Source organism: Cryptomeria japonica, chromosome 5, assembly GCF_030272615.1.
Source record: "Cryptomeria japonica chromosome 5, Sugi_1.0, whole genome shotgun sequence".
Taxonomy (NCBI): Eukaryota; Viridiplantae; Streptophyta; class Pinopsida; order Cupressales; family Cupressaceae; genus Cryptomeria; species Cryptomeria japonica.
Window position 1 is genome coordinate 644319823 of NC_081409.1, and position 72089 is coordinate 644391911.

The 72089-nt window shown below is 34.7% G+C and overlaps 2 protein-coding genes across 3 annotated transcripts; one reads left to right on the forward strand and one right to left on the reverse strand.

Moving 5' to 3' along the window:
- Positions 1-5758: 5758 nt before the first annotated feature.
- LOC131050362 (protein CROWDED NUCLEI 4) lies at positions 5759-33185 on the reverse strand. Of its 2 annotated transcripts, XR_009106930.2 has the most exons (9): positions 32495-33185; positions 13977-14186; positions 11073-11326; positions 10352-10622; positions 10189-10272; positions 7347-9376; positions 6929-7229; positions 6094-6303; positions 5759-5966 (listed from the first exon to the last, which is right to left on the reverse strand). XR_009106930.2 is itself a non-coding variant. In XM_057984523.2 (8 exons), the coding sequence occupies exons 1-8, from the start codon at positions 32732-32734 to the stop codon at positions 6154-6156; spliced, it is 3540 nt and encodes a 1179-aa protein (XP_057840506.2). In that variant the 5' UTR covers positions 32735-33184; the 3' UTR covers positions 5759-6153. The 2 variants fall into 2 exon arrangements, 1 of the variants encoding a protein (XP_057840506.2); XM_057984523.2 differs by having other exon boundaries at positions 5759-6303; positions 32495-33184.
- LOC131031218 (uncharacterized) lies at positions 21134-22607 on the forward strand. Its single transcript, XM_057962267.2, has 3 exons — positions 21134-21642; positions 21755-21970; positions 22073-22607. The coding sequence occupies exons 1-3, from the start codon at positions 21138-21140 to the stop codon at positions 22318-22320; spliced, it is 969 nt and encodes a 322-aa protein (XP_057818250.2). The 5' UTR covers positions 21134-21137; the 3' UTR covers positions 22321-22607.
- Positions 33186-72089: the final 38904 nt, after the last annotated feature.

Sequence of the window (72089 nt, forward strand, 5' to 3'; positions counted from 1 at the left end):
AAATTCACATTCTAGACTTTTATTCACATTCTAGTGGACATTGACATTTCTAGGTCTCTTTTCGAGAAATGTGATTTTGATCATTAGGGAAAGGCCTTGAACTCAACCTCTTAAAAATGAGGGGCTCCCCTTTAGATGTCATTGCTGCTTCTCCATAAATCACCTAGTTACATATTGTTCTTTCTCACATTGTAAGGGCACTGCTACTTGTTGGATGAATGCTAATGATGTTTACTTGACTGTTCAAGCTCCTAATTCTACATCAGACAATTCCTCATCCTTACCTTTTGGAGCGGCCCTGACATGTTCTTTGAACCCTACAAGGGAACCTCCTACCCTAACTTTACAACTTGCTTTGCCCATAGCTTTGAGTCAACCTTTGGCTACTAATGTTGTGGAAGGTCACCTTTCAACCCATTGTTCTATGGCTCTCTCTTCACATGATAGTGGGATCTTTGTGGAAATGCCCCCTACTTCCCCTTGTTCTAAGAATTTGGATGATAACGCCTCTTGGATTTTTGAAATAAGTAAGAAAGGTCTTCCAAAATCCATTCTCCATTGTTTGGGCAAGAGGCCAATTCATTCTAGATCTAGCATTGTTTAAGTGGAACCCATGGGTCTCAATTATTTCATACATTTGTTGGTTTTGGCAACATGGCTATAATTATAACTCTCTTTTGGCTATGACTGTTACTCTACTAATTCTAGCCAACTTGTGCATCGTTTGCCTTGCCTTTTGGCAACCTTATCAAAGGGTCAAGACCCTTGTTTCCTACTTAATCTAATCACAAACATCGTTGGTGCAATTAAATTTAACTCGTAAGAATTGAAAGTTTTACTTCTAAATGGGAAAATGCACACTTCTCCAACACTTGCACGATATCTACTTTTACTGTCATCAAAATAAAGCTTGTACAAACTTTGAAAAAATGCCCTCCTCTCCAACAATTAAGGAAAGTAGAACCTCTTCTTCCTATAAGTAATATAGCTCAAGATTAGTTTCTTTAAACAAATTGAATTCCTCATCTTTTCATAGGTAATTCACCATCCATAATCATTTCACTCTTGTCTTCATCTGGAAATTTATTTTCCATATCTCTAACGCTACATACATCCATAGTCTTAAGTTCCTTGGCATGAATTATGACTTTAGGACCATCCCATCTAAGTTCCAATACAATTGGTGTAGTAAGGCGCTATGGGGGTGCATTATCAATCTAAATCCTAACAACATATCAAGTCCTCAATGGGAAAAGGTGTGTCTAGTCTACTATCGCATACCCTTAGATCCTTGTCATAAAGCATCAAGAAAGGCACATCACAAATAATACCAGTCTAATGTGTGGATATCCTACAATACTATGACACTAGGGAAAGCATGCAATGTCTATAAGAAAGGTTTGATGATGCCCCATCATATTAAGTAGTCCCATCTAAATGGTTGATTCCATCATAAGTGATCCATAAAGGCATTTGTTACCAATTTTGAGATCAATATATTACTCACTCTGAGGTGTATCATTTAATTATGAATCATCTTAACAATTTTGATCAACATAAGATAAAAGGCTTCAACATGTTTTTCACTTCATCATCCATCCTTATGAAGAAGATACAAGAGGACTCATTGTTTGCCTCGACTTTATTGATTGCTTCAACTTTTTCCACTAAATGTGTAATTGGCATGAATCGACATGTCTAGGAAGTGACTAAGCTTCCCATATGGGAAGTTTGCAAACATCTTCATTTGATCAACAATATTGAACTACTCATATTGGCTTGAGCCTACAAGCCTTGAATTCATTTTGGCTTTTCAAGCATATAGAGATAGGAATCCACATCAACTATTCAAGCATAGAGGTGGGCTTTCATGTCTACAAAGCTAATGTGTGTTTTTGAGAGGCATTTTCAAACTTAAATAAAAGTAATCATGGGAAAGGTGGAATTGGATTCTTCTATTCATGATTGCTTTCATGTTGTGGGGTGGATCTAATACACACTATAAAATGGTCATGAAGAGGATCATTCAAGTTTACTCTCTTTGTAGAGTATCAACAAAAGAATGGAAAGAATGGAGTTTGGGTGTGAATAAATAAGTATACCTTGAGTAACCCAATTAGTTATCTCCTTGTTGGTAGCCTCATAGTTGGATGCCTTAGCTATACTTGAGGGCTAATATCACGTTCATCATCACAAATAATCTCCTTCATGCTTCTTTCAAACTATGATCACATAGAAAATAAGGAGTTTGTCACTTCCATGTGTGTGACTAGTAGTTAAGCTGCCACTAATGCAAGCGAAGGTACTTGCATCTAATTTGAGGCAACAACAAGACATAGCATACCTTGAGATGTATCAACACAAACAACCTACAAGACATAGCATACCTTGAGATGTATCAACACAAACAACCTTGGGCCTATCTTGCATGTGTATTAAGTTGTTTTCGGTTCATGCCAAATAATCAAATACTTGCTAAATGCTAGTTCCACCGACAGGTTGGCTCATCATGGCTGTCGCTACGTTATGACTCGGAGATAGTATAAGGTGGTACCACCATGAGGTCTGATCAGAGAATGAATCCATTTGCATATTCCACTAAAATGCAAGTTAAGGTTGAACGACTCCGTGTGAGCACACTTGATGTTAGTAAGTTGTTCCAAAATAGAAGCAGTCTCCCTGCTCTTTGAATTGGTCACCAAAAAGTAGCCCAAAGATACGTACAGACAATTTCATAACAATAGAAGCCAAAAACAAGAACAAGCGTGTAATGCCCATGTTTGTAAAAGAGGGTCTCTGAGATCACATCACCTGCACTGATTCGAGCCACATAAGAAGTATAGCGCAAAAAGAAGATAAGTGGAACATAATAGAAAAGAAATAATTCGCCTGATGAACTGTACAAGTACCAATTAACAGTTGAAATGCATCATGGAGGCAGTTAGTAACCCCTTAGCTTGAAATGATTACCGCCCCTTGAATGCTTTCGGTAACTAAACGTGGCATGCCTGTGAAATCCGACAAAGGAAAACTATTAGATGAGCTCGTACATTCCAGCTGGTTTAGATGCGATTGCAATCATTGGGGTAAAGTATTCCTCTAGCGTGCATGCTTGATAGCTGTGGAATATGGGCACACAGTAGACAATCGATGTGTACTCGGAAATTTGAGGGGAAAAGAATTGGATGCAGTTGGGTGCAAAAGTAAATCAAAAGAATGCTCGTTGGGAGACTCCACTAGAAGATTTCTCCTTTAAGAGGATTTTCGCCTTAAAAGACGTGTCAATTATGGGGCCACGCACTATCAGGCCCGCTTGAGAAGTAACACGCCTGAAACGTTTGATCAAATCAGTCGACGAACTTTTCTCTGACAGGAGCCTCAGATGCCATAGAATTTTCAATTTTCCCCGAGAAAGAAGATGCCAAACCCACTTTAAATCAAACTTGCTCTAAAGGCTGCAGAACGCTAAAGCACTTTATTTATTATTTATTTGTTGACTTCATATAGCATGTAGACATATTATAACATTTTGACTTTTTTCCCTTGGATTGCTATTTCAAATACAATAGTTTACAATATGAAAATTATTTCCTACTATTGCACAACAATAACATAAGTGTCCACATTTTAATATAATTACAATAGTAATAGGTAGATCATAGATGTATAAAAATTAGGACAAGAGAATTTCAAGCTGACATCATTGAAATAAATATGACTGTGCATGACTATTGGCCAATAGAAATACAGATAAATAAATTTTATAAAAAATTCAAAAATATAAAAAAATTAAAATTTTAGAAAGAGAACTCAATAGAATTAAATTTTGCATACATATTGATCATATTGTTAGAAGTAATATAAATAATCAATGCCATTAGGTTTCCACAATCCATTAGTTTATGAATATGCTTCTAGATTTGATTGTGAGTTTTTTTGCATCAACGTTTTGGATCACACTCTCTGATCCATCATCAGGATGATAGTAAAGAGCACAAGAAGAAAATAGATAAAATTGCAGACCTGGGCACAATAAAAAGATGTGGGGAGATAAAGAGGGTGTGTCAGCATAGGACAAGAGCCACGTAGCAGCTAGTCTACACCTTAAAATTACAATTAGAATTTGTTTCAAGTTGTATTAGAAATCATTTGAATTCTAATTCCCGCAAGCAAATTATACATTGATGTAAACAAATCATTTGCATCCTAAAAGTTGACGTAAACTCACAATATATATTCAAACTTAGCACAAATTAGAAATGGGTAACGGCACTTCGTCCTAATGAAATTAAAACAAAGCAAATACTTAACACTTCAACGTTGAAAATTGAATGAGCAAATACTTTACATTAGCAATATAAAATGGTTATGCAATGTGATTTGTCCTTTTGAAGTGAAAACAATGCAAATAGAGAATACAATATGAGCAAATAAACAAGACTTTATGTTAACAATTTGTCATATTTATTGATTATTATTGATAATTTCTCTACCCTTGTCTTGCTCTTTTCCTGAAGATGGATCATGGAGTTTATCCGAAATGTCTAAGAAAAATACTTACACAGTCAAAACCCGAAGCTATCAATAATATTATGACCTATGAAAATTATATGTCTGCAACTTTATTGATTATTCAGTTGGCTAGTTCACAGCTTGAACAATGAGTAAGGATCAATAACCCATAAACTCCACTTAAATGATTATTAGTACATTAAATGTTTTTTGTATTAAGTACAGCAATTGCTTGTAATGTTTTCATTTACACAGCATCGACACAAAATCATAGAGTATAAATGGAATTCAATTACCTGAGTTTAAAATAGCCCAAATTTGGGAACTACAAAATAATGTACTATTTGTAAAAACAGAAAATTTTACTTTTGATATTTCATGTCAAATATAATGCATATAAATTAACAAAGACGTAAGCATGCCAATTTTTGAAAATTAAATGGAACTTCAAAAAGATCCAGTTTACTTTCACCTAAGAGGGTTTCTGTAAAAAACAAAAAGCTGCCCTAAAATGGTAGGTAGTTTCATCATGAAGAATGATCTATTTTAGGGACAGACTTACATTTTTACCTAAACCTTCCTATGGGTATATCAAAGCATAAATTAAAAGAAAAGCCCTCATTGTGGATTGAAATTTAATTATTAAAAGGAGCCTATTCAAAGTGAAATCATAAATTAAATAACCTAACTGTAACCCAAATCCAAAAATGTTCGGTCCACATTTACTCTGTAATTTTCTCTTAAGTGTAAAATGAGCCAAAAAAGAAACTTATGTAAAAATCAAGACCACTCTTTGAACAACTCAGAAAATGGCACAGCAAATGCCACTAGCGGGTGGTGATCAACCAGGATTATTTCTGTATTTTTTTCAACTATAACGCTACTATGGTTTAGGCTAACCTAATAACTACCAATGCTTGCCTACTGCAGTAAAAGTAATCGATTGTTCAATGAAATCTCCCATGTAGACCTTTTACAAACAAGACAAGTTAACTCCACACAATCAAGTCTATAAAGAGTTATATTAATATATGAACATGTCGCACTTTTACAAATAATGGTTAAACAGACAAAAAAGGATGAAATTCTATCATGGAAGCAAGTAATGAACATAAGACTCTAAAATGAGTCAAAATTGAAAGATCGATATCTGCTATGGACATAAGAATATCTTGACATCAACGACCAGCATCAACTGGATCATCTATGAGCAGGTTTGGAGAACAGATATGAAACACATCAATACTTGATTTTCAACATCAACTATCATTTATAAGAATCTGATGGTATAACAAAAACAGCTTATGATTAACCATCATCGTCACATACTGATCTCAAAAACTGCCGTATCAAAACTCAACAGCATATACACACAATGATTGCTAATACAACACCTTCAACTCAATATGAACTCCAGATAAACAATGCACACAAGACTGATATTCCGTGTTAACCTAAACAGACCAGGATAAGATTTGAAGACAATTACTTCCAAGGGAGTATACAAATTTCTTGGGAACAAATAAGGTATTGACTACAGTAAGACTGGACTAGACAATGAAATATATGACAATTACTCACCTTTGAGAAGAAACTCTGTACCATTCATTCAACTTGGCTATTGTTCATAATACACATCGTTTATGTGGTAAGAAAATCCCACACCTTTTCCTTAAAAGATTTTGGTTCATCTTCCTCTTCATCTTCTTGTTCTGTTACAACAATATCTTGAGAAATACCCCCCATATCATTATTTCCATCACTCTCTGCACAGAGCTCTCCTGTCTCAGACTGAAAACACAACACTTTTCAGAAGGAATCAAAAAAAGAGTTTAAAAAATTTCTTTGAAAAGCCCAATCACACTGAACAGATACATAGCATAAGTTCAAATAATGTGAGACGTCGTTCTACAAAAAGCTTACTGTCAAAAAGATATATTGGCAGAAGAACACTATTTTATGAAGCAAAACAAAACAATGAAATCAAATGCATTGGATCAGAAAATAGTCTCATGTTTGGTGTTAGGAGTGACAGCTCAAAAAGTAATGAGAAGGCATTTGTATTTTCTATAGATTATAAAACTTTTTTATGTGCCTTACTGTTAGGTAAATAGATTATACTTCAAATAGGTGTGCAATTGATGAAAAGGGCAAAAAAATTGCTCGGAAATGCTTATTTTTAGATTTCCGCATGAACCACATCTCAGAAAGCTCTCTCTGCTCACTCACCCAATTGCTTCTACCTAAAACAGTCTATAATACCCAACAACTGTGCTTTCAGGTTAAAACTTCTGCAATTAAAATGTACCATTTGTTCAGCCAAGAACAGAGAGAAAGCAACACAAAAAGTTTAGACTACCTGATGATATAGAGAATCATTATAATAAAATTTCCTATTTAAAAGTTAAAAACATACCAATATAACCTCAAGTGGAGAAGAAGTCTCTTTGTCAATTTCATTGACTGAAAGTACTCTTGTAAGCTCACATGAATAATCCTCCTGAAATTCCGCTCTGAATTCTTCTTGCAATGTTTGCTGTGATTTCTTCAGATTGTCCCCATTTTCATGAGAAAGCATGGTCTCTTTTTCCTCAGGTTCCTTGCTAACTTCCTTCAAACAATTTTCAGTAGAATTTGTAAAATTATTTTCTTCTCCATGGGAAATGCCCTTGTCTTTGCCCTCAGTCGATGATGTGCGTGTAGCAATCTTACTTGCCCTGCATTTATAAAACTAGATAAACATTATGAGGAATATGTATAAAACAGTAACAAGACCAAAAAAAACTAAATGAAAAAAATCCAGAAAAGCCACAAAACTCAGTCAACACACTTACATGGTAGAATCTCTAAAATTATACCGTTTCCCATTAGATCTGTCCAGTCCAGGACTACAGTTTGGAATTTCCCGTTGTTTTTTTCTTTGCTCTCCACTAGTAGGCTCAGATTGAATTTCAACATCCTCGGTATTTTTTTCAATTGTATCTTGTGAGATATACTCACGACGTCTCTTCCTTCCAAGATGCAAATCCTTTTTGCTATTATCAAGTGATTTTTCTCTTTCTTCATCAATATCCTGAGCAGAAACTGCATGTGCCTGGACTTCTTTTTCACTATTTAGCATAGCATGATTACCCTCTGCCAAGTTCACAGTAGTATTCTGTTGAAATTGGTTCACATTGTCTGATTCACTCTTTTCTCTTTCTGATGTGACTTCAAAAATCCTTTTAACTTCGTCTACAACAGTCCTCACTGATCGAGTTCTTTTGAAAACTCTAAGGCTACCTTTAGTATTCCCTTCATGTTTGTTAATGCCAGAACAGGATGGTTGAGATTCAGTTAGGTTAGCAACTGGTGTCAAGCACTGTTTCAGACCTGTCGGTGCAGGATCTGTCCCTCCTCCAGGGGACTTCTTAAAAATCCGTGAAGTACATTTCTGCAACCATGCCAAGGGGCTGGGAGTATCTGAAGCACTTGCAGTTGATCTGGTAAGATGCGTTTCAGAACAGAAACCATCTGCATTGAATGGTATGCCAGAAATACTCTGTCTACATGCTGCCTGAGAAATACCACCATCAAAATGTCCAGGGGAAATAACTTCATAGTCATTCACAATGGCCTGTGACGGTGGCTGCTCTGAAAGCTTCAAGCTGTCTTCTGTCATTTTGAGTTCATCTTTTAATTTCTTTAGTTGGTCAAGCTGTGCTTCAAATTCTTCTCTCTCTTTGTGCAGTGATTCTCGTAGTTCCTTAAGCTTCTCTCTTCGGATCTCCATTTCTTCAATATCCTTTTTCATCTCAGACCACTCTCTATCTATGTGCTCCCGGGTTCTAACAATTTCCTGCTTTTCTCTGTCAAGTCTCTGCCTTTCCAGTTTCATTTCTTGAGATTCTTTATTTGACAATTCCTTTTGAGCATTAATATACTGCATTTCTTTTTGTTTCTCTTTTCGAAACACTAAGTCTCTTACCTGGTAATTTCTCTCTAACTCCTCTTGTCTTTGTTCGATGCTCTTTTCCAGTTCACTTTTTTGCAACTCAATATCACGATACAGATCTGCTCGTTCCCTCAGAAAGTTAGCAAGCAACTCTGCTTCCTCTTGCTTCTTACTATTGGCAAAACTCTCTTTCTCGAGACAGAGAGCTTCTTCCTCATTTTTTATTTGCTCCCTTAACCTTCTCTTTTCTTGTTTCAATCTTTCTTCTTCATTTTTCAGCCATTTGGATATTCTCTTCTTCTCATCATCAACCTTCTCTAACTCCTTCCTCAGTTGCTCTGTTTTCTCATCAAGAATTTCCCACTCTCTTTCAAATTTTTCCTTCTCGACTGTCAACACTTCATCTTTCTTCGATAGTTCCTGTTCCTGTTGTCTGAAATTATCAATCTCCTCTTTTAATTTGATTTGTATGATCCGCAGATCATCCCTCTCTTTTTCTGTAAGCTCTAATCTCTCTTGTTCTTTACGGATCTGTTGTCTCTCTTCTTCCAATGCTGCCTTGGACTTTTCAAGAACTTGCTTTGAAATGCTCATTTCATCTCTTTCTATCTCTAGCTTTTTCAAGAGAGTCTCAATTTCTTTTTCCTTAATCTTGCGTGACTTCTCTCTTTCCTTCACATCCCTCAATCTTGCATCTAGTTCTTTACCCTTCTCTTTCAATTTTTCAGCTTTCTTCTCCACTTGTTGTTCTCTTTTGCTTATTTTTTCCTCTCTGCATTGAATTTCAAACTCCCTAACATCTGCTGCATTTCTCTTGTTTTCTAATTCATCATCTACTGCCTTGCGTTGCTGTTTCATTTCTTCTTCAAACAGAGACTTTCTTTCTTCAAGTGCAGCTTGGTGTTCATCAGTTAGCCTTTGAATCTCTTCCTGGAATTGACCAAAAAAGAATGTAAGTTTTAAGGCAGTACATGTTCTAAAGATGTGAAACACATAAGATTCAACATATAGCAGAGTGATAAACAAATGGCAAAAATCTACAGAAAAAGCATTTGAGAAAAACTACTATTCTCTTCCACACTATTCTAGGAATCTAGAAAAATTTCATGCAAAGGTTCTCAAGACACCAAAAAGTCCCCCTGAAACCAAAATTGATGAGTGGAACCAGATCAATGTCAAAGATGATTTGAGGAAGGAGAGACCATTCAAAAAGGTTAGGAAATCAAATTTAGCTAAGCATTCAAACTCTTCTAAACACCACAAAACCCACTAAAATAATCATATTCATGATTTGAAAAGGTCTAATGGCCTAAGCACATGTCAATCTTGGAAAACTGTCATCCACAAACATAAAGACTAGAACCTAGTGGGAGAAGATAATTAATGTATGGATTAGGTTGTTATAGTTAAATGAGTATGACTAGTAGTTTGTATTTGATATTCTTTCTTGGAGGTACATACCCCTTAGTTTGTACTTTCCTGGAGCTTCTATATATTGACATCTACTCTGCATTCCCAATCATCCTAATGAAGGACCATAAATTTTTATCTGAGACATCAATTTATCAAATTCCTTTATCTGTAAAAATATGTTTTCTATTAACTATGGAATATAGAAGCTTAGAATCTCTAATCATCAATGTGGCAGATCCAAAATATTGGATACTCAACTTTCTAACCACAAAATTTGGTAGAAGTCGCTACTCCAAATTTAAAAAATATTTTGAAAACAAACAACTTACTCGTTCTCTAGTTGCAAGCTTTTCTTGCAGTAAAAGTAGTTCTTGCTCTTTCTTATTAATAATAACTTCTTGTTTGACAAGAGCCTGCAAAGAACAGGAAAAATCATAAGCATCTAATTATCCTTTGAACTTTGCTTTATGAAAATGCTAAGCGAAAACAAACCTCCTGACAAGTTGTTAAATCAGCTAATCTGCCTCTCAAGTCAGCTTCCTTCTCTTTTAAGGTTGACTGCTCTTTCTCGATATTCCTTTTTAGGTCCTGCAATTCTTCCTCTATCTGTTTTGTGGCTTCGTTTCTTTCAATGACATACTCTTCCCTTTGGTTGAGGAGTCTCTGGCCATCCAGCAGCCTTTCTTGGCCTTCTTGAAGATTTTTCTCCCACTCTCGCAGGTTTTGCCTCTCAAAAAACAGCTCCTTCTCATGAGCTTCACGCCTTTACAAAAATAAAGGTCTGTGTCAACAATCATATTATAAAACAAATTCCAATGTAAAAGACCAGGTAAAAGACAAACAGACTTGATTTACTGTAAGTCAACCAAGAATGATTGCAGGTAGCTCAATGTGATTGGAAATTTTTTATATGACCCCAAGAGCTTCCTTTTAAATATACAAAATAAAAACTGTTGCACACCAAATATGAGATCTTAACAAACAAAATAGCATATTGAAAACAAAACAAAGGTTACTGCCCAACACAACATGGCATAGCATAAGAAGCTGAGGAATACATCAGACTTAGGCAAAAGTAGCCACAGATTCCTTGATAAGATATAAAATACTATAATTTATATGAGCGTGATCCCAAACAGACATGTGTAGAACAGATTCATAGCTCTGCCAAATATTAAAGAAAAAGTAATGATGACAACAATGTTACACATACTCAGACTTGAATGACTGACGCTGTCTTCGAAGTTCATCTTCACGAGCTTCAACATCTTGTAGCAATCTTTCTGCATCAGCACGCTTACGGTTGGCTTCTGCTTGCAAGGCTTCTCCTGCATGCAACCTTGATTCAGCTGTGAGAGACTTTTCTTCAGTAGAAGCCATCAACTCATGCGCTTTAGCCAGCTTAGTCTCAGATACAAACTTTATTTCAGCAGACTCAGCTCGCATTTCATGTAATGCTTTCTCAAGCTGCAGCCAGTGAACATATCAAATCCTAAGGTTACAAACAATCAAAAATCCAAACTACAAAATACACAAAGTCCTATTTAGTAGAGCCATGGATGATCAGAAACACCACAAACCCCATACCAAATATGGATTAAAAACCTCCCAGCTTGCTAAAGTAGTGGGAAATAAGAAGTTTATGAAGATTTAAGATGTAAAACATCAGCACACATCTGACAATGCTTTGATGAGTAAGCTTGATAAGGATTCATGGATATAAATAGTGCATGTAGCACATAGCATAGCATTTAGCTTAATTATATTTCTTCTGCTATTTATTTTCTCATGTAATTGCAAATAAACTTCAACTATTGCATATTCCACCTCACCCAGATAGTTATAGTCCTAGTTTTACACATCTTTCAAGTTAGTTTAGTTATCTCAACACTTGTCATGTTACATGACACCTCTGAGGATATTATTAGTTTGGATGTTTGATTAATGCCCATCTCTTTCAAAAGCTTTGTAACCATTATTTCATGATGCAGTTACTATTTGTAACCAGTTTTAGTAAGAATAGAACTAGTTAGAAATAGCAACTATATTGTGAAAATCAAGTTATAAAGTTTTTGGCGTATATATAGAATATCCAAACTAAGAACATGCTCACAGTGTCACTAACACGACAAGTATTGACATGACTCGACCACCCTGAAAGATGTCTCGGGACTATAACTACCTAGATGAGGTGGTAAATTCATTATTCCAATTTTATGTATGATTACATAACATAATTGAGACTATGGGATCTATAATTAACCCTGAGCACCATGCTATGTGCTAAATGTACAATGTATCCCCTATGAATCCCCATCAAAACTTTAAAACTATCCTCTTATATAAACCTTTTTTTCCCTGAGATGTGACAAGCTACATTTTATAGAAGGCATCCATTCCTTGAAAAGGATGAATAACTGCATAAGAAAGAAGCAAAAAAGATACAAAGTTTAAAACAAAATGGCAGACATAAAAAATCTTTTAGCTGAAGAGATGTCAAACTAACAATATATTTTTTGCATTAAATTTGATGAATAAAGCATGACTTTGAAGTGGCATGTTTCAAATCTAAAACAATGTATCACTGCAGCTAGTTGTATGGAATTAAAGAATATGTGATGTGATGGAGAAATCTACTGAGAGAAACTTGAAATAATAGAAACATGTGCTTACTTTAGTTGGAAAGTTGAAGAATATTGTGATAAATTACTGTATCAGAGGTATAAAAGACCACAAAAATAGAATATATTAAACCATGATAGTAACAATGATAGTATTATACTATTATGGGAGAAGGGCAACAGTGTGCTTGTGGAGAGAACCCAAATAATTGATTTGGCCTATATAGGTTACAGCTGTCTTTGTTAGAAGGACAGAGAAACTGGTAAAAGATATAAGACAAATGTGCATGTATTAAGGTGCACAGGACCATGAGTAGCTTCCTTTGTCTGCAAGCAGAATTGACAGCCTTAGTCAGATTTCCAGGTCTTGGTGAAAACCATTGATGCTAGACAAAGGAAGAATGCTGTACTCTTGCTCTTTCCCGCAATGGTCTTGGTTGAAGGTTTTTCAATAGCGATCAGTCACTAATATCAGTGACTGGTTGGCATTGGCATGTAAATTACATAACTATTTCCACTAGTTGTGTGCTGCAATAGTGGGTCAACATATTTGTATAGCGTATGCCCTGTCATTAATCTACAAAAGGTTCTGTATTTAGTTTTAGAGAATAATACAACAGATAAAATAGAGTTATGAAATAACCGGACACTAATTGTTATCCATGCAGTTTAGAAATGAATGCCCTCATTTGTCTCTGTTACTATCAAATAACTCAAATGACAAAAATGTTTGACTCCACAGACAATAATCAGTACACTTTTCTGAGGACTCTGCCTTTAACATCATCATCACCTACAGAAAATCTGCATATCTATAAGCAAAGGCAGAGAGAGGAAGTGAACTACTTTTAGGTTTCAACATGAAGCATATGCTAAAATTGTTGAGTGACCAGAATACATGATAAATGAATAACAAAAGGATCTGGTATAATAACTCAAGTGACAAAAATGTTTGATTCCATAGAGAAAATCAGTACACTTTTCTGAGGACTCTGCTTTCGACATCATCTTTGCTTACAGAAAATCTGCACATCTATAAGCAAAGGCAGAAGGAGTAAGTGAACTACTTTGAGGTTGCAATGTGAAGCATATGCTAAAATGTTGAGTGACCTAAATACATGATAAATTAATACAAAAGGATCTGATATAATAACCCTTGACTTAGGGTGTGTATGCTAAATTGTGAGTGAAAACCTTCATGAATGAACAATTAGCAGTCATTTACACCCAACCTGACAATAACTCGGAACCAACAAAGCTTGGTAACATCAAGTTGCACAGACTATCACACATGATAACACACACTTCTTGAAGAAACTGGCATAGAATAAACTTTAATTGTTTCATAATGGGAAAAAAAAATCTGTATAAGACAAGTTCAAAAAATATCTGAAAAATTCAAAAATGATAATAGTTAAAGTGTGATGGAAAAGTTATTTTTGCTTTATGAAATAGATCAACTAGTAGTGCCAAGAAATAGTGAACTGTAGTCTTACATCAGCTACACATTGTTTCTCAATGCCTAAAGCCTTTCTCAGACTTTCTTCTCGCTTGTCAGCCTCAGCTATAGCAGCTAAGTGAGCAGCTTGGTTACACTTAAAATTTCCTTCAGCTTCTCCTGCTGTTAGTTTCAACTGCTCATATTTAGATATCAATTCTTTGCGCTCTAACAATATAAGCCCCATGTTATATTGATAATCATATATCTGCACAACCAACACCAAGCCAGAAAGGAATTATTAAACACCAAATTTAGAAAGAATTCAAATACAGCATCACTTTTAATCACAGAAATTCAATAGTAGAGGCAAATGCCATTAATAGAACAGCTACAATGTAAACTACTAATGTTTAACAAAAGAAGGTGATTTTCTGCTGCATTATTCTTCTGTTACAGGGGAATCTAAAAACTTTTTAACATTCCAACCAAAAACTGGAAGCAAAGTTCAACTTTATTCAGCTGTCCTCGCAAGCAAAAATCTGTTCTACAATTTTGTTTATTGAATTCCTTGTTAATTACATAAAGCAAATCTATATGTTACTTTAACATACAAACTGCAACGGTACAAATACAAAGGTCCAAACTGCCAACCATTCATAATATTGTTACGGATAAAAATGAACAAAAGTAAACATGCACCAGAACCAAAACATGAACTCTTTTATTAATAATACGAGATGTACTCCCTTGGGATGTGATTTAGCTATAAGTCCAAGCACATACCACAATAACCCAAGTTCAAAATTTGGCAGGCATGACCCTTGTTATAATATGATGATTGTACTTAAGGTTCTTGTAGTTTTTGTTTACAGTTTCACAGTGTGTGTGTGTCAAGGTTACATTCTGTAGTATTCATAATTGTACTTAAGGTTCTTGTAGTTTTTGTCTATAGTTTCACAGTGTGTGTGTGTCAAGGTTACATTCTGTAGTATTCATAAAATCTTTTCCAGGCAAAAAGGCAAAACATAATAAGAACGTAAAAACATAGTCCAGTGGCAAACAATCTAGCAGTAAAATTGATTGCCCTGTACCAAACTCCACTAGTCATGCAATACAAAAGTGGCAAACAATCTAGTGGCAAGATAATTGCCACAAACGAAATTGCATCAGCCATGCAACCCACTTCAAAACAGCCACAATAATGTAGGTCCACCAGGACAAGGCTGGAAGCAAATGCGACCGGAATTTTGGCAGAAAATATACGCATCAAACATGGCTTCTATGCCAAATGCCTATGTTGCTGAATCATACAATTCCAGGTACAAAACGTACCAGAATTGGATTCTGAAACTAATTTCCTGTGTGTGCGTCCGAGGCTCATGTTCTTAGATGCCGAAATGTCTAGCAATTCTAGTTTGAACTTTTTGATATTAATAATATATTATTAAGACCTACAGTGCTGATTAGTTAACTCAGAACTAATCTGTCATGAGATTCTGGTTTGATCTTTTTGATATTGAAAACTGGATTTTAATTAGTATGCTATGTTTCAAAATTTGAAATTTGTAATGGTTTTGTTTAACATATGTATTGGTATATGACATTCTAAACTTAATTCTATATATATGTGTATGTACACACACACACACACACACACACACACACACACATATTTGTCGTACCATCATTTCATACCCAAGTACCCGTTCCCGTTCTCATAGAGACCCTGGACTCACCAAGACTTGGCGGGCCCAAGCCAGGTGACCCTAGGCAAGTCCCAAGGGCCCAGACTGGGACTCGTCCGAGTCTTGGGCAAGTCTTGGCGAGTCCAGGGACTCACAGATTTGGCCCAGACTCACCGAGTCTTTATGCCTGGACTCGGCTAGACAAAAAAAATTTAAATCTCAAAAAATGACAAAAACGACAAACAAAAAAATTGAAATTTCCCCGCACCTCTTCTATCATCAGGTTTTTCTCACATCTAACACCTTGTGTGGATCACTGAGGCTATGGATCCTGTCTTTAGTGACGAGGACCTTGATCGGGTCGACCAAGCAAATAGAGAGGCTGAGGTTGTAGCCATGGCAGAGGAGATTAAAGCACGAGCAAACACAGACAAAATTGATGTTGGTGAGGGTGGCATGGAGTTATGGACAGAAGCTATGGCTACTGAATCATATAGAACCTACCTTAAATGCCTTCGTAGCAAGGATGCAGGCTCCTTTGAGCCATAGACTTGTAGTTATTGTTTTGATATTTGTGTGGAACATTTGATGTCATGGGTTTTATATTCCATGAGATTTGTATACATTTGAAAATATTTATATATCTAAGTTTGCTATTTTCTTTAGCTACAATTTGTGTTTATACTTATGTGATTGATGTATACTTGTGCATGTAATCAAATTAGCTTCTATTTGATGATGTTATTGTGCCTTTAAGGTTGTAATGTCCCTTTTTGTAAAATGCTTAGTTTACCCTAAATTACAATTCCTAGCCATTAAGGGTGGGTTAGAGAGGGAATATCTTTGTCTCTTTAATAGGAAAACCCTGCAAACAGGTTAGGAAATGAATCTGACACACTAATTATGATAATAAAGAATGACTGACTTTGATTCATAAAGCAAGAAAGACTAACTATGATTCATAAAGTAAAGTAGAAAGACTATAAAATAAAGAAAGACCACTTGATGTAGAGTTCAAAATCATAAATCATAACTAAAGGAATCCCATCATAGCAAACTAGGATGGGTAAACTGATAGGGTGTCTTAACCATAGAAACCACAGTCGGGAAAAAAACGCGTTTTTTCCCGATTAATCGCGGATCGGATGGAATGCCGATGAATACCTCAAAATCGCGCAAAAAAATCGTTGACTTTTTTCAACGATTTTTAACGATTTTTTACCGATTAAATCGCGGAAAATCGCGCCGAAAATCGCGCCGAAAATCGACGAAAATCGCCAATAAAATGCCACGTAAAAAAAAACCCTAAACCGCGCGAAAATCGTCTGCTTTTTTTCTTTATAACTGTTTCGCGCTTCGGGTTTTCCATATCTCGCCCGATAACTTGCAGGCTGAGAGTGCGGTTTACGGTTTGCACGCTGAGAGTGCGATAACATTTAGTTTGCTCTCCTCGCTGGTGTTGCTACGCTAGTTCGCTCCAGTTCTTTCCGGCTCCTTCACCGAACTGGGCTACCTCTCCCCACCGCCATTCTTCACCTCGCTGGTGTTGCAACACTTCCAGGTATTTACGCTCAACATACATTCTGTGCAAAATGACCATTCTCCAGTCTGTGCAATATTTGTCATACTGTGAAATACTAGGAAGTTGGTAAATAACTTTTGATAAATTTTTTAATAAGAGATAACTTTGTTTGCAACGATGTTGCTGCACGATCAGGATCAGACAAATTCAAGGAAAGTATAGCATAGGGACTTTGTAAATAATATCCATGTAGAGCTATTCCAATCACGCATTCCATTTTCTTATTTCCCATTCAAGAATTTCCTTGAAATATGTAAACGCCAATACATTGCTTGATATGCAATTTTGAGGGGAAAAGAATCATTTTCAAGGGTAAAAGGAACACCAGAAAAGAAGAAAAGCATTTTGAACATCAGTATTCTTATATTATAATTTAACTGTGATTAGGACATTAGGCATTGGTAACCTTGCACTGATACTATCACTCCCAATAAAAATCAGGAGAATGTAAACACTGTCGAACAACGATAAGGAACTCAGAATGCATACAAAAACACAGGTTTATATTCCAAAATTACAAATGCACATTAATCATCAATTTGGAAATCTTAGTGCAGGAGTCACTGTCTCTGCTTGCATGATGTGGGAAAAAACTGTTGATTGAATAAAATCATAACCAAGATTATAAAATGCATATAAACAATAAAGAACTTATTTTCTCAGTATCAGTGAAAATTTTATCCAGGAAATTTAAATTTGCTATTTTAGAAAGTAGGATTAATATCTTCAAGTTAAAATCATTTCCCAATACACACTGTTTTATCTTAATCAACTATACATCAACCCTAAAGTTGCCTTTTAACAACTCAAAACAATGTCCTGAGAAGCACACCCATCCCTTTGCACTTCTGATTTGAGATAATTGCGATAACATAAAATCTCAAAGCAAAGCAATTATCACATCCTTTCAAAATCAAGCAGATACAATTTTCACGATTTAAGTACCCATGAAATTTGTATTCACAAATGATCCTTACAATATACCCATGTTTCATTCCTAAATACTAATCTATCTTTTTCCTTTTCACTCTTAATGTTGCACCCTCAATTCTTCACACATCTAAAGCATTTTCTACACATCAATAGCTATTAATTGTGTTTGAGCTTTTCTAATACTGTTAGTGGTTGAATTGTACTTACATTGTGTTTTATCCAATCTGCAGCAGAGGATACATATCAACTTGTCTTCTCCCTTTAATGAGTCCTCCATCCCGATGCTTGAGATAGCATATTGAACTTCCATTGTCAAGCCAAGTCCAAAATAAGCATTGTTTATGTCCTCTTGCTTATTCTAACATATGCTATATATTTTGAAATTGTACACTTCTTTTTTCATTTCCTTCCCAAGAAAAAATTGTATCCACTACTCTCACAAAACCAAATACCCTTCAATCTTATTCAATAATCAACATTACTGCCCTCTATCGATCCAATCAAAGAGAAAAGTAAGGATTCATTTTATTCAGGCATGTGAATTTATCCAAGAAGAGGAAAAAAACATACCTAAGATTTTAATTTCAATCTTTATAAAAACAAACACATTACAACTTTCAGATTACTCTTTTTGAGAGATCATAAATACTGCATGTACCTTTACACAATAAAAAGCCTAAGATTTTAATTTTCTTATTAAAAAAGTAATCCTTGCATCTCCCCCTTTCGATAACTTTTGGTAAATAACATTTGATAAATTTGTATCACTGGTCTTGCAATAGTCTGTAGCTTATGTAAAACAACCCCTTTTGTAATTTCAATCACTGTCAAACCCATAAAGCTTCTCTGTACTAACACCTTTTAGATCAGCGACTGAATCTTTTTGATCAGTTGCCTTGTGATTTTGAGTTGATATGATAGTACTCTTATGACAAGTGTTCTTGACTGTATTTCCTGCTATATCTTTGATAGTAAACTCCGATTGTCCTGCTCTGAGCCTCTGAGATTGTTTGTCTCCTAGGTCACTTGATATTTGTTAAATGCTTGTAGTATTATATCCATTGCCTAAATCATTTATTCAAAATATTGTTTGTCTCCTAGGTCCCTTGGTTGGTAACGTTACTAACTCAATTTCTGATTTAGGCAATAATAAAATCCGAGAAGGTATAGATGGCTTGAGAAATGAATTTTACCTTCCTCTACAATCCTAAAGCAGTTTGTACACTTGTGTACAACTGGGCTTTAATCTTAGTAGCTTTATCAGTGTTCTTCTTTAGATCAATTAAGGAAGAAAACAACAAGTGTTGACTCTGTTTTTGCTCTATGGAATACTCTGGGAAACTAACACCATTTTGCATTTGTCTTTTCTTAGGCTGAGATTGTAAACTTTTCTGTTGTAAGTTCAAATTTTAAATTGCCTTTGGGTTTTCTTCAAGGGACTCTTGAGCATATTTAGTATTTACTTATTGACTTAATCATTGAACTGGAGTCTATCTTATATATTTTGTTCTTACTTTATTCCTCTTCATAGTTTCTACTTGGTGGTAGTGATAACAGGGTGTCCAACTTTAACCCCCCGTGCTTTGGCCTTTCATCAGCATTTATGTGAATATTTCATCTCAACTTAAACACAATAAAATAGAAACTAAGTAGAAGCACTTGAGGTACCTGCAGGAGGAAAGGGCACTTTAACTTCACTAGATCCTATTTGTATCACTGGTCTTGGAATTAAAATGTCTTTTGCATACTGCTTCAAAAAATTTAAAAACTGAGTGTAATGTTTTTGCAGAACTAATTCTTGATCACCATGCCACGCCAAAAAGACTTTGCATGGACACATTGCACAGCAATTCCTGGTAGCACGAAGGTCAAGTGCAATTGGTGTCAAGATGAGATCGGTGGTGGAATTTATCGTTTCAAATGGCATTTGTCAAAAGAACGAGGAAATAACACCGAGATATGCAAAAAATGCCCTGCAGATGTCTCGTATCAGGCAAAGCAATCTCTTGAAGGGATTGCTGAGAATAAGGCCAAAAAGGCAAGAATTGGGGTTGAACTAGGTTCTTCTTCTACAAATCCTAGGATGCATGATTTGGGTGAGGATGGTGAAGATGGGAGTTTCAGGGAATCTGGGTCGACACATAATTCTATAGCACGTGGACCAAACACAGGTGGAGGAAACACTAATGCTTTCTTCCAACCTCGTACCACACCAGGATCACAAACCACTTTGGAGAGTACAGGATGGAGGAAAACTGTCACTGAACAAGCAAAGAAGGCAATTGCTAATTATTGGTACTCCTCTCACACAGCATTCCATGCTTCCAGAAATCCATATTGGCAACCCATGGTAGATGCTATTGCAGCTGTAGGTCCTGGGTTTCAAGCCCCATCTTGTGAATCATTGAGGGTTGGTATGCTGAAAGATGCAGTAGAGGATGTTCAAGATGTTGTTAAACAACATCGATTGCAGTGGGCTAGAACCGGTTGCAGCATCATGTCAGATGGTTGGACAGATAGAAGGAACCGAACTCTCATTAACTTCCTTGTCTCTTGTGAGATTGGCACTGTTTTTTTGAAATCTGTGGATGCATCTAATATGATGAAATCCACAAATGCATTGTTTGAGATGTATGACGTGGTAGTTACGGATGTAGGGCCACAAAATGTGGTTCAATTTATCACAGACAATGCTGCTGCTTGTGTTGCTGCAGGGAGACTTCTGACAGATAAATATCCTTCCATGTTTTTTACACCATGTGCAGCACATTGCCTTGATCTAACCCTAGAGGACATTGGCAAAATTGAATGGATTAAGGTTGCATTTCAGAAAACTCACAAGGTTACCAAATTTGTTTATAATCACACAAGGGTTTTGGCTATAATGCGCTCTTTCACAGGAGGCAAGGAGCTAGTTCGACCAGGAGTGACAAGATTTGCAACATATTTCCTTGCATTACAAACATTATGTGAACAAAAAGGTAATTTGAGGCGAATGTTTGTTTTAGCTGAGTGGATGGAGTCTGGTTTCACAAGTCAAGCAAATGGCATAGCAGTGGCAGAGTATATGTATTCTACCACATTTTGGGAATCTATTGAACAAATTGTAGAATTTTCAGAGCCTTTAGTAAAAGTCTTGAGACTAGTGGATGGAGATAAACCCCCCATGGGATATGTGTATGAGGCTATGGATAGGGCCAAGGAGGTGATAAGGAGTAAGATGGAAAATAACAGAGATAAGTATATGCCGTTGTGGGACATAATTGATAGGAGATGGGATGGACAAATGCACACTCCTCTCCATGCTGCAGGATATTTTCTCAATCCTCTGTTATTCTATAAGACTGACTTCCTGGAAATTGATGCTGAGATCAAACAAGGCTTCTTCAAGTGCATGGAAAAAATGTTTCCTGACTTGGAAAAATTTGATGCGGCTACGATAGAGCTGGAAATGTACAAGCATGCTAAGGGCTTTCTCTCTTCTAGGGCTGCTATACAAAGCAGAAAGACAATTCAACCAGGTAGACTCTATAAACTTTTGACAATCTCTTTATTTTGCCAACCATTAAGTTTGTTAAGATTATAACATACTCTTAGTCTTACAATATCATCTCCATATAATGTGTTTTTCAGCTGCATGGTGGGCTTCTTTTGGAGATGAAATACCAAATTTAAGGTGGATGGCGGTGCGTATTTTGAGCCAACCATGTAGCTCATCAGCTTGTGAGCGTAATTGGAGTGTGTTTGAACACATACATTCTAAGAAACGCAACCGCCTATCACAACAACGACTAAATGACTTGGTATTTGTTCATCACAACCTCCGCTTGAAGATAAGGAAAGCTCAAGGTGAGAATATTAATATATAGTTGCAGTTTTTTGACTTTTATTCACTATTCATTGGTTTTTCATTTGTAAGGGAAACACTAATTTCTACATGGGCAAAATCAGGAACTATTGAGGAATGCTTGCCAATTGACCTCGATGAGATATATCCAGAGTGCGAGTTGATTGCTGCTGATGATGATGATGATGATGATGATGATGATGTTGATGATGATTATGTTGTTGCTGATCGTCCGCTTGTGTCTGAAGATTTTGATATCATGAGGCAAGCCAACTTTCGTCCTGAATGGGTTGAAGGAATTAGGACAGGCTCTTACCCAGGAGCTTCATCATCAGGGCCTCCTGCTCTCTAGCATGTCATTGCCTACATTTGAGATTTTGGAATTTTGTACTTAGTTTACAGGTTGACTTTATTCAAAGTCACAAACTATATTGTAATTGACATTTTGACATCTATCACCATCTAGATATTATTTATGGTGTAGTATATTTTGTGGAACGTAATCAGTGATATGAATATAAACAACAAAAATCTATTTCCTGCAATTCATGTTTTCAAGTGTCTATTTTATTTGCCTACAATATCTCTATGCTATGGAAATACCCTAAAATATATAAAAAAAGTAGTTTTTGATTGTTTTTCTGCAATTTTTTACGTTTTTTTGTATATCCGATTTTTTCCCGATTTTTTCCCGATTTTTTGAAAAAATCTTATACTTTTGTTTTGCCGATTAATTCCCCAAACGATTATTGTTTCCTTGGTCTTAACAACCATTCTCTCTTAATAGAGCCACACTTGATAGGGTGTCTTACCAACTGTTCGCACTCAATCGAGCCACACTTGATAGGGTGTCTTATTAACTGTTCTCCCTCAATCAAGCCACACTTGATAGGGTGTCTTATTAACTGTTCTCCCTCAATCAAGCCACATTTGATAGGGTGCCTCATCAGCTGTTCTCCCTGTTGCAAGTGTTATTGACTGGGTGCCTTACCAGTATTCATAACCATGGCTGATTACACTAATCAGACATAATACGTATATATATGTCATGACCCTTCCTATCAACCACTTCTTACTCGTCTTTAAGCATGAAGGAAAACATAAATAAATAAACACCATTGATCAGAAAATCATCTCTGTTTTGAGACTTCACAAGTTTTGTCATGCCCTGATATGGAAAATGTCCCCTGCTAGGTATAGGTCTGTTTAACAATAATTAATCTATTTCAATACACTTATGACTTAAACTAAATTTATTAGGAGACAATTCTAGTCTTAGTTCTTTCTTAACATAAATCAAATCTGTGATGTTCCCTATTTGAAGCTGTCATAGTTCAAATAATTTATCAATCATTAATGAAGTCCTAAGGAAGAAGGAGATGATCATGTTGCCAAAGCGCTTAGATACCAAAAGACAATAGGCTCCCTCAAAGTTTACGGATGCAGGCCCTTACCCTATCTTGGAACCATGCCTACAAAGTTTGCGGGATGCTGATCCTTACCCTATCTTGGGAATCATCTTAGTGGCTGGATTTAGACTACCCCTCTTTGGAAACAATTCAGTCCCTTCTTCTAAGATACTGACAGTAGTAACAAGAATTAGAATATAAGTATACTAACTTCTCATGTATTATGAATATATATGAAATTAAGTATGACTGTCATACATATTGCAGTCCATATTACTATTAATATTATATTCTGCATAAGAACATTATCAGGATTCATATTTAAGCATACATATTAAGCACATCCCCATGCATACCGCCACTAAGAAGGATGTTACTGCCTCTAACTTGATATCAGTTCTGATCTGATCTAATCGATAGTGATTGTCAGTAATGCAACCCGGCCTTTTTTATGAGCACAGCCTATATCTAATAATTTCTGATCCCTTCGATGGTTGCAGATAATATACATTCCATTCTCCTTCAATGTATTTTTTGGATTAATGTTCTTCTTCTTCCTTTATATCCTTATTATTCCTTGGCGAAGGAGGATCCTTTGTGAGGAGACATGCCTCTCCTTTAATTGCTAATTAATCATTAATTTGTTTCTCTTGATTGCACCCCTCCATATCAAATTAACTTAAGTTGTTTATTATAGTTTGTTTTGTTATTATATAATTGCTAATCTATCCCTTCTTGATCACTGATTATGATGACCTGAAGAGTCTTCACACCAACTCGACCTCAACTCCACTACAGCCATCATCTATAGACAACTACAACCTACAGGTGTCCTTTCACGTGACTGGGCAGAGAGACAATCTCATGATAATGATATGTTAACACTCCAAACTTTATTTCATATAACAGAGAATGAGGATATGAGAATAGACAGCTCACTCTCCACTTGAGCCTGGTCTCATCGAGTATGGGTACTATAGGTTTCAAATTAAAATTGTGAAGTCCTACCAATAAAACAATTTTCTGAAAAACGATAATACTCAACTTTATTGGGACAGGTACAGATATGTTATTATTTGTTTTCTTCTTGTTTAAGAGTGATCAAGTGACTATTCCATATCCGGGCATGACAAAAATCGTGGAGTCTCATAACAAAGACGATTTTCTGATCAATGGTGTTTCTTTTATTTATTTATGTTTTCTTTCATGCTAAAAGACGGGTAAGAAGTGGTTGATAGGAAGGGTCATGACAATATATAAAACATCATATTAACCATGGTCCATAATAGATCACACAGTATGAGTCAGAAATGAGCAGATTGGAATATACATGAAGTGAAATGATCATAACAACGATCTGCTATCAATAATAGCATGCAGAAAATATTATCAGATATATGCACAGAACTTCATACAATAATATTGTCTTATCTTAACAATAGTTGCAGATTCGATCTCTTTATTATGTTCACCTCTTCCAACATTGTTCGATGCCTTTCCTTTGAGTGGTTGTTATGTTGTATATGATAAACTTATAAGGCATTGAGAGAGGGGGGTATCAGTGCAAGCAAAAACAATATGAATCTGATCACCAACTTAAACAACTTAAAACTTAACAAGCATAAGAAGAATATCACCACATAAGCTAATGCCCAATAAAACAAATTCCACATAACACAAGATATTTATACGTGGAAACCCAAAAGGGAAAAACCACGGTGGGAGTTAATACCCACAAGATTCACTATCTGTAGAATAGAAATCTTGACCGGTTAAGGTCTTACAAACATGCCCTGTTAGAAGAAGGCCCTGTTAGGAGTCACCCGGTTAAGAGATTTAAATGATTAGCCCTGTTAGGAGCTTTGATATGTTAGGGTCAACCTCGCAAGAGGATTTAACACTGTGATATAGAGCTACCTTGTTAGGGGATTTACAATGTAAGGCCTGTTAGGACCTACCCAATTAGGGGATTTTACTGCTGTAACTGTTAGGATAACAACATTTCAAATGATCTTCATGTAACACCTCTATGTTTGATAAGATCCGTTTCAGATCCTCAAAACTTCAATAACACATCAATACAGAGCTTCACTAATCACCGCACACTCACAATCTCAATATTCGCCTTCGATCTTATTTCTATCTCATAACTCATCACATTTTTTATAGACATCAACTTAGTCAGCTACAACCTTGGAACAATTTCCTAGGTTCAATGAATCTAGACAAAATAACTTTGCACGCCGAACTTATGTCGACCACCGACATAACAAATCAAAACCTATGCCGTTTTACCGATTTAAGTGACTTTATCACTACCGGTTAAGTGTTCATCAGAATGTCTGCTCTGTACATCAAATCTCGCTTGTCCGGTTGAATCTGCCAATGCGGTCATGAACATAGCTCCAAATACCTGTCTCCATCACTCCTATAAAACCGCATCATTCAACTCTTCATCAATCGCCTGTACCAGTTGCATGAATGCAACTATGTCTTTGTTTATCGGTTAAGAACCTATTTGCCGGTTCATTGGTAAATTGTCATCTGTACCGGTTATACCTTACCGGTTGGCTTCCAAGACTTAGATGACCACAAAAATATTGTTGCCATCAATGACAACACAAGACTTAGTCATCAAACATGAATCTCAATCTCTTCATCACATTCACCAATCAATCATTTACCGGTTGCATTTCACAACAGTCTTTACCGGTTCAGTCAAATGCCAACAGTATATAAACCCTCAATTTGCAAGGGAAGTTATGTCTTTCCAAAAGGTCACTATCCTTGCAAAGGTGGTGACTCCTCATATCATTTCTTTTGCCTTTACTAATTAATCTGCTGCTGATTATCACACCTAATGAAGGATTATTAATAGTACTTGTTAATGTAAACACAATTCTTATCGTTTCCTTAATCCATTTGCTAACATGCTAATGCTGCATTGACGTATAATAAGATCTCTGCCTGGATTGGTATCACTGCTCTGCAATAACTAAATGCGCCTTTTGTATTGTGCTTGTTGTTATCATCCTATGCATGGGCCTTATATATGCCTTTGTTTGAGTATGGAGACGGCCCATAACTTCATAACAGTTCTGATCTGATCTGATCGATGGTGTTCTCACTGGATGCTTTGATTCCTTTCCTTTATATCTCTCCATGAGAGGGAGGGGTCACACCTCTTCATCATGTATGCCTTTTGGCAAGAGACACACCATTTCATCATTAGCACCCTTTGAAAGAGTGCAACTCTTTAATTATTTCTGCCCTTTGAAAGAGACACAACTTTTCACAATCAGATCTGCACCTCTGATTACCCCCCAAATTATCCCCCCTCAAATGAGGTACACTTCTCCATTTTATATTTCATGTTTGAGGGAGTCACAACTTTTCATTCCATGTCTTTTGATCATTCATTACTTAATTAAATTTTAATTATATTTAATTATATTCTTTTATATTTTTATTTTTATTCTATTTTTGTTCTTGTGAATTTTAATTTTATTACTATTATTATTTGCCAATAAAATTCTATTTCAAGGTGGGGACATTACAAAGTTTTATTAAATAAAGGGTTCATGAAACAAGTTTTAAATCCTTAAAAAATAAAAATCCTTAAATTTCTTGGTTTTTTCACTTTGCTGAGTCCTGCCAAGTCTGCACCGAGTTTTTTTTGCCGAGCCCCGAGTCCAAGTCCCGTTTCTATGCGTTATTGTACCCAATTCAGCAACTTAGCCAAATGCTATTCTAAGCTTGATAGTCCATTCCCAATGTATCAAGTAAGATGACAGCTAGTTTTAACCACTTGGACAAAGAAGTAAAAATATAATGTCAATAAATAGAGAACAAAAGTTGACAATAGTTTGAAATCAAAAGAAAGCGGAAATGTAAAAACCCTGTGATCCAAAGTGTTAAACAGACCACTCTAGAAACAGTATGGCAAGAAAAAGATCATCCAGAATTAAAATAGATAATGACATGCCTGAAAGATGCTACTGGTAGATAGTAGGATCAGTGTTTGTAGCCTAATAAAATGATTCTAATTTAACTAGAGTAAAACTCATAGTATGTGGGAAAGACATTCCTTTTTCAATTAAATAAGGCTCAATTGTATCTCCTTAATGTGTATGCCTTAAATTTGAGAAGCAACATCAAATATATCACTTGCCTGTTACAAATTTTATGACTAATGACTGCTGAAAAGAATCCTCAAGACCATTACATTTGCTCACATAAAAAGAGACATGACCTAATTATGACATCATCATTTTAATGCTATAAATTCCAAAAAAATTAGTGTGTTTTTGTCCTATCAAATAGTGGCAATCATAGGCCAACCCTATAAATAACTTGATTAAACAATTTATTGCTCGGAACATGGTGTATGTCTTTGGCCTATCAAAGTTGGGGTGCCAATGGTTAAGCAGTAAGCCTATGGATAAATTGTTTAAATAATGTAATTAGGCTTAACAAAGCCTTCTTCAGCAGAGAACCTATAGTTAATACTGAGTTCTAATTAATGTAATCAATGCCTCTTTTAGGCCTATAAGTGCTGCTTTTATCTTGTTTATTCATACTAGCATCAAAGGTCTCTTCATCATTTTTGACATTCATATTCCCCTCTTAACCTTAAAATTACCTAACTTACAAACTGAGGAGCCTGAAGATGACCAGATGAAGCATATTTACGAAAATATTAGGCCTTTTAGGCACAGCATTATGTTCTTCCTCATGTACATTTCTCACAGAACACTACCAGTGTTCCTGTTGCTGAAAGTGTGCTCTTATAAAATACTTTTGCTATAATTTGTCCTTGCCCTCCTGTCCTGTGCCTCTCTCAAAAACACCTTAACTGTTTCGTTTTATCCTTGTTTGGCCCTAGGAAGCCAAATTCCTTCCCTCCCTGGAGCCTTCACTACTAAAGTTTGTTTCTCAAGAACAAAATCAACTAGCCAACTAATACAACTTTAACCTTTCCCTTATTTTGGTCTGCTACACCTCTGTAAAATCCAGTAAATATTTTTTCTGTAGCTTCCTCTTCTGATCAAAGGCCATAAAGATCAGAACTAAGAGAAATGTTGGCATTCTGCTAATTTGGGAGACAATTTAACTAGATTTGAAAAATAAGAGGTAGAATTAGTCATTCCTATGAAGAGTCCTAGTTACTAGAACCTAAATTTGGCAAAAAAATCAGCATTTGTACAGATTGTGAAAAAAACCCATATGAAATGAAAGATTGTGCTTAAATAGAAGATAGATGGAGCTACTGCATTTGAGAAATGATGCACTACTACTAATGCAAAATTATACAAAATGGCTAAAAAGTTATTTGAAAATTGAAGTCCAAAGTTGGTAATATCTAGGAAACGGAATCAACATATGATAGGGGAAAAGAATCCCATGAGTTTGAGCTGATGGTTTGCAGAGAAACTGGAATTAGGGGATGTTGGATATTTAAGAAATAGAATTTACAAATCGTTTAAAAACTCAAATGAGTCCAAGAATTTTTTAGTAATGATAACAGGGGGCAAATTAAATGAGTATGTACATATATGCATACAATTAACTCCCTGGTACCCCACTTTATTCAAGTCAGGGTAAGAAAAGTAGATGGAAAATAAGTAAAATGGCACCCGCATCTCCCCAATAGTTTTCAAATTAATTTTGATGAAGCCTCCAGAGGCAACCATGGTATGCCAGGGAAGACTATTTATTATTTATTGATGAAGCCTCACTTCAGTTCTTATTTGAAGAGGTATTAATAATAAAACAATAGTGATGGGACTCTATTGAGATTGTTGAATCATTAAAGACTTAAATCTGCCTAGAAAAGAAAGTTATCATGGTTGACAGCGATTTACAGCTGAACATTGATGGCATTGCCAAAGGAGGTATTACAAGCAAGAAGATTAAAATCATTATAAGGCCTAAGCTTTAATTCCAAGTATCTGATAAGCTTCATTTGCTACTCTAGGGACACAAATAAGGCAGGGGATTTTCAGTTAACAAATCACTGACACAGGACCCCTTGAGTACATTCTTATGCATCAGGTTGGAAGCAAGGAGCAACCTAAAAGACCTCACAGCCAAGTTCTTAAGGAACTGAGTACCAGTGACAATAAAGGTGACCCTACAAGAAAGATCTAGTGACAAGAAATTGAACATTATTCTCTAAGATTATGGGTGTCAAAATATGTCACATTAAACTCTTCAAGTGATGCCATCTGTTCTAGTGAAGTTGTGGGACTCTACAATAGCAATCTCTAATAATTATTAATTACCGATATACTATGATTATCTCTCCCCTTATCCAATTTTCACATTCAATAGTATGCTTAGCATCATCTATGAGTTGCTCATCTGGTACAGAAGAATGGCACAGATGAGGAAGTCAGTATCAGGCAACAGACACATGACAGAGAATAAATGATGGCTATGTGGGACCCCTGTAACTGCTCACATCCTAAGAATCATATTCTGATTTCCACAAGGATGCAGATGACAGCTTAAGCATGATATAATGCTTCCTGAGTCAGAGGAACTGAAAGCATCCCTGGAGTTGACAGAATACATTCCTCATAAAGGAAAACTTCATATGAATCTGTCTTACTTTGCTGCAAAGAAGGGCTGTTATCATGGATTCTGAATAGCCTATAGGAAGAGAGGACATACCATCGAAGAAAGATTATAAGAAGCTGAAAGGTAAGGCCATTGAGGTTGAAATGCCAGAGAAAAACTTAATAAAAAAGAAATCCCTGCTATACAGCAGTGCCAGCATTCTAATATGATTAATTTGAAACTGGGAGAGGGTTCTATGTGGAGCAATTTAGCCGTGTGAAGCCTGAAACATTGCAGTAGATGATGCCCAAATTCTCCTTGATCCTTAGCCCTTGGCCTCTCCCTGTTTTGCATCAGTCAGTCTTTCTATGAGATAAGCAGTCAAAATTTTAAATAAGACATCAGGTCATCCAATTGACCAGCTCAGAAAGATAAGATTCAAGAAGGAAGAAATTGGATAAAAAGGAGAATGTAAAATTTCTTATGAAGATTTTAAACAGAATTCTGCTGCCCAGTGAAGAATCGATAGAGAGGTAGAACTTGTCTGAGGATGACAAGGATATGATTTGGATCATTTTTAAAGATAGAACATGTTAGAATTGGAAACAAGAACAGAGACTTGTGCATGCAGGAATGGGTGGGTCAGCAGGAGAGCAGGTTGGGCAATAAGACCTGTCATCTAATTCAGATATGATACCATGCAGCAACAATGAGGATAAAATGTCACTGGTGGAGCAGGGATGGAATGATTGTGTTAAATCAACAGAAGAATGGTTGTGATAATAAGTCTTAATTAGTGATTTTACTAAATTACCAAGTTTGCCCCTTCCGGCCCTTAGACCTAGGTCGGACGTGTCCAAGGACAGGTTCCCCAAGGATCTCCCCAAGAAGAGACCAAATGACTAAATAAAAAAAAAGCACCATCCTATGGATGGAGTAATAATTAGTAAATACCTCTGACGGTTCTTTAGTCTATAAAGGTTGAATGCAAAAATAACTACAAAAGAATCAATGTGGCTTAAATAGGAGGCTTAGTTTTGCAAGCCTGCAGAGATACAACTGTTTGTTCATGTATATACTGAAGATTTATTAGTTTCAAAGCTCATAAGGTACTAATAGCTGGTAATGTTTTGGTGGAAGATGTTCTGATGCTGCTTTTTGATATGGAACTTATTTGTAGTAATTGAAAGGCTATATTTAGTGTTTACTATTTCCTGCACTTGTGTTCATGGGTGCAGCAGCTATTTTTTATTTTAGGGGTAGGGAACCCACTACTAGCACCTACTCTACCCCCAAAAAAAATAAATCAAACTAGTCCAAGGGCTTGCAGTGTTAATAGAAACGGGTAGCCTTATTAAAAATGCAACACAAATTGAAATTCTTTCTAAAATCTCCTACGATATGATGTCTCGCAACTTTGGTACATATGTGATTAAATCGAGGTGTAACAAAAAACATGTATGTGGAATGTGCTTATATAGGAGATACTTGGGGCTGCCTGGTATTTGAGAAGTCAAAAGAATAATGTTACAACTATGGTTGCTCTTCCATGAAGCTGCCCAGTATTTGAAAAGGATAGTGTTCCCCCTACTGCAAAACCATGGTAAATGGTCGAAAAGCATTCTATGGATTGGAGCCAAATGTTAGTGGATACTTGGGAAATCGGATTGAGATATATCTTTTTAGAAATAAACTTAGGACAATGAATTGCAGTAGAATGGTAATGGTGGTTCTGTGCAAAGAGGTTGCTGCATAACCATTTTGGGCTATATTCAAGCAAGACTGAAGTATTGTTCAAGCTTGGTATAAATAAATTAAAAATCAAATTAGCCCGAACACATGCAATGGCAGCACTAATAAGATTGAAACTGAGGTTAAAATTTCCCTCGCTACAAAAAATAATGCTGCTGAACAATTTTGGGCTATATTCAAGCAAGACTGAAGTGCTGTTCAGGCTTGGTATAAATAAATAATAAATCAAATTGGTCTGAACTCTTGTAATGGCAGCCACTAATAAGATTGGAACTGAGATTAAAATTTCCCTCGCTACAATAAGGAGGTTGTTTTGTAAAAATTATAAAATTCAAGCATGACCCGAGAGAGCCCTTCGCTTACCAGCACTAATAAAAGCATAATCGATGCTCAAATACCTAGCGGAATAGCGTGGCCCATAATTCTAAGGAACGGGTAGTTAAGTTTTGATGTAACAATTACGGGTTGAATATGACCCGAATGAGCTCTTATCATGCTAGCTCACTAAAAGCATAATCCACATCCGAATCCTCACAATAAGGTAGCCCTATAAGGCATAGAGTTGGTGGTACTCTGGTGTACCAACTATGGTGTACATTCGAAACTGACCCAAGTGCATAGGGAACAACTCTAGTGAGGTTATAGTGTAACAATTATAGGTTTTCACTCAAACACAACCCAAGAACAGTTGAGCTTTACAATAATCTCACCAAACGTTTATCGACTAAAAAGTAAAATAAAATTACAGAATTAAAAATAGATCCATGAAATCTACAGCTGGGAGCTGAAGAGTCACTCACTTACCTCAGTTTCCAACTTGGTGATGTGGGCAATTAAGGCGGCCTTGTCCTTCTTCTGCAAGGTCTCTTCATCCAAACCCACTTTTTTCAGGCGCCTCCACATTTCATTCTCGTTCACAGGGCTCGCTCTTCCGTTAGGAGGAGAGCGAGCTTCAACAACAGAACCCCCCTTGTTATTCTCTTTTCCGTCTGTTGACGGAGAAACAGGAGGTGCCAGCCACCTCTTTTGCTGCGGGCTTAACATATTCAAACCTCAAAATCTCTGGCTCAGGAAATCTATCTCAACAAACCCTTACGGCAATTTCAGCAGTACTCACACAACATGGGTCATAAGGCCCGATTTCTGTCAATTCACGAGGAACCTTTTGAATTCTGAACAGGTGGCCTTAGCTGATCAAGGTGAGCAAACAAAAATGAAAAAATCTGTCCTCAAAACGCAAAATCGGCTGCTAATGGTGTAACTGCAAATTGCATGCTGCGAGCGTACTGTGGCGTAGCTATCGGACTTTCTATAACTAAAGAGAAAATAAATCTACTCCTCGCGTGGCAGGCTCCTGATCTCCATTTGCGCTTTCATTTTGATTTTCCCGCTGGTCAAATGTCCGTCAATGACCGTGAATCTTAGAGCTTATAAGTATTTTTTATAATATCTGGTTTTAAGTGACGGGAATACTTGAATGCTTGTAGAGAAGTACTATCGACACTTTATAAATTTCTTGCGTAGTTTATGCAAATTTCGGCGTGCAAAAAGCAACTTTTAGATGGTGTGATGTTAACCATTCATTCAAATGGCACTTTTCCCTTTTTAATATTAGTTTCTTCGCCAGTCATTTATTGTTGATGCTAATTTTTAATTTGTAACAGGCAAATTAATGTGTGTATGTGTCAACAAATCAAATATAGGATTTTTTAACTTCAAAATAAATATTTCTTTATTATTTAAGTTAAGATGTAAATTTTTATTTAAAAATATTTTTAAAATGTATTATTTGCAATATGATTGCTTGTGAAGTTTTTTTGAAGTAGTTATACAATCATATAAATCGTCAACTATACATTTGTAAAGAAACATACAAGGGATGTGCCTCTATATCGATTTAAATGGCTCCATAGCTAGTTGTGTGAAGTTTCACCAAAAAAAATTTGTCTTCACTCGTTCGAGATAAACAAATGCTTTTAAAACAATAAAATATTCAAAGTTTTAAATATATTGTGTAATAATATCTCATAAGAGGCCTCCTTTGATTTTTAATACTTACTTGTGGCAGGTAGAGATTAATGTATGTATGTGTGAAGAAAATTTTCAAGCCTCACAAAGAAATATGTACTTGCAAAGAAATTTCTCAAGCCTCACACAAAAATCTTATTTTGAGCTCGAGATAATCCATAAAGCTCTGATATTTTCATTTCCACTTCCACTTCCTGTATATTGTGAATAGATTGAAGCAACAACTATAGACAGATTGATGGCCTTGTTCCAGTCTACCTCGACCCCCCACTCTGTCAGCTCCACCCATGCCTCTGAAAGCCCTAAAAATTCTATGAGTCCGGAGACTGGCCCCAAATCCCAAACAAATTCTCCCTCCCCGACTCTCAGATTCGAGAAAATGATGGTGGTGGAAGAAGTGAGCAGCATAAAGGAGGAAGAAGACAACAACCTGGTGGAATTGGGTAAGAAAGTGGAGGTTTTGTTTGATAATGTGCAAGAAATCACCAACAGGATGGAGGCAATGGAAAACAAGTTGTAGGACGTCTCCAGGTTTGCTTTGAACGTGATGCGTTGCTCGGCGACCACTCTGTGTCTTCTGCAGGAAAGTTCTACCAAAGGCAAAAGCAAGGAAGACGATGACTACTGGGCCCTTTTCAAATTCCTCACCAAGGAATGGGCTAGGAAGCTCCACCCCAAGAGGAGCCATGGAAAAAAGAAAAAGTTTGTTTCTATGTCTCAGAAGTTTGGTTTTTTGTTCGGTCCTAGTTGCCTACGGGCTGATAGTTTTATTTTCTGTTTATATTTGAACTTATCCACCTGTTGCCCTACATGGCATATGTTTAAAATGTTTATTATGACTTTTATACATCTGTTAAACTTACGTAGAATGATTATAGTTTTTGATAGAGGAAAGTAAGAGGGTTGTAATTTTGTTGATGTTCTGCTGACAGTTGGCTTGCCATTGTTTCCTTGTTCTACTCCTGGGTCAGCCCCCTTGTTTTGGCTGCTTTTAATATCAAAAACTATAGACAAATTAGCTTTGGTTCACTTCACTTTAAAAAGATATATGTTGTGGTAGGGTTTCATAAAATTTTCCTACAAATTCTACCAATTTTTTCTCATCAAAGTCGTCGACAACATAACATAATTTGTACAAAATCTTGAGGTAAGTCAATTGCCATGGATCCAGCCTTACCATTATCGTTACAACCCCTACCATGTCAACACCAAAGCCTGGATCAAGTAAGATATTGGTGTTTTGTATAATTATTGTGATTCTTTCATGGGTACTAGGTTGTTCTTTTTTCCCTCTTATATATGTTACTATCTTTATTTATTTATTTGTATATTTCTTGGTCTTTTTCTAGAAACTAAGGTTTTCATTTCAATTTTGTATTTTCTTATCTAGAGACTAGATTGTTAAATTTAATATCTTTATTTTTGCCATATGTGTGCGTGTGTGTGCGTGCCCGCTTCTTTTTAATAATGAAAAATATTTATCTCTATTACACTCTACTTTAAACTATTATGACAATAGTCTTGAATGTAGTTGTATTGCCTTAGCACAAATTTAGGGGGTTATGGGTTGTCTTTAGTGAGGAAGATTTTAAAGTTGAATCTTGAATAACTCACTTACTCGTGCATACACAATTCATCCCATGGAAATTTTTTTATTACTTACTTTTTGTTTTTGGATATGTGGCTATCATTTAATATATGTGATTTTTTATTTTTTCTTAATGACTATTTAAATTATCTCACAGACGCTTAAGAGATTGTTATGACTCTAATTTTGGAACTTGTAACAATTGCCAACTCTTGGCATTTGTGACAACATATCTTAGAAATTGTTGTAGCTACACAAAATGTGCTTAGTGAGAAGGAGAGCTTTAAAGTGCTTTCCAAGTATCTTTTGTTGGTTTGAATAATGTCTTCTACCTTGTAAATTCCTAGTGGGGACTTATTCACATGTTGAGTTAACTTAGGTCCTAGGAGTATTTTTAGAAGTTTTAGTTGTCTAGATAATGTTGAGCTTTAAAGCGCTTTCCAAGTATCTTTTGTTGGTTTGAATAATGTCTTCTACCTTGTAAATTCCTAGTGGGGACTTATTCACATGTTGAGTTAACTTAGGTCCTAGGAGTATTTTTAGAAGTTTTAGTTGTCTAGATAAGATATTATCCATATCTTATCTTTTTAACATTTATTTACCTATTGCCTTGGGTTATTTAATATTTGTGTCATGTTAGTTGATCATACTACATCACAACTTGTCTATATAAGCAAGGTCGTTGTACATTGTAACATACCTACATCTCATATCTCAATATTCAAGCAAGCTCATTTTCTTGCATACTTTCTTGTGAAATGTATCTTTGTTTTTGTAGGTGATCATGGGGTCTATAGCTCCTTACATCTTTTAGATATACAACTTGTTTTAGCAGAGTTGAGTATGCTCGACAATATATATAGGAATTCATCTCTTTTGTTTACTTTTTATAGTGGCTGAGACACACAATTTACAGAAAAAACAAATTTATTGCAACTGTTGATCATCAATATTGGGAAAGGCTTGAAACAATGGAGGAAAGGTTCATTTGAAGATGCATTTTCTTATTGAGCTCTTGTGAAGAGCTATTGTTGGATTGTGCTGAAAAATTGATCTTAATGGTAACCTTTTGTATACATAGTAACTAATTGAATGTATAATATATTATTATTGTATACAGTGAAAATGGATGATGAAAACAATAATATTGAAAGACTAACAAAGATCCAACCACAAAACCCTAGCCTAACAATGAAAAGAATCCACCATACACAAATGAAGATACCTAAGATCATGCAAATCAACAAAATAAAGCAAGATATACCATTCACATGTCTAGTAGGATTTCAATCTCCATTTCTTCCTATCTCCATTTATCTTGTTTGATATATTTGCTCTTGGATTTTATGTGTGCACAAGAGCTCAACAAAGAACATAAATGTGGTTGATAGCTTGATCGCAAGAAGGCTTGATTGCATAAGATTTATTATGCCATTAGGCGATTAGGCGATTAGGGATGAAAAGGAAGAGGGTGTTCTCTTATATAGAGAATACTATAAGAAATGGAGGGATAAGATTAAGAGGTGTAAAGATAAATGGCCGGCTAGGATTAAAGGCTAGGTAGAAGAAATAATTAAATGATAAAGGGGGTAGGTAAGAGAAGAATTAAGAGATGAATGACATGTGTCCTGGGTAGAGAAGGCTAATGAATTAATTAAATAAATAAAAATATTTATTTAATTTAGGTAAAAGGACAATTTAAATAAATAAAATGATCTATTTAAATGAGGAAAGACCTAGAAGAGTATTAATTAATTGATTGATTAAATAAGAATTTATTTAATTAATAGAAGACTTAGGATAAAATAATTAAATAGACATGACAATTCTAGGTGTCCAATTATAATATAATATTTATTATTATAAATAATATATTAATTAATATTTATTAAAAATACATTATATAATATTGCAATACTTAGAACTTGTAGAAATATGGTGTAACCTTCCCGTTGCAAATGTCTAACCTCTAGTGAATTCATGAATTGATTGTTGCCCCTTGACAACACTGCTTCTAAGAATTAGATATCCAACAACAAGGGAACCTATTCCAATATGAGTTCTTGGCCTTCCCTTGACTAAGTCTCTTTCTAAACATTATTCTTTCTATTCACCTACTAGCTAATATTGCAATACTTACACCTTGTAAAAATATGGTGTAACCATCTTGTTGCAAATTTGTGACCTCTTCTAGATTCATGAATTGACTCTTGCACCTTAACTACATTGATTTTGATAATTATATCTTAGCAAACAAGGGAATCTATTCCAATATGAGTTCTTGACTTTTCCTTGACTAGTGACTGTTTGTACAAACATTGTTCTTTCTATTCACCTCTGAGGATCTTAAAATGTTTTCATTCGAGAATTTCATTGGATGATCATTTCCATTACTTGAGGATCCATATTCACATACAAAAAAATCTCATAACACTGAAATACTATTGCAACAAAGTTGGGACCTAGTTCTTATATGAAGAGATCGCTTATTTAGAGACAATAACAATAAGACATATGTTGGGTTCTCAAAATTAATTAGCATGATCTACAAAAAATATTGTTAATTTTAGTTCATGTATGGTCGGGGATTTTAAAGTTCAATCTCAAATTGTTCAAATAATAGTTTTTTATAGAGCTAGCATGGAAGAGGAATTGAAACATTGTGTGCAATTCCACTGTAGCTCAAGAATTACGGTGACCCTTGTTATGGTAGTTGTTTGAAGTACACAACCTAAACAACAAGTTTATTAAGATTTGGGACCACAAGGATTCAATTAATTCATTCACTATAGAGTGGCAACTTATAGCCTTTTGTGATGGTGGTTTATGCCCCAATTTGTTTGTGTAAATAATGCCTTTTTGGTTTAAATTAAAATAAAAATTGCATTTTATAGCATGCTTCGCTATAGCTTCAATTTTTCATTACTATGAATAACCATTTTATGGTCAAGTACTTATATAATTTTTAATTGGCATGCTTTAGTTATGTCATTGTGAACAATGGTGAAAGATGCAAATTGGGTGGCAATATTTGTTCCAAATGTGAATTTTGGGGCCTTATAAATCCCATATTCACTTGTTTAGAGAGTGATTTTTATAAGTGCTTCAATTTAAACTATGATATCCAAGAGTTATATTTAACACATAGATTCCATACTGGGTTTTGAAGTGAAACCGAGTACCACTACAAAAACCAATTATTTCAACAAGATCTTCATTTCTCTCTCTCACCCACACTCAAACAAAGAGAAAGATAATGAGGTTTCATTTATCATGAAACAAATGTTTCTCCTCTTATAAATTATAAATGACTATATGTTCCAAATAAACAACAAAAATTCTATGTATTCATTAAGGGTTTCTTGTGTGTGATTGGAAGCTAACGTATCTTATCTATTGAAATTCTCTTGTAATAAAACAATGCAATAAGAAAAGTTGTCTAAGGTAGGACACAATAAGATGCTCCTTCTAAATTAGTGTTATATAACAATATCCAATGTTATGTCTATTGATATTATTTTCATGCCTAGAATGTCACTTCCCTCAAGGTGAATGAGCTCTTCACCATGGTCAATTCTATCTCTTCTGCCTACAAATTAGAAGCAGTATGACTCATTGCAATCATGTCAAAGATCATCCACACATTTAATTAGATTAAGTAAAAGTAAAGTTTGCAACCCAATTCATATGTATGTATGTATGTATACATATACATATACACACATATGTGTGTGTGTGTGTATAATATATACATACACACGGACTCTATATGTTAGAATGTTTCAAAATTAATGAATATTGTTGTTTATGTTGTAAATATGTTATTTTCATTAAAAATATGGAAGGGACATTACATATATACACCACAAATACTTTATCCATATACTATTTTATCTCATTTGTAGTAAAGGAAGTGTCCAACAATGTCCATGGTCAAAATTCTACTGGAATTATCTTAGCCATTATAATCTTCAAAACACATTTTCCTAAGTTAGAATATCCATATCAATGGTGCTTCAACACCATTAATTAGCTCTAGACATATCAAGATCACACCCATAAAAAATTAGAAGATCAAAGCTTAAATTTGTTAAATTAATAACCAATATGTGCACCTCCAACACTTCCATGGTTAATATGATGAATATTTCAATTTTAAAAATACCAAGAAAATAAAAAAATGAAAAGTTTCCCCAAAAAAGTAGTAAAGAGAGAAATATCCCTATCTATGGTGCCTTAGGGAAATTATTGTGTTGAAAACCTAGCAAACAAACGTCGTGTTTGAAATCCAAAAAAATTGAAATATAAAAATAAAAATAGTAAAGAGAAAAAGCATGCTCTAGTGAAAACTACCTTTGGTGGAATGTTGGACAAGTGTTATGGTGAAAACTTACTCGTAGGTGTCATGAGTAATAAAGGTGAAATCTTCCATCTTGTAGGTCCTGATCCACTTCCCCGTTACACATCCATGTCATTTTGTTCAATCTTTCATCCATAGTATTTTACACCTTGGTATACATAGAGAACAAGTAATTACATCTTATTTTATGGATAAGTTTTGGTTTATGCCTTCTAGCTCACTTAGTGACTAGGAAACCTTCCACAACAAATAAGTTGCATTTTCCATCGTCCATCAATACAACACAGTAGACATCCAACATATACATGTTCTTCAAACCATCAAACATCACACTTGAAACATGCACTTTCAATATAAAGCCATAGAGATCAACATTGACCTAAATAATGTAAAATCAAAACAATCATTTTTTTTTGCGATCATTTTATTTTAGTCCATCACTTATCTTATACAAGATGTTTCCTTACCTAAATAAGATGTTAGTCTTATATGGGATGCTACCTTCTTGAAATCAAACATGATCTACATCCATCCTTTAATTTTTCCACACCTTGGCATGAGATAACATTGTTGTGTGTTTATTGGTAGTTGCTTATTGTGAGGCCCTACCTCGAGCCGTCATAGCATTGCAGTAATTTTTCATGTTGGACCTATTATTGATACTTTATTTTGATGCATTATGGATATAGATTCTATATGATCGAGTGATTAGATAACATTGATATGGTGTATGTCATTTATTTCTGATTTGCAGTACTTTATTTATGATGTTAGAAAACATGGATGCATGCCTTACAAATGATTGAATTTCATGATGATTATGATGATGCCATTGAGTAAATTATTTCATGTGGATTTTGTTGGATAACTGATAATTTGATTGTTATGATTTAAATTGTGTGCAAAGTGTCTAATTTGTATTCTTTTCATATATTAATATTGCATGTGATTATTTGAGATTACTAATGTTCAAAATGAGATGTGCAGGAAAACTAATCAATGTGAGCATGAAAACTATTCGGAGAATCAAGCTAAACCTATGTGCGTTTGTGAAGCGAATGGTTGCCTATTTGGAGAGACAACACCTCGTATGTAATGTGTTTATATTTATAAATGTGAATGCTTGAATATGTGTTTAATTTGCATTTGTTAATTCCAAAAAGGGACATGCCATGCATATTATAGTATTGTGTATTTTTATGGTGTCCCCTGACACTTTTGTTATGAAGTGAGTTGGCAATGACACGTCCCTTAGAGGGAATTTGTATAACCAATGCATTTTTCAATATATTTTAGTGTGGTCCCAATAGAGTCTTGGTTAGAGAGCCATTATAATGGTCAACTCAAGTTTGACCCGTAAGCAAACTTTAGGTGAGTTTCTGGAGGGTCAAACTAACTCCTAAGGTTAGGTTTAGGGCATTTTTGAAGGCCCATATGTTATACCTATGGGTAAAGGTCAATTTTAGCCATGTGACCACTCACATGTGACTATCAAGTCACCTCAAAAGTGAGTTTTCCAAAATGGACGAAAATTCAACTTTTGAGGATTTCTCCTTGGTTAGACAACCTTCCATTTGAGTGATAGTTGCTCTTCCCCACTTTCTCTTACCTTTTTCAGTTTCCATTTTTAAAAACCATGTAAGAGGTTGGGAAGACCAACCTATGAGATCTCACATCCTTTCCAAGGAAGTTGGAAAGTGTGAGAAGAGCCTACTTGGAAAAGGGATTCAAACTTAGGATTTTGATCACCCACTCTCCAATCTTGGAGACTTAGAGTTGTTGTAAAAACATTTGGGATTTAGAAGTTGCATTTTTTGTTTTCAGGAAGAAAACACTAGTGGATTGGGTAGCTCTCCTTCAACCATTCCTCATATCATTTGCAGGATCAAAGGTTGGTAGTGTTCCTCCATGCATTTTGAATACCATTGTTAAATATGAAGAAAAATTGTTTTTGTATTTAGCTTTTATTGTTTATGTGATTGTGGTGTTGGATGTTGAGTTCCTTCTTTGTGTTTGTTTTTGTGATTTGTGTGATTATTTTGTGTTATGGGTGTTTCAAGGCCATACTAACCCTTGGGAGGGTATAGTAGCCTTGGGGTGAAGGGTTGTTTGACAGCCTATGAGTGTAGAGACTTTCTTCTTGGAAGAGAGAGATGCACAAGGGTTATGGGACCCTTGCTGCATTATTTTTATTCTTATGCAAAAGGGGGCCATAAGGGGAGATATGGGCTTGTAATCCATGGGGGACATAAGGTTTGTTTTGGGTCAAGTATGTGACCTTGAGATGGTTGTATTTTGGTAGCCTTGTGAAGGCATTTGTTCCTCTTTCTTGCAGATCTCCTCTAGGTGCTTGGTCCACCTTCACCCCACAAAGTTAGTCACATAGTGATAATGTAAATCCTTGGGTTGGGAGTTTATGTGTTGTTTAAGTCTTTCTTGCTTATGTGGTTGAGTTGTTTGTAACCCATTTAGCTTTGGTTCTCCTAGCTCGGGGGTGGCTTCTTGTAAGCCTAGGTTGGGAGGTGAGCCTCCATGGTCACAACCTATAAGTTTTATTTGCAGGTTTTCATTTGGGATAAAGGATGGAGAAAATCCAAGTTCATGTGCAAAGCCTCCTAATAGATTCATTTGGAATTCTGAAAATATGTATTGTAACAAGCCCTCATTCTTGTAGAAACAAAAGAGAGGTTTGAAGTTGTAATCTTGTTATTATTGTAAAGTGGATTCAAAAGAAAAGAATGCATGCTTACCCTTTGTTGTATATTCATTACTTTGAAATCAAAGAGGCCTTCATATAATATTCCTATATGTTGTTGAAAAGGGCATTATGACTGTTGGTTATCTATTTTTGTCAATAAATGGAAAAGGTTAAACATACATGTTATTGTAGTTTAGATTCTGATTTAAAAACAGAAAGGGAAATGCTTTTATTTTATTATATTCAATGTTATTTCCTTTGTTTGTTGATTCCTAGTTAAGAAAAAGAAAAAAAGAGATCACAGAAAATATATTTCATATGTTTAAACTTGTGAATATTCTTTTATTTGCATTCAGTTACATTGCTGGTTAGTATTTACAAAAAAAATAATGTTGTAAATAAAGTAGTTCTGAAATATTTTAGTGGATATATTTCTGAGAATATAAGTATTTTGGCTTGTTTGAATGTGTAAATGCATTTCATATAGTTTACTTCAATGCTGTTATAAAACATCAATTTGGAAATGACATAGGAAAGAAAAATATGTCTATTTATATAAATATATATATTTATGTTAGGACTCGAAGGCAACTGAGAGGGGAGGGGGAGGGGGGGTGAATCAGTTATCAATTAATTTCAACTCAAATATAACTTAATCAAACTTGATACTTAATACCGGTAAACCAAACTTAATGTCGATAGACAGATTAGTAGTAAATATTAATACCGGTGAAACTTAATACATAGAACAGAAAGAGAAACAACATCCACAACACATAACACAAAGATTTGTACGTGGAAGCCTTGTAAGGGGAAAAACCACGGTGGAAAACCTTACCCATAATCCGATGATACTACTGCAGATAGTATGTGTATACAAATGGGGTCTGCACATGTAGTATGGCCAACCACCTAAAGCTCGCTGCTCAATCACAAAATAGGAGTCACACTGACTACAATTGGATGATTAAATCCAATGATAATGTATTGCTCAAATTAGCATCTCCAATGTTGGATTCGGTACCGGTTAAGCTCTGATAATCACCTTCAAACCTTCCTTGAACTTTCTCTATGGTCTGCTCATATGATCTTTAATATTCACACATACCATGTTACAATACCATCACATGTCATCTCACAAATGAGATCTTACATATATACCAAAACTTGAGACCAAATGTGTAGGTTAGCTAACTAAGAATATTACAATTAAATTACAAATAAGTCAAGATGCGATGCATCATGTCGGCTCAATACAATTACAACAATATCCAATTAATTAAATAATCTCCATAATGTGTTGTGCTGATCTGGAATAGATAATGCATGTTGGTCCATAACCTAGACCAATTTGTCGGTAACAACAAATATTTCAACCCGATTAGACCAATAACCAAAATATCAAAACCAAGTGTCCAAACCATGTCTTCGACATAACCAAGTGATCTCCAGATGATAACAAGTCATCCTCAGTGCCAGTGAACAATATACCGGTGACTGTGCATAAGTCACTGAACTTGTTGGTGAACATAATGTGTCAATTCAATATAACCAAAGATCTCCAGAAGGATAAGTGTTGACATCAATGACAAAACCAATGCAACACATCCATAATACCAACAATCTCCCCCTTTGGCATTGATGGCAACACAAGATGGAAAAACATCTAAGTGTCAAAACAGAATGCCAAAAACCAAAAACCAACAATCTCCAGAATAGATCAATACCAGAAATCAAAATACAAATGCAGAGAGTATATATCTCTCCCCCAATGAATAATCTCTCCCCAAAGGATAATGTTTTTCCATAGATATCTCTCCCCCTTTGACATCAAATGCCAAAGCAATACAAATACTAGATACAATCAATTCATAGAACCAATTACAATAACCAATTGTTATAACCAACTACTCCCCCTGAGAAGTAGCTCTCCTTCATCAAAGCCGGAAAAAAAGGTTTCTCTATTAATTTTGTCGGTTTGATGCCAACCATCAACTGTCTGAGTCTTTATGGGTGAGGGTCTAACCCCAAGCTGCTCTTTGAGATATTCAAAAGTTTCCTTAGGCAAATGATTAGTAAACATATCTACAATCTGCTCTTTAGTATTCACATAAACCAATCTCACTTCTTTTGCTTCAACATTCTCTTTCAGAAAATTATATTTGATAGAAACATGTTTAGTTTTAGAGTGAAATATCGGATTCTTAGATATATCAATTGCTGCTGAATTATCACAATAAATGATTATAGGTTCTTTGCATTTTACCTTTATGTCCTTCAACATTTGCTTAATCCATAATACTTGAGTACAATTAGTTGTTGCTGCAACATATTCTGATTTTGTTGTTGATAATGATGCACAACTCTGTTTCTTGCTCAACCATGAAATCAATCTGCTACCAAGAAAGAATGCCTCGTCGGTGGTGCTCTTTCTATCATCTACATCTCCTGCCCAATTTGCATCGGTGTATGCACATAAATCAAAATTTTCATCTTTAGGATACCATAAACCGTGATTTGTTGTGCCTTGTAGATACCGAAAAATCATTTTCACTGCTGATTCATGATTTTCTCTAGGATTAATCTGAAATATTGAAACCATACATACCGCATTCATTATATCAGGTCTTGTTTGTGTCAAATATAGTAAACCTCCAATCATAGATTTATATCTTGTCGGATTAACAGGATTTGAATCATCTTTCAATGTCAATTTGTCAGTTGTAGTCATAGGAGTACTTACCGGTTTAGAGTTTTCCATACCAAATTTCTTCAATAGTTCCTTCAAGTACTTTGTTTGACATATGAATATACCTTTATCAATCTGTGAAATCTACAATCCTAAAAAGAATTTTATCTCCCCAATCATAGACATTTCAAACTCTTCCTGCATCTTATTAGCAAAGTCATTACACAATCCATCTTCTCCTCCAAAAATGATATCATCAACAAAAACTTCAATAACCAAGATGTCTTCATTAGTCACTTTGAAATATAAGTTGTTGTTAGCATTACCTTTAGTGTAACCAAGCTTCAAAAGATATTTGTCTAATCTAGCATACCAAGCTCTAGGAGCTTGCTTCAATCCATACAAAGCTTTCCTTAATCTGCAAACCATATCTTTATCATTTGTCAATGAAAATCCATCAGGTTGTTCAATGTAAACTTCCTCTTCAAGATCACCATTTAGAAATGCACATTTTACATCCATTTGATATACTTTATAGTTCTTGTGGGCTTCAAATGCAAGAAATAATCTGACTGCCTTAATTCTAGCTACCGGTGCAAAGGTTTCATTGTAATCAATTCCCTCTTTCTATGAATATCCTTTACACACTAATCTTTCTTTGTTTTTTATTACCTTACCATCTTCATTAAGTTTATTTCTAAATACCCATTTAGTTCCAATTACATTTTTATCTTTAGGGCAGGGAACCAATGTCCATGTATTGTTCTTTTCAATTTGTTCTAATTCATCTTCCATAGCTTTAATCCAATGTTTATCTTCACATGCCTCAATAATAGATGCTGGTTCAATTTGAGAAATTAAACATACCTCTTCATTTGCCAGTCTCCCTCTTGTCATAACACCTTGATATTTATTCCCAATTATCTGACTTTCAGAGTGATTAAGTCTTACATACCTAGGTGAGTTCACTTGTTGTTGTTCTTCAGTCACTGTGGAATTCTCTGATGATGTCGGTGTGACTGAATCCACATTCTGTACCAGTGCACTCTGTATAGGTTCATTTATGATTGTCTCAACTGCCGGTTCAGAATCCATAGACCTTGAATTTCCTCTAAATTGTTCATCTATCTTCACATTTGCACTCTCAATGATTTTCTGCAATCTTTTATTAAAACATCTATATGCTTTGCTCTTAGATGAATAACCAATAAACATTCCTTCATCACTTCTAGGATCAAATTTACCAATATACTCATCTCTCCTAATATAGCATTTGCTTCCAAATATTCTGAAGTATTTAAGAGTAGGAGTGTTACCAAACCATAGTTCATAAGGGGTCTTATCGGTTTCACCTTTGATGTGAACTCTGTTAAAAGTGTAAACCGTTGTATTCACTGCTTCTCTCCAGTACATACAATGTAGATTTTCTTCTAATATCATGCTTCTAGTTGCATTCAGAATAGTTATGTTCTTCCTTTCCACAACTCCATTTTGTTGAGGTGTCTGGGGTGCTGATAGTTATCTTCTAATTCCATTCACTTCACAAAATGTATTAAACTCCTTAGATGTAAATTCACCTCCTTGGTTTGATCTTAAACATTTGATTTTCGTACCAGTTTCATTCTCTACCATTGCCTTGAATAATTTGAATTTCCCAAAAGCTTCTGATTCTTTCCTGAGAAAAGTAACCCAACACATTCTAGAATAATCATCAATGATTAACATAAAGTATCTATCTCCCTGTAGACTTCTTGTTCTTGTCGGACCACACAACTCTGTATGAATTAAATCAATAACATTATTGTATTTCTCAAAAATACTCTTAAAAGTTGTTCTAACTTGCTTTCCCATTTGACATTCCTTACATACCGGATTATGAGGTTTTACAATCTTAGGTAAATCCCTTACTGCCTTAGATGAACTAATCTTTATAATGTAATCAAAATTCACATGACAAAGTCTTTTGTGCCATAACCAACTTTCATCAATATGTGCAATCAAGCATGTCTTTTCATTGTTGTTCAAATGAAAGATATTACCTCTCGTCTGATTACCGGTTGCAATCTCCAAACCAGTTCTATTCATGATTTTGCATTTACCATTCTTGAACTGTAACTAAAATCCCTTTTCAACTAAATGACCAACACTCAAAAGATTATGGTTCAAACCTTCAACATAGTAAACGTTATCAGTATTGTGCTTACCATCAAAAGATATAGTACCTTTTCCTCTATTCAAACAAGCTTTATCATCCCCAAATCTTACTAGACCTCCATTGTATTCCTAAAAAGATAAGAATTTACTTTTATCACTAGTCATATGATGTGAACATCCGAAATCTATAATCCATTCATCCTTTTCTTCAATTTTAGCTATCAGGACCTGCTCTACCGGTGGAACAGTAGGTGTCAGTTGATCTTCTTTTATTGCAACAAAAGCCCATCCATTGTCTGTCGGTTCTTCATTAGAATCATCAGTAACTCCTTCATCAACATAGTAATATGATTTGTCTATATTCTTTTTAAATCTGTATCTTTGATATTCAGGGTTAGGCTTATATGTTCTTTTAGCTTCCTCTCTCAATCTTGCATGTCTATGAGGACATCTAGATGCCATATGACCAACTTTATTGCAATTAAAACATTTAAATGGTGTTTTACCTTCATACTTACTTCCAATAGGTCCTTTAGGAATTTTCCTTGCAAATAGTGCTTCAAGTTCTTCCAGTTCTTCATTTTCCCTCTTGATATCTTTAAGTTCTCTTGCATAGAGTGCTTTCCAATCACATTTGTCAGATGATGATGATGATGATGCAAATGATGATTCTTTGAAGGCTAAATCTGTCTTAATTGTAGCAACAAGAACAAATTCCTCAAGCTCAAATGCTGAAAGTTTTCCAACCAAGGTATCTCTAGATACTAATGTATTAGGCATTAGTCTCAACTCATTAATATTAGTTACTTTCATTTTGTATGTTGGTGGAAATGCTCTTAAAACTTTAGAAACAATTTCATCTTCACTCAAGGAACCTCCACAACATTGTATTTCCAAAACAATTTCATTTACCCTTTCCATAAAAGCAAAAATTCTTTCATCTTCTTCCATTTTCAGATTTGCATACCTAACCCAAAAGCATCCTAGTTTTGCAATTTTGACAGTGGTATCTCCTTCATTAAATGTCTCCAATTTATCCCAAATAGCTTTAGCAGTAGATCGGTCTGATAATCCCATGATTTGTTGATCTGACAATGTGCTCAAAAGTGCTTCTCTTGTTTTGCAATCATTTTCCTGATCTTTAGCCAATGTTGGTGGATGAGGTTGATTCGTAAAGGAGAAACATAGCCATTCTTTGTAACATCCCATATGTCTCTTCCAATGCAATTCAGATGTGTCTCCATTCTGATCTTCCATATACCATAGTTAGTTCCATCATGAGTTTCAGACTGTCCTTCCTGAAAAAGTTAATTGCCATAGAATCTCCTCAAGTTGTTAAACTTTTGCAAAAAGAGGACTTAGCTCTGATACCAATTGTTAGGACCCGGAGGCAACTGAGAGGGGGGGGGGGGTGAATCAGTTGTCAATTAATTTCAACCCAAATATAACTTAATCAAACTTGATACTTAATACCAGTAAACCAAACTTAATGTCGGTAGACAAATTAGCTATTGATACCGGTGAAACTTAATGCATAGAACAGAAAGAGAAACAAAATCCACAACACATAACACAGAGATTTGTATGTGGAAACCCTGTAAGGGGAAAAGCCACGGTGGGAAACCTTACCCACAATTAGATGATACTACTGCAGATAGTATGTGTATACAAATGGGGTCTGCACATGTAGAAAGGCCAACCACCTAGAGCCCACTGCTCAATCACAAAATAGGAGTCACACTGACTACAATTGGATGATTAAATCCAATGATAATGTATTGCTCAAAGTAGCATCTCCAATGCTAGATTTAGTAGCGGTTAAGCTCTGATAATCACCTTCAAACCTTCCTTGAACTTTCTCTATGGTCTACTCATATGGTCTTCAATATTCACACATACCATGTTACAATACCATAACCATATACCATCACATGTCATCTCACAAATAAGATCTTACATATATACCAAAACCTAAGACCAAATGTGTAGGTCGGCTAACTAAGAATATTACAATTAAATCAATTACAAATAAGTCAAGAAGTGATGCATCATGTTGACTCAATACAATTACAACGATATCCAATTAATTAAATCATCTCCATAACGTGTCATGCTAATTTGGATTAGATAATGCATGCCGGTCCATAACCTAGACCAATTTGCCGGTAACAACAAATATGTCGACCCGATTAGACCAATAACCAAAATACCAAAACCAAGTATCCAAACCATGTCTTCGACATAACCAAGTGATCTCCAGATGATAACAAGTCATCCTTAGTGCCGGTGAACAATATAACCTCTCGGTGAACAATATACCGGTGACTGTGCATAAGTCACTGAACTTGTCGATGAACATAATGTGCCGGTTCAACATTACCAATGATCTCTAGAAGGATAAGTGTTGACACCAATGACAAAACCAATGCAACACATCCATAATACCAACAATACATATATAATTATTTAATTTTAAAAAAATTAACAACGTGAGAGGGGTGGAGGAGCCGAAGGCTCCACACCACCCCTATAGGTTGTGATGCCTCATAGTGGGCCATGATCCACCAGTGGTCATGACCCTCTGTGTGAACCACGACCACTGTGTGGGCCATGACCCACCAGTGTGTGGGCCGCAACCCACCAGTGGCCGCCTCCCCCCTTGCTCTGCGATTTTCTATACTCTCCGCCCCTGCGAATTTCATTGCCGCTTCCTTCCTCCGTTATGACCATTTCGACCTGCAGATAAAAAAAAGAACATTCAAAATGAAAAGAATGCCCTAACCTGAGATCAGGGTTAGGGCTAGTTTAAAAAGGATATAGTTAAAAAAAAAAGGTAGTTCTCATGTAATAAAGTAAAAAGGAATAAGAAAACCCTAGATAGGGTTAGAAGTAAAAGAATAAAATATTATAAGGGGATTTGAGTTTCAAATTAAAGTGAATGGGGAATAGACCATATTTTTAATTAAGTAAAATTTATATTGTCATAGGGGTCATTTTAATCCATTAGGAAATTAGTTTGATTTGTAAGTAAATAATAATTCTTTGGGGGGAAATTATAATACTTTAAATATCAATGTTTTAAAGTTAGGGAGGTAATTCGTCATAACCTTTTTAAAGGAGAATTTGTATAACAACTTAATTAGAGTTATTTTAATATAAGAGGATGATTTAAATTCAATGACTATTTTAATCTAAGGGGTAATTTAATTGTATTTGATTATTAAAATCTTTTAAGGGGACTAATTGTCAATGAAGGAAGATTTATTATCTAAGCCAATTTATTAATGTTAATTTGATGACGTTGAAGACGTTTCAATATTTGCCTATTTAATTATTATTTATACAATGAATTGTATTAATGATTAATTTAATGAATTTTGGATTTATTTAAATAATTAAGGAATTAATATTAACTCTTAAATATTATTAAAATTTGAAGATTGATTTGGGCGAATTTAGTTAATTATTAAAGGTTGGGATGACGTTATAGGATTTAATTATCCGGTTTAGATAATGGTATTTCATGTAATTGTTAAGTAGACTTAAATCTTATTTGTTTATTAATTCGCTTAGGAGTTTAAGTTAAGACTTAAGTCTCCTAATTTAATTAATTAAATTATCATACATTTTAGAAACACATTCTTAAGGTCACTTGAGATATCTTTTATTGAAACAAATTATGATATCATACCCTTTGAACTTAGATCATCAAGTAATTTAGTGTCATTTTAAAAAAAAAATGTTGTCGCGTTTTTGCCCAAAAGTTTGGGCATGACACTTATCTTTTCTTTGGTTTATCTTTTTTATCTTTCAATATTTCTTTGATTCATATTTTGACCCATATTGTGCCTATTTAGGGACAACATGATAATTTTATATCATTGTGTTATTTGAATGGTATGGATTGGGGCAAGGTCTTTTATTTTTGTGTGTCATGTTTGATGGTTGTCTCGTCACGAACCAACCAATAGCATCATGCATCCATAAGTGCTAGGTCATCCTATCATTTTTTGTTTTCTTGAGATTCAATACATGCATTAGATATATTTTTACCTTGGTAGATTATATATCATGGTTATAACATCCATTACTATATTAAATAAAGGTTGCTAATCCCAAAGTTAGTATAACACGTCATCATTTGTGATGTCATCATCATAGTCATCTTTCTTGCATCTATTCTTCATTTTTTTATTCCATCATTTTATTTAAGTATTCACATCTTTCCTCATCTTATCTTCTTTTGAGAGATCATCCATGTAGTTCATGCACAAATATTCTCTTGAGAGGGTATCCATCATCTCTTCTTTTTTAATTTTCTATTTTATAACTAATTGGAGCATGTCATCATCTTCATCGTTTTCTTCTAATCTTTCTTGTTAGCTACCTTTTATTTTCTTTGAAACAATATCACTTCAAACATTGTTTCAAAGAGGGCAAAATACAGACACTGACAATATGTACTTAATATACCTCCTAATTATCATTACATAAATATCATTTATCATTTATCACATCATTATCAATAATCATTTAATAATTCTATTTTATGTATTAAATTAGAAAATATTTTATTATTTAATTAAATGTGACCTAATTATGCACTCATAATTTATTTTTCCATCTTGTAATTCTTCATTTATAAATGTAATATTCATCCACAAACCAACTCTTTTTCATTTTATAAACTCAATCTTCTCTCACAAATTAGTTTGCTTAAGGAACTTATTTTCTCACAAAATTAACTTCATCTTCAAATGAAAACTTGATGTGCGCGATTATCCATTAATAAAATAAAATCATTTGTTATTATCTTCTCATGGATTTGAAATGGCAAATTTTCCTTTTTCAATTGAGTTTATTCAAAGTCAGTTTAGTTAACTAAATTCTTCATTTCTTTTCTTTTTATTGGTAATAAGTTTACATTATATTAAATATTACAAAAACCAATAAATTTTTGTGGCTTTCACCCACTAATACTTCTAGAGATAACCATTCACAAATAGCTAGACAACCCCTACACCTTACTACATCATTTGCACATTATATAAATAGAGTATATCAAAAAGATTGTAAAAATACTATGCACCCTTTGATGATAATACGACAAAAAACCTTCCATGCAACCCTACAAACATATGCTACTAATATACAATATCAATTGCCTCTATACCTAGAAAACTATGGGTTCTTCACATGTGGTTATGGATTGCTCAACCACTAATCTACTTTCTTAATTTTTTTGCTTCTTTGATTTTTTGCTCCACCTTGGAGCCGAACACCTACTCAACATGTTCCCTGTCATGAAGGTACTCTTTAATATATTCTCAGTCTCTATCCGATTCTCCTTTGTATCATCATCTGCACTCCATAGTAGAAAGGACCTCAAAGAGGGTTCAAATTCTACCACTTGCATCCACTCTTTTCTCTTAGTGACAAACCCCTCCCTAGGTCGAGCCATTGCCATCAACATTTCTAGCTTGTATTTCCACTACTCTCATATTCATTCCTACATGACCCATTGAGTTTCCTCTTTTGAGCCAAGTTATAGACACCAAACACATAAAATTGATGCAATGTCTATGGTCATTTGATATTCAAACTCTAACTTTATGTACACATCTCCTAACAAAATATCGACCATCTACAAGAATTTGGGGTCTTCAATCATGAAGATTTTCCCAAGACGATCTTTTGATATCACACCCAAGAAAGCTAATTATTGTTTACAAGTGAGAATGGTGAAATTTGCCTCCATATTTGGTGTTCACAAAGATTTCTACTTCACCTCTTTTTGCTCTCACTAAACACTTCTTTGAGAGACTAAATGACCTGCCATCTTTTATTCCCTTCCTTTGATGTTATCATGCAAATGCAACGAGCATTAGTTCTCATTAATGCTCAATAGGTTTGGCGATGTATGGTACCACCTCCTCATCAAATTTTAAACCCCGTAGATCTTCCTAGATCACATCCATGTGATCATCATCTAATTTAACGACCCATTTTGAGAGAATATCTACCATGTCATTCCCCACCTGTCTTGTGTGAGTTATTTTGAACTCATCCAATTTCACCAACTCACCCCTAATAAAAATGATATATTTATTTAATCTCCAAGCAAATCAATGAATCCCCTTCAAGGTGGAGTTTTTTAATCGATAAACCATTTGCCATTTTAATTACCAAAGAGGTTGCTTCAACTACAACTTCATTGTTCATCCCTTAGTTTTTGACTCCAAATTTAATAATTTTTGTGTTATAGTCTCGTGCCATAATTCCAGCACTTCAAGCACCAATAGTTCCATTTGAGGTCGTATCAAAGTTGATTGTAATCCATCCATCTTCTAGCTTCTGCCAGACCTCAATTGACAAACCAAAAAAAATTGGATCAACCTAGGAAGGCCCATTAACATGCCGACTAAAGTTTTCATTTCTATCTTCATCTTCTAGTTTGATTTTTCTCTGAATTTGGAAAGTCTATAAGTAAGATCATTTCCTTCATTGTTTAATATCTCACATTTTATGTAAATTCATTTTGTCAAAATCATTCATTAATAAAACAAATAGTGTAATGTTGTAGAGATTTAGTATTCACAATCCAATCAAATGAAATCAACCTTTATTTGAGGTTTGCAATGACATTGGTAAAATAGGATTATATTCAATTTCTTCTTTTATGTTTTTGAGTCTTTTATTTCTTATTTTTCAATTTTATTGCTTACATATCAAAAATTATCATTTCTATTTGATTTTGTTAGTAGTTACTACAAAAGTAAAATAATGTTCACATTTTATTAGATTTAAAAATTAATTAATTTTTTTAATAGGCAAACAAAATTTTAACTATATAATAATTAATTATTTCTAGCATGACAAACAATTTAATATTTGGTGTATAAATTGATATAAAGATACACAAAATGTTATGTATGAAAACTTTATGAAGATGTGGCATAGATGAATGCATGGAGATTTGCATGTAGGACAATCAAAAAATCTTTTTATTTATTTATTTTGTTTATATTTAGTATTGATTGTGTTTTGAGTGTTACGAAATTGTTGGAAAATTTCCAATCTCTAGTCCAATAGTAATATTGATGAAATTCGAGGCTTATACCATCACAATATGGAAATCTATGATTATATGAAAATTTGAAAATTAAGTTACCTTAATACATAAAACCATTAAGATATTCATATTTTTTGTTATGCAAAAAAACACCACTTTAATTTGTTTAAAAAACCTATCTTACATGGATATAAAACACAAAATAAATGAATATTATTTCACCAAAAGATAGTGGCACCAATGAATGGTACAAATTAGCAAAACTAAAAGAACATCTCACAACAAAAGATTTATGTGGAGAAAGTCTTACAAGAAAAAAAAATCCACTAAGAAGAGAGACCAATCATGTATAATCTTCAATAGCAGGATTATAATACATTTGCTTACAATTACTCATTTTGTTTCTTCAATCTAATAGTGCTTCATTACCTTTTTAACATACAAAAAAGCCTTATACTCTAATAACCCAAGGTACCAATTTATAAAAGAGCTAATGCGATAAAACCACTACAACATCTCAAAATAAGAGGCAAAAAAAACCTCCAAAATCATACGCTCCACTTAGTGGACAACTTGTAAACTTAGTACAAAATAATCAATATTTGCATGGCCTTCACATGTGCACCTATCCCATGGCCATAAAATTGTGACTACCTAATGCACCATTACTCTTTGATGGATCCACAACTATAACATGCAACAACATTCACACTTGGGTACCCAACTTAGGAAGAAATGCAAATTACTATAGTTAGCATACGTTGAAATGCAATACAAGATGGTCCCATTTCCCAAAGTGGATGCCTAAGAAGATTATTCCCTCTTAATGTCTTGTAATTTCCACCACTAACTATGTACATCCCATATGAGTGTAATTACAACATGTCACAAATATCTACAAATAAATATTTTCTCCATCATGTTCCTATGTGTCCAAGTACACCTTCCAAGGAAAATGGAGATACATGAAAATGACTTAATGTTGTGAGGTAAGTGCACCTTATCCTAATATTCTCCTATTTTTATCATATATTGTAATCACATCCATGATATGCAAAATTAATTATCAATTATATTAATCAAGGTTCATGCCCTTCCTACACTAACAAGGAAAGATATCCCTTAGCCACATATATGTACCACTTAATTTTTCAACCTGCTTGTGTGCTCCAACTAGATACCTGTAATAACAACTAAGGTAACCACCATCAAGAAAGAACTCCTCACATTCTTTAACACACCACCTATAGAGGTAAAATGAACATGCTAAGGTGAAGCATACTATCTATCACTAAATATTACATAATATGTACATGAACACAAGAATCAAATTTAATTGATAACAAAGACTTCAAGTAGTTGTCTTACTCAAACGAATATGGAAGACCACCTATTACAAGTTGCTGATTCATCTAATCTAAACATACTTCAAAAATAGGGTGAATAAACCATCATGGGTAGACCTTCATTCTATCAACATATCAAAATATCTATATATTCATCCTCCTATCTCAAACACAATAGACCAATGCACAAATTACTATATGTAAGGCCAAATAACAAAGTTTTGATCAACATTGAATCAATCTCATGAATATAGACAATCCACTTTTGATTCATCCCACTATAAACAAATAGGTGATCATCCCACACACCTATATAACTCTTAGGTCTTGATCCACTAAAAGAAATAAATTCATAATCATATTAGTAATTTGTAAACCAAGATATCAAAGAGGATAACCTAACATGTGTTATGTGTACTTCCAAAAAATCCCATTGCACGAGCAACGCCAATCTAAAAAATAGATCAAGACATGTAAATTCTACAAACAAATATATTGTAAGATATCTTTCACCACTAGTATTTGGATTTGTTGGTTTAATTAAGGCATTTTACCCTAGTTAATTCTTTCTTGGGTCCTAATTACACTTTACTTAAAGCTTAGTTAGGGAATTGCATAAGAGTAGCTGTAGCATATCTACTTTAGGTGGACTTATCATATTATTACTTTATCATATCCACCTTCCATGGTTGTACTTTTCCACTTTCGTGGGTGATCCATCTTTAGCAATGTTATCATGTGATCACTTTTTCACTTTAGGTGGGATGATCACTTTTCAACTTTAGGTGGGATGATCACTTTTCAACTTTAGGTGGGATGATCACTTTTCACTCCTTATTATGTCATGAGACAACAACACTTGTCATTGTCTCATTCACTCACCTTGGCTATATATCTAAGGGGGTCTCTTATGTACATTGACTAGTTCATTGCATCATTGATGAGAATACAATTTGTTCTTGTCTCTATTGCTCACTCTTGTTATTGTGCTATTCAACAGGCCTCTAGATCTTGGGTGGCTATTTCCATAGCCAATTCTTACATGGTATTAGAGCCATTAGGGTGCCTTTGATAGTTATTTTTTGAGAGATCTTGGTAAAATTTAAAGGTTGGGATTTTGGGATATATATGGTGCAACACATTTTTTAAGCTTCATAGGCCAAATTCAAGCCCACCATTACGTCCAAGAGGTCGGTTCCATGAATTTTGAGTATAAGTTTTCCCATGTTCAAGTAAAGTTGTCTTTGGGGCAATTTTTTTAGTAGGTCGAGTCGTACAACCCAACCTACCATTTTGGTATGATTCTGAAAATTAATAAATAAATAATTTTTTGTTTCAACAATTGTTAATATTCTTATTTTTTGATATAATTTTATGTTTTTCTGATTGTTAATATTCTTATTTTTTGATATATATTGCAATTTTTAATTGAAGGCATTGTAAATTTCTTTATTTTAAAAAATATCAAACAAAAAAAATAGTTTTTGCATTCTTTTTGTGGTAGTACGCTAGGTGTACCCCACTTACACAAAGTACGATATGCCTTTGTATGCGTTAATATGTAGGCATACAGATCTTAGAACTAGGCCACATTCACTATCCTTGTTGGCAATTCCGGCATTGGCCACTAACATTCATTGCCATGTAGGTAAGGGTTTTTTATCGTGACAATTATATAACCATCAAATTTAAGTTAGTGACTTGCTAACATTAGCAATGCATGAACACTTTTTGAAATTGTAGACCCCCCTTTCCATTGAGCTTTTTTATTTCACAATCTAACTTTGAAGGCTCATAACTTGGTCATTTTGAGGCCCTTTTCAGTGTAATTTTTTTTAATTTGAGCCAATTTTTCATGTGCTATGTAGTGGTGTGGTCATTTTCTAATTTTGGTAGATAGATTTTCTAGAAATTTCAGCTTTCACAACAACAACTATCCAATCCTCATTTCTGCAAGTTCTAGGGCTTCGTTTAGGCTCATACAACCTCCATTTCAAGTGTCATTTTTTTGAAAGTGCATGATTCTTCATCTACTTTACTTTGGTGCTATAGTTTTTCATCATTGTGAGTAGAAATATTAATTTTAGAACTTGGCCATTTTTTGGCCTATTTTGGTATATGTAATGCTTAGATCTCAATAAAGTATTTTGCATTAGTAATTTGGGTCTACTATAACCTACTTAAGGTAGTTGTAAACATTGAAATCAGAAGTCCAATTTGCCTTGGCTTCCAAGTGGCCTCTTGTACACACACTAAGTATAAAGTGCAAAGTCATTTTTTAATTTTTATTTTATTTATTTATTTTATTTTATTTTATTTTTTTTGGGGGGGGGTTGTTCTTTGATTGAGTGAACTAGGGGGCTTCTTGTGTGATTGTACCTCTCTCTCTCTCATGCTCTTTCTTTTTTAGTTATGTGTTCTCATAAATTTTTACTTCTAACTCCACATAACTATGCAACTTGGAAAATACATGCTTGGAGTAATTTAATAGGAAAAAGACTAACTCGTTACTTTGATGAAACTATTGAAGCACCATAAGATCCAAAAGTTGGTCCAAATTCTCATATGGAATGGTTAACTAAAACCTCTATGGCTCTTGGAACATTAAGGAAGCGTTTATCAATTGATCTTATCTTTCACATTAATATGTGTAAGACAATTAAATATGCTTGGGAAAAGCTTGGTCAATTGCATGGCCAAGTTGATGAGATTAGAGGCTACAATCTTGACAATGATCTCACAAATTTGGATCCATAGAATTTTGATACAATCCAAGACTATGTAATTAAAGAAAATGAGTTAAGAGTAAAACTCAAGGGTTGTGGCATTGGCAAGAAGGATGCACAGTTGGTCTATAATTTTTTGGACAAGCTTCCATCAGAGTATTCGACCCTTGTTTCTAGTTTCCAAACACATCGGTTGAATACAAATAATACATAAACTCCACCATAATTTGATGCATTCATATAAATTTTGATGCTTGAGCAATCAAAGTTGATCAACGTGGGGATTTTTAGGTCTTCCAAGTCAAAATATTAGGTGGCTAATCTAGGGAATCAAGAAAAAGACAAGAACCACAAGTAATCTAAGCCAAAGATGCAAAAGGATAGAGCACAATCATCCTCTCCACAACAAGACAATTCTTGATCTTCTTCCAAGAAGGAAAATTCACATGAGAAGGAGAAGCCAATTTGTTCATATCACAAGAAAGTTGGTCATAATGAGTATCATTGCCACACTAAGCAAATTGATGATTTGACAAACATCATCAAGAGGAACAACATCAATTTTATATTCGCTTAGAAGAAGAAGGATTCATCTCCTTCCACTTCCTCATAGTCAAAAGGAAAAGGGCAAGAATTTTTGGCAACTAGAGGTTCTTCACAACAATGTATACTTGACTTGAGTGCCTCTCATCACATGGGTTCTACAAGGGAACAATTTTCTTCATTGGATTTATCCAAGGTACCTCACATTTTTATAGGGGATCATATACAAGTGGAAGTTGAAAGGAAAGGTTTAGTTGACATGGATGATGGAACATTTGAGAATGTTCATGTTCCTAACTTGAGTACCAACTTTCTTTCAATATACTAGTATTTTTGTAAATTGTACACCTTTATAATTAGTACGTCAAATTTCACACTCTCCTAGAACTCATTTTTGTATTTTTGATTCCTCTATGCATTATGGGACCTTTATTATAATCAATTAATGTTTAATTCAATATTATGAGTCTTATTCTACTTTATTAAACCATCACACTATTATTTGGGATCTTAAATCTAGGTGTGCCCTTTATCTTTATCCTACCCTAATTTCGACTTCCAAAACATATTTCGTGTATCTATACATCATGTTTTGAGCCACCAAACTGAAATTAGCATTTAAACCCCATTGTTCTTTCATCCATAAACTCTTTGGATAAAGTTATCAGGATAAAGTGCACACCTCCTAGTCCTACACTTTTTGCCCCAAACTTTGAGAGGATAATAAGGCAGTCCTACCCTATTCAAATCTATCTTTGTGCGAAAATACACTAAATCTAAGTCGGCCTAAAGGTTATTTTAATTATGAAATCCCTATATAAGGCATTTTCCTTAATTGATTTTCATCATCTCATCTCATGCTAACATTATCATCTAATTCAAGAGCAATTCTTCTTCTTCAAGAGTAAATTTGATTCAAGGAGCAACAAACTACATCAAGGCATCATCAAGTTATGTTTTAATGATAATTTCGTGATGGATTTTATGTGATTTATCATGTTATTGCATCAACACATGGAGGACTTATCCTAAGAGCATTGCATCACCTATTGAAGGTATAATCATCTACATTCAAGCAATTCAATTTTAAATCTAGCCTTTCCCTCAAAAGGCAAGATTTTAAATTCAATTTAAGTTTAGTTTCTATTTCAATTAGGGTCAATTCCAAACCTGGGTTTTCACCTAGGCAAACCCCTATCCATAACACCCTTTTTCTCCTCTTGTGTGCAGCTACGGGTACCCAATAGAGCTAGGAAGCCCATAACAACATCAAGAAGTTAGTATAGGCTTGTTCTCAAAATTTGGACCCGATTTCCTAGGACCAGGGTAGTTGGGGCGCTCCTATTTAGACTAGGTTGCTTGGGGTGCCCCTATCCTCAAACTTTTTCACCATATTATGTAGATAAATTTCAGGTAGTCTCAGGGTGTACCTTTCTAGATAGTGACTTATACTCAGATAACCAGGGTATTCAAGGCATTCCGATCCCACAGATTCAACTCCAAATTGCAGATATAGGTGCACATTCAAATTTCCTATCCATTTATGTGTTTGTTATAGAATCTCTATTTGTTTATCAGTCAATTGCAACATTCTATGTTCTCATTTACTTCATACTTTAGTCATAGTTTCATATTGTTTCAACATATCTCAATAGTTCATTCTTTCTAAGGCAACAAAAGGAATAGAAACCCTAGAAATGTCATTTCACTCCCTTCTACAGGAGTTAATCAAATTTGATCACTCTCCTTTAGGTGATTTCATATTCCAATGTTTGTATGAAATTAGATCTTGGCCTTAGTCCTACCTAGTTCCATTTTTATCGATTATAATATGTTTATATATACATATATACACATATACATACATACCACATGCATACATGCATATACATATACATATACATATACACATACACATACACATACACATACACATACACATACATATACATATACATATACATATACATATACATATACATATACATATACATATACATACATACATACATACATACATACATACATACATACATACATACATACATACATACATACATACACACACACATTAATATCCATACATAGACACACACACACATACATACATACATACATGCATGCATGCATACACACATACATACACACACATACATACATGTATGCAAGCATGCATGCATGTGTGTATGTTTGTGTATATGTATGTGTGTATGTGTGTGTGTAAGTGTGTATGTGTGTAAGTGTGTGTGTATATGTAAATGTATGTATGCATGTGTATGTTGATAAATGAGTGTGATTTATGAATGTTTAAGGAATCTTATGGGGCTTGATGTTAATAATGATGGTTAATGTTGATGAATTAATTGTGAACACGTTTGGCCCTTAAAACCGTTATCTCTAGTAACTAAAGGATGGTTACGTACAACATGTTCAACCCTTAAAACTAATGGAGGTAGTTATCATGGAAGAAACAAAAGTGGAATGTGGATGGTTCATTTATAAATATTGCTACATTTTGTTGACTGTTGATTAGGAATAAAGACAATCATAAAAAATAACGAGGATTTTATGGAATGACAAAATATGGTTCATAAATCATCAATGGCTTGTTCTTGCACATTTTTAGCCATAATTGTTCCTTAATGATGCAAGAGTTCAAATAGAATTATGACACTCTCATATTTTCTTTGTTAAATTCTTACCATTGATTAAGATAGAATAAATCTTCTCCCTATTGTCATGGGAGGATTGAAATTTGTTAGTAAGTTGTCTAGAGTTGCAATTAATCCAACTCTCAGGATATTGTGTATAAATGTTGGGTCCTGTTAGAGTTCAAGAGGTTACCAGTTAGTTGCTACATTTTTTTAATCAGTGTTTGTATCAATCAACGAGATTATTTTATCAATTCATGCACTCTCTTTAAATTTCAATAAAGGATGAATTTTGACAATGTAGCTTTGAGTTGAATATTGAATATTGATATTTGAGATTGCAACCACTTAAGCAAGGGCCATTTGGGATACTGTACCTCTCTAAGTAGTTTAACTTGCTTTATTTTTTATTATAAGAGTAGAGAAAGGACCCTGATCCCAAATACATTTTAAATATATATTATTAACAATAGAAATGATTATGGATTAGGCAATATAATAAATTGTTGACTTCTTTGATTTGGATTCATGTGCTTAACTATTAGTAATAAGTTGTTAGGATAAGTTGTATGTGTGCTGCTAAAATTAGGGTCAATTGTAATAAACATGCACATAGATGAGACAATCTAAATGAAATTATGAAGCAAATTGAAAGCTAAATAAAAGCAAACCAAAATCTCCTTTGAGATGTCTCATCTTCCTCTATTTTTGAGGACCTTGAAGGTGTTGGATTTGTTGGCTCTCAGTGGAGAAATGACCTCCAAAGTGGAAACTCAAAAGTTGAGTATCTACTTCATGATAATGCAAGTGATTTATTGTATGATTGATTGATGCATTATTTAGCTAAAATGATAATTTAAGCTACATGATTGATGAATGGAAACTAAATTAACATTCTAAAAGCTATTCTAAACATGCTAATATTTATCTAATTGTCAATTATGCTAGATGATTAAGATATAAAATGCCTATAGTAAGTATGCAAAAAATATGAATGCAAGGGGTCTTTATTGCTCCAAAATGAGGGGTATTTATAGGAATTCCAAGGCCAAAGTTGAGGTGGCAGGAATCAACGGTCTAGATTTGATCTGAATATATTAAGGGTTAGAATTGAGGAAGTTGAAAAAGAGGTTGGAGGAAGGGACACATGTCATCTCTGTGGTGGCAAGTGTCAAGGAACCTTCCTCATGAGAGGGCAAGTGTCCAAGGGAGAAGATATGTTGCCAAAGTTTCATGAGTCTCAAGGAGGGGATATCCAACCCACAGGAGGTTAGAATAAAAGAGGTTAGGATGTGCAAGATAGGACAGGGTTAGTTAAACCCAGGATTAGATAGAATGGGTTAGGTTAGGGGTTGGTTAGGCTAGGTGGTTAGAAGTTAGGAGCCATGTTCTCAATTTGAATTTAGAAATCAAATAACTAGGAAAATGGGTAATTAATTTCAACAAACTTGAATCTATTAATCTTAATTATGGGATTAGAAGAATTGATTTAAATGGGGGGAGGATTAATTAATTTAGATTAATTAATCAAAGGGGATTATTGAAAGGAACTTAATGAATACATCCTTAGATTTATTTATAATTAGATGAATGGGGAAATTAATCAAATTATTTGTGAATTTAATTAATTTGGGAAGGGTTATTAATTAAATAACTGTATATTTAATTAATTATCTTCAGATCATTTTTAGGTGTATACATTTTGCCCCTCTTTAAAGCGATGTGTGACGATGCATTGGTTCAAACAAAATTTGATTTGATGATGTTGATGGGATATGATTTGATGCAGATTTGATCTTGATATGATAAATTTTGATTTAATGTGGACATAATTCGATATGATGCCCTAGATGTTGATTGATAGATTACGATGCAAGGATGCCCCCTCAAGAGATCAATTGAGAGAATTGATGATTGGATTGTTTGGATTTTTACGAAAATTGATTTCTCGATAAAATTTATTTGATTCCTACAACTTTGGTTGATGGAAGTGTCAGTTCTCTGATTACTTTGATGTTTTGCTTGGTTTGATGATTGATAGAGTTTGTTTGACCTCATGATCGATGAGGGTCAATGATGTAAACTCAAAGCTTTGATGATCTGATACAATGAGTTTGATTGATGAGCGTCAATGATGTAAACTCAAGGTTTGATGATCTGATAGGATGAGTTTGATTGACTTCATGATTGATAAGCATCAATGATGTAAACTCAAGATTTGATGATTTGATAGTATGAGTTTGATTGACTTCATGATTGATGAGCTTCAATGATGTAAAATCAATATTGAATAGACTAGATGCATGACCTCATGATGAATGAGCATCACTAATGGGTGCTCAAAGATATTGATGGAAATATCCAGTGAGCGGATAGGATAGCGGATCAATTTATCAAAGAGACTGTTTGGATAAAGAACTAATATTTTGTTGATATCCTGTTGTAGGAAGATTTAGATGTGCTGATGTTGGTGCATTCGGGGGAGTAGCATGAGATTCAGTTAGGCCGACAACATCTAGATAGAGTTCTTCTCATCATCCCAGTTGATATTGTTATGAGAGATTGATCATTGATCCGATTTTATGTACACCATTGATGAGGCATTGATGATTCCTGCAATATATTTTTGTGATGTATCTTCGATATTTTTGTGATATCATTGTACATTGGACCTTGACTATTTTTGATGATATGATATGTAGTCAATTATATTTTCTCTATATAATTTATGAGATTATGGATTCTTTCTACTTGCTATATGATTATGTTGTGGATGAGTTAATTTATGAAGATGTCTATTGATTCTGATGTATGCTAATGCATATATTCTTATGATGAATGCAAATGCTTTATGTACTATGTGATGTATGTGTGATGAAAATGTCTTCTATTTTTTGTATGATGTTTTATGATTTTATCTATGCATATTACTGATGATGATGATGGATGCAATGCAATGATGATGCACTATGATACATGATTTGATGATATACGAATGTTTTATGCAATGAATGATTGGATATGAACGATGTCTTATTGTGCAATGCTTACATGTGATGAAATGAACTAACTTATCATGCAAGATGGATGACTTGATTATTTTTGTTAATGTCCAATATACTCAATCACTTAATAAGAGAGATAACACCATGTTGAATTTTTTGGCCTTGGAAAAGATGATCTCTTGTGATCCCATGCAAAATGAAATGCAATACACTTTAAATATGCAAATACAAATGAAAAGAAATGTTGTGATCGGACCGATCATTTGGTCATTGCTTTTTGTCATCATTGAGCCTTTAAAATGTGGGAAGTGAGTGCAAACATGGATGGTATAATTGAACCATGATGAATTGAACACTACTTTTCTTGGTTTTGATATTGCAGGTTAGCACAAGCATCGAGGTATAATTGAACCAAGATGACCTGAGTGTTGCTTGCATAAAACAGGCAATATTAACCATTCCTATATGAAAATCCAAAATGTCTTCGATGATATTCTGATGATCATGTCCCGAGACAAACTTGCACATTATTAATGATTAATTTACATACAGTAGACAAGAAAATATCACGTTCCTTCATTTTTCCTCTATTCAAAGACATCCTTAAGTCACTTGGGAATCATGATAGTGAAAATCAAGATAACAGTTGAACCGTTGTTGTTAAAGTGTTAAAATCATTAGTCAAAAGATATCATCCATTGATATGTGTTTGCCATGTTTAACTGATAGTCGATGGTTGATGATTGATCTTGTGTTCAACATTGGATGTGTCTCAGTTTTTGCTTGATAAGTGTTATCTTACTGTTGTTCTGCCTATTTCATTAAACTCAAAGTGATATTTTGCCCCTAGCTAGGTTCAGGATTCTTGCCCCCAGTCTAGAAACAAACTTTATTATGGATATACAACGATGATCCAAGCCATAGTGAGATGGTGTTGCCTAATTATGTACAAAAGGCTTTATGATGGGTATATACAAATACGACGGATGGATGCAGAAAGAAAGCATGAACTCATAGATGGAAGAGCCAACTGACATATAGCGCCTATTGCCTGGTTTTCACAATCTATTTTTATTGCATTTTTCCTCATATTTGATTTTTTTATTTTTCATTGTTTTCGTTGTTTTTGCATTTTTCTTCATTTTCACTAGTTTTTTTTATTTTCTACTTTTTCAAACATAAAACTTATCCAGATGCATTGTGTTGATAGGTTCTTCAATCCACTCGGCTTCTAGTGTTGACAATTTATAGGCCCTGGATCCATATGCAGCAACCACGACAAAAGGACCTAACCAGTTTGGTTCAAATTTTCCCCTTTTCTCTCAATCTTGTTGGTTACATGGATTTTCTTTTAAGACAAGATCTCCCAACTGAAATACTCTTGGCTTGATCTAGTGATTGTAATTTATTGCCATCCTTTGCTGATATGCTTTTAAGTGATCATAAGCATTTTGGCGACACTCTTGTAGCAATCCTAGTTCTTGTAACCTAGATAGTCTCTGCTCCTCATTTAGAATGAGTCCCTTTGGTGACACCCGTAGAGAAGGTATCTCTACTTCAATTGGTAGGATTGCTTCTGACCCATACACTAGACAATATGGAGTTTCCCCAGTGGGTATACGAATGCTAGTGCGATAAGCCCATAGAGCGGGATTCAACTGAACATGTCAGTCCTTACCAGCTTCATTGATTGTCTTCTTCAAAATATTCAGGATTGTTTTGTTAGATGCCTCAACTTGACCATTCCCTTGAGGATAGTAGGGTGTTGAGAATCTATGTTAGATTTGGAATCCCTCACATAATTCTTGTACATCTTGATTCTTAAAGGGCTCTTCCATTATCAGTGATAATGAAGAAGGGAATGTCGTAGCGATAGATGATATAATTGAGGATAAAAAAAGCTATTTGTTTCCTTGTCACTGTTGTTAAAGGCACTGCTTCAATCCATTTAGTAAAGTATTCTATGGTAGTTAGGATGAACTTGTGTCCATTTGAATATGAAGGGTGAATTTTTCCTACCAGATCTAGACCCCATTGAGAAAACAACCATGATCCTGCCAAAGGATGCAACTCTTGTGTTGGTGCATGTATTAGATTGTCGTGAATATGACATTGTTTACATTTCTTAGCATATGTGAAGGATTCCCTTTCCATAGTGGGCCAATAATAACCCAAGTGTATGAGTTTCTTGGCCAATGTAAGACCACTTGAATGCGTGCCACAAATACCTTCATGGACTTCATTTAAGGCTTTTTCGGATTCATCATGTTTGAGGCACCTGAGGAGAGTGCTATCCAGACCTCGTTTGTAAAGGGTATCAACGATAAAGGTATAATGAGCAAATTGATAGATAAAGTTCCACTTCTGGTTTCGTAAGAGATCTAGGGGAATGATATTATCTTTCAACTAAAGATATGTTGGGCCATAACATGAGGATTCAGTTTCAGATATATTGCAAATTATTTGTGTGTTAAGGGAATCATGGGCTGGATAAAAAAATTTCTTCCACCAGGAATTCATAACTTATTATTCTCTTGAGTTTGTAAAAGAGATGTTATTTTTTCCATGGCATCTGCTACTTTATTGTCATTCCTTGGGATCTGAACAAAATTGATCTCTGCAAAATACTTCTTAAAATCATCAACTAGTTTCTTGTGGGGCATCAGTTTATCATCCTTGGTTTGGTACTCATCATTTATCTGGTTGATAACTAGTTGTGAATCACCATAGATATGTAGCTCAGTGATATTCTATTCAATGGTCATCTTGAGACCAATGACTAGTGCTTCATACTCTACAATATTATTTGTACATGGGAAGTTTAGCCTGTATGATTTAGGGATAGTGTGGCCTCGAGGTATTATGAATAGGATTCTTGTACCTGATCCATGTTGTGTGTAGAGCCATCAAAATATAGTTCCCAAGTCTTCTTGCTGACAGTGAGAACATCTGCATCAAGAAATTCAATATGTAATTGTGTATCATCACGCAGGGGTGCTTCAACTAGTTGATCCACAATTACTTGTCCTTTTATAGCTTTTCGATCAACATACTCAATGTCAAATTCACTCAACACCATGACCCATTTAGGTAGTCGACCTATTAGTGTTGCCTTGCTTAGCAGATACTTTAGAGGATCGATCTTGGCAATCAGCTTCATTGAATGTGTGAGCATATAATGTTGCAACTTTTGGGTTGCGAACACTACTGATAGGCATGTTTTCTCCATGGTTGTGTAGTTCAACTCATATCCCACTAGAGTTTTGTTGATATAGTAGATTGCTCGTTCTTTTCCTTCATTTTTTGTGCTACGCTAGGAGAGCTCCTAGTGATACTTATGTAGCTGAAATGTAAAGAAACAATGGTTTTCCTTCAATTGACGATGCTAGTACTGTTGGAGTTACCAAATATTCCTTAATTTGAGTGAAGGCTTCCTCACATTTGTCATTCCATCTGAATGGAATATTCTTCTGCAATAAGCGAGTGAATGGATGACAACGATCAGCCAAATGTGCTAGGAACCTTCTTATGACTGCAATCTCCCTTGTAGAGAATGTAACTAATTGATATTCTTTGGGGATTCCATTTCCATTATAGCTTTTACCTTTGCTGGATCACCTTCTATTCCTCAAGCCCATATGATATATCCCAAAAGCTTTCCTGATGTGACCCCAAAAGCACACTTCTTTATATTCAATCTTAACTTATATTTATCTAACCTGTCAAATATTCTGTCTAGAATTTCCAGGTGTCCTTCTCTAGTGTGAGATTTTGCTAGTATATCATCCACATAATCTTCCATGCAAGTATGCATCATATCATGAAAAATGGTGGTCATTTCTCTCTGATAAGTAGCCTCAACATTCTTGAGCCCAAAAGGCATGACGTTCCAACAGAAAGTACCCCAAGGGCACGTGAATGTTATTTTCTCTTGATCTTCAAGGCTATCTTGATTGGTTGTACCCTGAGAAACCATCCATTAAAGAGAACATTTCATGACCTGTTGTAAGATCTACAATGATGTCAATGCTTGGTAGTAGAAAATCATCCTTTGGGCATGCCTTATTCAGGTCCCTGAAGTCTATGCACACTTTGATACTCTTATTCAGTTTTGATATTGTACCCACTTTGATACTCTTATCCGGTTTTGATACAGGTACAATATTTGACACCCTGTATGGATATGCGACTGGTCTTATGAATCCTACATCCAATAGTTTCTTCAACTTTGCTTTGACTAGAAGAGCAATATGAGGGTGCATCTTCCTTAGTTTTTGCTTGACTGGCTTAGCTCCTGGAGCGACATTGAGATGATGCATGATGAGGTCTGGATCTAGTCCTAGCATATCTGCATATGACCATGCAAAGTTGATTTTCCTTCTCTTGAATAAGTCATTGTAGTCTTTTCTCTCTTGTTATGATAAAGATGTTGCAGGACGAAGAATCCCAGGATTCTTTGGAGTACCAATGTTGACTGTTTATGTAGGTTCAATCTGGATAGCTGATATCTCTTGAAAATGTTCTGGGATGGTCTCAAAAATTCCATCTTCGGGTGCCTCAAGGAGGTTTTCACCCTCAGATACGCCCTTTATTTTATCTTTTGATTGGTCTAATGTTGCCATAAAATGGTTTTCAACATTAGACCTTCTTTTTAATTCTTTAATTTCACTTTTGCAACTAGAAGATTTAGCACCCCTGACTAGAAGATGCATTATTATATTCACTGGTGGAAGCTCTTTTGGGTGTTACAGGTTCAATGACATTGAGATATACGGTTATATCATTATCGTTTGAGAAGGTGTCAACTTTACTGATTCCACTGATGTCCCAGTCAATAAGTTCTAGGTGTATTAAGGGTAAAGGGTCGTTTGATTGGTTAATTTAAAATACTTCAATGGTCATGAAATAATTGTCAAAGTTTATTATCATTTCACTCGAGTTAAGGATATCCCTCTCCTCAGGATACGCTCTCCCGATCGCCCTCCAATTGGTCTCAATGAAGTTAGAATCATTAGTTTGTGATTCCCATTCAAGGGGTCTATGTTCTGACGTTTGACCCGCATACGAATGGACTATATATATATATTTTATATTACAAGAGTCTTCAAAAGATATTTTAGAATACGTATCAAATTCCCACTCATGCGAGTTAGTTTCACTGCTAGCTTGTAATCTACATATTTGCTCACATAGATTGTGGGTTGCTTATTTTGTTTTCTTTGATATTTCTTTTCTTCTCTCATATTCAACTTCATCTAGACTGATGGTTACTTCTGCTAGCCTGGCTATCAGATCTTTTTGCCTTACATTCATTTCTTGTCTTTGTTTTTCTAGCCTACTAGATATTTTCTCTTCTTGTGATCTTATGTCCTCTTGTTTTTGTTGTTGATTAGCGGTTGCTTACACCCTTTGAATTTTCAACTCCTCTTGTTTTCTTTTGCTCTCTTCTTCTTATTTTCTAGCAAATGTTTCCTCTGTTTGGATTGCAAGTTCCTCTTGCCTTCTGTCATGCTCCTCTTTTGTTGTCTAGAATGTGTTTCTTCTTCTGAAGTAACTTGTCAATACCCTAAGCCTAATTTGTCTTTAGCCATTTGAGATTTAGGCAATATAGGTTCTAGAAGACCTTCTTTTCTTTTTCCCACAGGACCTACTCCAATGTATCCCATTTTTTGTAGGATGCTGAATCCTTTTCTATATTTTTTTGTGGGTATAATGACATTATTGATTTTCTATTGAACTTCTTCATCCTTATTTAACCATTGTAGCACATCCTTGTCCTCAGTTTCTTCAGATAATGCCCCTTCTCTACCAAAGGCTCCATCAAATATCTGAAGAGGTTTTTGTGGGAGTTGTGGTTGTGAACTTGTTGGTTTCCCAGAAGATTTTGGGGAAAGTGGTAGAGCCTGTAGAAAATACTCCTCCATTCCCTTATCATTCAATTTCAGCTTCTTATCAAAATTTTCTAAGGTTGATGTCAACAGTTTTTCTTGGGATGATGAGATAGGAGAGACTGCTTCTCTATTATGAGGAACTATGGCATGTTGAGCTGGCCTCAGATTGCTTCAATACTAAGTTAAATCTGCTGAAATTGTTACCTCTTGTCCATTATAAGGGAATTTAACACATTGGTGATATGTAGAAGGGACTGCCTGCATATTGTGGATCCATGGTCTGCCTAGAAGAATGTTATAGGATAGATTCAAGTCCAGAACTTGATAGACTGTATCTCTTTGAATTGGTCCTCTCTTGAGTGGTAATATCATTGTTCCCTTAGAGGATCACTCTTCTTCATCATATGCTTTGATTGCTATTTTCTTTCTAGGATCCATTGCTTCTTCTGAAAAACCTAAAGCGTGCACTAAACTCAATGCACAAATATTTAAGTCTTCTCCTCCATCTATGAGAACACGTTTGACGCGCGTTTTGTGAATAAGCACTTTAATGTGCAGTGGAGCATTGTGGGGATGTTGCAATGACAGGTCATTATGTTTTGTGAATGATAGGAAATGAAGAGCTATGAGGTGTCCCACCATGGTTTGGAATTGATCAACATCTAAGTCTTTAGAGACCGTGGTTTCAACTAGAGCCTTTTCTAATATTTCCTTATGCGTTGGTGAGAGTTTTAATAGCTCTAAGATTGATATTTGTACGAGAGTCTTCTACAATTGATCTACTATGTTATACTGCGTCGAGTTAGATGTTACATTATTTGTCATACCAGGGAATGTTACCTTAGATTTACTTCAAGTAATGGCATGTGCTGGTTCTACTAGCATTTTCTCTTTGACGATAATGACATTTACTACATTATTGTAGGCATGAGCATAGTTAACTTTTGCTTTCCCTTTGTCATTTTGAGTATTTTTTGTTTCACCCTTTCATAATTGGGCAGTGGAGTTTTGAAGGTCGTATGCGATTTATTTGTTTTGTGCCCATCTACTGTGATGACCTCATTGTCTATTAAATCTTGAATAACATGTTTGAGTCTTTGAGAATCATTGGTTTGATGCCCTTTGTTCCTATGAAACTCACATAAATGATTATCATTCCACCAAATTGGTTTAATTTTGGATTTTGGGCTTAAAATCTCTTGCTTCTAGTAATGTGATTAATTTGTTCACAAGAAGAGTTTTTAAAGCTGATTGTAATGGCTCACCAATGTTTGTAAATTTTATGTGCATATTGGGAAAGAATGATTTCAGTTTAGCGATGTTGTCTTGATTACTCACTAGTTCTCTACTTGATACTTTGAAAATAGGTTGTTATGGTTTAACATTACCGTTATCACCTACTCCATCATTCACAACATTTTTGTTTTTTGTCCAGAATTTTGGTTTGTCATTATTGTGATTGTTGTTATTGTTATTGTTAAAGGAGTTTGAGGAATTACTTCCTTCTTTTATAGAGCTTCAATTCTCCTTTCTTAACCATAGCATCCTCAATTTTGAGGCCATTTTCAATCATCTTTGCAAAACTAGGAGGACATTGTAACTTAAGTGCATAACTCATTTCACTTGTTAGATTATCGATGAATATATC

What these genes read in the sequence shown, in the direction of transcription:
- LOC131031218 (XM_057962267.2), top strand. Translation starts at nt 21,138, where the DNA reads ATGGAGTCTGGTTTCACAAGTCAAGCAAATGGCATAGCAGTGGCAGAG. An exon ending in CAGAAAGACAATTCAACCAG is followed by an intron (nt 21,643 to 21,754) that starts GTAGACTCTATA and finishes TGTGTTTTTCAG; the next exon opens with CTGCATGGTGGGCTTCTTTT. An exon ending in GAAGATAAGGAAAGCTCAAG is followed by an intron (nt 21,971 to 22,072) that starts GTGAGAATATTA and finishes GGGCAAAATCAG; the next exon opens with GAACTATTGAGGAATGCTTG.
- LOC131050362 (XM_057984523.2), bottom strand. Translation starts at nt 32,734, where the DNA reads ATGTTAAGCCCGCAGCAAAAGAGGTGGCTGGCACCTCCTGTTTCTCCG. An exon ending in AGCTTGCAACTAGAGAACGA is followed by an intron (nt 9,377 to 10,188) that starts GTAAGTTGTTTG and finishes GGTCAATTCCAG; the next exon opens with GAAGAGATTCAAAGGCTAAC. An exon ending in AATTTTAGAGATTCTACCAT is followed by an intron (nt 7,230 to 7,346) that starts GTAAGTGTGTTG and finishes TTATAAATGCAG; the next exon opens with GGCAAGTAAGATTGCTACAC.